We start from the raw sequence: 72089 nt of genomic DNA on the forward strand, positions 1-72089 counted from the left end.
CACCAAGTGCATAATTGTTATGATTTTGTATGTATTACACCCCAGTTTATAGGCCTTTTAACCTCTTAAACCCCAGGGGGGTAAAGGGGGTAAATCCGCAACATCGGAGTTGGAACCGGAGACCAATTGGGTCTCCATTGGGGCTCAAGAGGTTTGCTCGTGGCAGCCATCGTGGACGCCATCTTGAAAATGATGCCTTTCCAGAAGTGTTTTCCCCCCAATGTTTTAGTATGTTATTTAGCATACCCAATACTAATAGAATCCATTGGAAAATCTCTTTTATCAATTATTTTGTTTTTTAACCATATACTTTAAATTTAGAACAGACCACTAGGGGGCGAGCCCAACTCGTTTGTGATGGTTTTTGAAAACCTTATAACCATACCAAACACCTGCATGCCAAGAATCAAAAACTTGTCACCAAGTGTAAAATCTTGTTGATTTCGGACAAAAAAAAAAAAAATGTCTGGCTTTGTTTTAGTGGGTCCACATGTTGTGACAGTTTTACACCAGCAGAGGGCAGTCATAAACAATCAAATCAGTGTTCACTGATTTAAATCTGTCAAGTGACAGAGAAACACTCTGTATTTATTTGTTTTGCTTGGATTCAATTTCATAAAACTGAAGTTTAATTTAAATCATAATTTTAGCTGCATTTGAGGTGTTACTATTTATACTCCTACATCAACACTGCCAGTGTCATGCTCAGACTTAACGCACGCACGCGTGCGCCACACATCACTTCCCGTGTATTAGCACGGGAATCATCCGTAAGTCCACTCGATGGCTCCGCCTGGTGGCGGAAATATCATATATTGGAGTGATCCAATATAGTGCTACATAACACCTGGAGAGACAAGAAGACCCCTGTTACTGAACAAAAAAACTCTGAATGCAATGCTATGTAACATTAATTATCAAACAAAAATAGCACATTCACTCATTCACTTTAACATACTGGACCAAAACAAGCCTTGGTTTTAAAAAAAAGTTATTATTAAAGGACCAAGCAGTCCTTTATTGTTATTGTTAGTTTTTTTCTTCTCCTTCCGCCAAAAATAGCAGTTCTGTCTTTTTTTTTTGCAAAATTTGGAAATATGGTAGAGGGCCATGCCAAACGGTGAGGATGCGAAGACCACAACCATTGGCCAAAGGGTGGCAGTATAGCACTCAATTGAAAATGCAAACTTTGACCACGCATAGCTCATGAACCGTTTGACCGTCGGCAATGAACCATCGATACACATATGCGTCTCCTCATGCCGAACAAGTTTCGTGCTCTTACTTTTGACCTCTGACCTCTAGATCACCCACCATTTTGAATTATATGAAAACTTTGCCTTATGTGTTTTATTTTATTTTGTGGCATTAAACCTCTTTGCTTTTATGACATTTCTGAGGCAATTAATGTCAATGGAAGATGCTTCTAAACTTGTATCCTATTCCTAGTTTGATCACATCAAATACTCTTTCAACTTAAAATAGCTTTAAATAGCCGATCTACGAGCTCGACGTGTCGTGAGCTTGCAGATCTGCTATTTTCAGTGCACAGCATGCGTTCACAGAAGACGCTGCATGGCTTCTATGGAATCCAAATGACTGAAATCCGTCGTGGTGACTGAGAACGTTTTTTCCACGTTTACGCGCCTGTCTCTGTCACATTCCAGGAGGAAGCGGCCAACGTGCATCTGTCCAAGTGCAGGAAGATCCAGCATGAGCTGGAGCAGGCAGAGGAGCGCGCCAACATGGCTGAAGCCCAGGTCAACAAGATGAGAGCTAAAAGCCACCATGCCGCCAGGCAAGGTAAGTGCATCGAGCAATAGTCTACTAATGTCACAACATGTTGATTAGCATTGCTTAGATTTAACTAAAGATGAATGTTGAATGTGGTCTAAAAGTATATTACTCTTTTCACAGGGAAAATAAGCCTCTGGATAGGTTCTTTAAACTTTAAACTTAAGTAGGTTCTATTAAACTCACCATACAATGTCATAAAATATGATATATTGTTGTATTCAATAAAGGTAACAAAATAAAAAGGTACGTTGTTGTTTCTTATATTCATTACTTGGTATTGTTGTCAGACACTTTATTGTGAGGCTTGTCAGAGTATTCTAGGTCCAACTCGCATGTCCCATAGCAATTAGTGATGCACAATATTATCAGTAGCATATTGATATATCGGCCGATATTTAATTATAAAAGCATTATTGGTATTGAACCGATTTTCACTGATATTTTCCGAATAATGTAATATATCGGTATCGGCCGATTTGACCCTGCTGCATATTATTGGATATCGGATCTCTGTAATTAGAGATGAGTGTGTGTAGTGACAGAGGAACGGGGAGGCGGGGTTCCCAGGCTCGCAGTATAGCCAGTACAACGCAAACGCGCTATTCCTAAACTGCCGAAACAGAGCAGAGGGAAAATTACAGAATAAAGGAATGAAATAATAGAGACAGCGACATAAATAGAATAGGAAAGGAACAGAAAATGAACAGAATGGAATAGAGGCAGATATGCGGTAGAGAGAAAGCAGAGGGAAACAATGGACGAATTTGGAGGGTAGGAGATATGAGCATGGTGATGGACTATGAGCGGCGCCACCAAAACCACCGTTCTGGTGAAGAGGTGACCACCTCTTCACCTAAATATGGACTATGAATGAACCTATGTGGCGCAACCATATAGTTGCTGACAATTTAAAAGTTTGTTTTTGTCATACATGTGGGTGTGAAGGTTTTCTATATTTTATTTGTGATGGAAAAGGTATTTTTGTGTTGGGTTCTTTATTTCAGAGGTGTATAAAACAGTACCAGTATATCACCAGTAGGTGGCGAAGTATCACCAGGGGAACAGTGTGTGAGGTGTGTCAAGTCTCATGTGGACTGAACTCTCACGTGATTTTGGAGAGTTTGGTCAGTCATACCATGAAACACATGCTGCTGTGAGCACAATGCAGTGTGTGATACTGAGCATGTAATATCTATTTTGCAGAAAAAGATGGTTATACTGGGAATGCACATGCTGTGGGAATATGTTGTGGGATGATGTATGTCTGGGTTGTATTTTAACTGTGTGTAACCTTGTTGTGGGACAATTATGATATGAAGAAGAGCAGGGGCGTAAGGTTCTTAAAACGTCAGGGGGTGCGCCCCAGCCCCGCCTCCCAGCCCCGCCTCCCCCCCCCCCCCCCCCCCCCCGACGCGGGGATTTTTTTTTCTTTTTTTTTCGTTTGGTACTTTATTTACAGTTTGCTATTGAACACAGTGCGCTTTCAGTTCACAACAAACACATTAAATTGTTTCAAGGTTCAAGGTTCAAGGTTGTGCTTTATTGTTACATCTTGTGTACAGGTACACGTACATAAGAGTAAAACTTATTTTTGTTTGGCTTCCTTCAGACAATGCAGCAGCAATAATATAATACGACAATATAATACAATATAATACGACATCAAAACAGCAAAACACAGCAAACAAAAAAGAATATAGAGTGCAAAAAAGAGCGCCCAGCTCCACAGCTTTAGAGCAAAGGCTACAAAACACACAGTATTTCGTAGAGTTGTACGTGATCCAGGTAAATGTCTCTTTCCAGATGGGTTGATATTTGCGCCCCCGGACTGCTGGCTGCTGCGGACGACACCTTTCTTTTTTAGAATTATTAGCTCTTAAAAGAGCCGTTGTGTTGGCGCTGACAGTGCTGTCCGCCTCGGCAGCTACGTTGTCGGCGGCGGGCATCGTGATCTTGTCGGCGGGCGGGGCCGGAGTGGCCGCGGCGGCGGGCATCGTGATCTTGTCACCTTATTAGCATTTGAATGAATGAATACCTGTTCGCCCAGACAGTGGCCCAAGCACCTAAAGGTGTGTGGATGTGCCTACGTGTCTTGTTTTTGTTTTGACTTCAGTGTTGCCACATTGTGTGAGAGAAATAAGCCAACCCACCTCCAAAAACCAGGGAAGGGGATCTTCAGCCCTTGATTACGTGACAAAATGAGGGGATATCTCAGTGGGTGCTATTTGGCTTATTAATTTTTCAGGGGGTGCCCAAGCCCTCAAGCACTCCCATAGTTGACGCCGTTGAAGAAGAGTCAGAGTGTAGAGTGAGGTGGAGTTAGCTTAGCAACTAGCATGGGGCCTAGCTTGTAGTAGCTGCAGCAGTGGCAGTCTAAGGCAGCCATGACAGGGCATTAAGTGAAGTTGTGCTAACTAATGTGGGTTGGAGGAGTAAGATAAAGGATGTTATGTGTGATACTGTGATCTTATGGGAGAATGTGACATGTTATATGATTGTTGGGTTATCTAAACAGGGAAGTGGGTTATTTTGGAAGAGACAGATACCTAATGTGAATTGTGAATGTTTAATTACTGTGACCTGAATATTGAGTAATGGTAATGTTTTGGGATTTAATTATTTGATTTTGATGTGATTTGATTGTGATGTGATTTGATCGTGATTTCGGAGAGTTTGGTCAGTCATACCATGAAACACATGCTGCTGTGAGCACAATGCAGTGTGTGATACTGAGCATGTAATATCTATTTTGCAGAAAAAGCAACAAATAAAACAAATGTGCAACACCTGTTGGAACAGCCATCTATCCTTCTTGGTCCCGTTACACCTACAGTGCCCAGAACCCCCAGAACCTACTGTGAGATCCGTAACATATATATTACTGCAGGGCCGTGCAGAGAGCACTGAGGTGCTCAAAGCCCACAAAACGGCACATCTGTCGGTTTTTGGGGTGGTCTTTTTGTGGGGATCCCTCGTGCCATTTCACACCAGAAATGTAGTGCATTGGATGTCTTAATATTCTAATGGGGAAAGTTGTTCCACAATAACTTGGTCCATGTCTTTGGCCTACGTTCTCATTACCATGTACAAACGAAAAGGGCCACGTATGTTGTGTTGGGCAGGCCAACAATAAGAAATATATTATTTCATTTTTGGGGGGCAAAAGTGTAGGCAGACAAATCAAAACTAAAATATATAAATACGGTCTGCGGTTTCATACCTGAATTGTATTATGAACGGCCCACCAACATTAAGGGACTTAAAGGGTTTTTTTTGTTTTGTTTTTAATTTAAGATTTGTTTTTGGCTTTTTGCCTTTATTGATAGTTACAAGTGAAGATAGACAGGAAAGAGGGAGAGAGAGAAGGGGAGAGACATGCAGCAAAGGTAGTCATGAGCGGGTCTCGAACACACAACGCGTCAGGCCAGAGCCTATATGTGGCATGGGCCTGGACCACTAGGCCAGCGGGCGCCCAAAGTGTTTTTCATTACCCAGGGGGCAAAGGGGGTTGACCTGCATTTGTCATAACATACAAAGTTGTCCACCAGAAATAATATCTATGACCCAGTAGGATCACAACCTATATGGACAACTCGGTCAATTTTGTTGCGAAAGTCCAATACGGCCGCCCCCAATATTAGCCCCTATTAGTTATAATGGGGGGTAATAGGGCAATTTTCACTGCATTCCCGTCACTGAGAGACCATCCATACTCAGTGAAGGGATGTCCGGCTTGGCGATGCATGTCCCTGCCAGGGATGATTGTCAACATAAACAGAGGAAATGCCAACAGAAATAGTAGAACAAAACCAAAATACAGCCAGAGGGATGTATTTCTGCAAAGAAACACCCCAGAACAATAATACTTAATAGAGGGAAATTATGGCTAAAATATTTATATATCTCTCGTGGTTAGAAACCATGAGTTTGTATTTCTAGCTCATCTGGTTCAGAATTTAGAGCCAAACCTATTTTCTGGTTGCTAGTATTGTGGTGGCCATATTGGATATCATGGAAACTTCCAATACAAAAAAATATGGTATTCATATCATTGATCAACCTGAGAAGGTTCGTGGAAATATCTCTCAGTTTAAAATTTTGCCCTATTCACCCCCCATTATAACTAATAGGGGCTAATATTGGGGGCGGCCATTTTGGACTTTCGCAACAAAATTGACCGAGTTGTCCATATAGGTTGTGATCTATGGGGTCATAGATATTATTTCTGGTGGACAACTTTGTATGTTATGACAAATGCAGGTTTCCTAAAAAAAAAGGGTGGTTTGCCCCCTGGGTAAGAGTATAATTTCATTCTGAAAGGATCAATAAAAAAAGGCTATTTATTTATTTACTTTACCTCGAATGTCTGGTTTAGTAATGTGAAATAAGGCTGAAAAAAGGCTAAGTCATACTTTTTGTTAACAGCACACACCTGACAAAAGAGCATTGAAATTAAATAATGATGATAGTAAAATACAAATAGAATTGTTTAACTGCAATGCATACATGCATACACACTGATGCTCATATTGTACTACCAGTAACCTATGAGCTGGAGGGAATAATGCAAGCTAAAATAAAAATAGAATTCCATCATGTTGAATAGAAAATAAGATCCATACACAAGATACAAATTAAACTCCATCACAAGGAACTATTAATGTGTATTTTATTCAGTCATGTTGACATTGTCAGATTATAAATGTAATTCCTCTGCTTGTGTCATCCTGGATTAGACTGACTGATCATTATGACTTAAACTAAAGGCTTTTTGCCTGTATGAGTCTTCATGTGTATTTTTAGATTACTTTTGGAAACACAGCCTTTACCACATACTGTACAAGAAAATGGATTTTCACCTGTATGAGTACTCATGTGTGTTTTTAGATTACCCACCTGAGTAAAGCCTGTACCACATACTGTACAAGAGAATGGCTTTTCGCCTGTATGAATCCTCATGTGTGTTTTTAGATTACTTGTGTTAACGCAGCCTTTACGACATACTGTACAAGAAAATGGCTTTTCGAGGAGCTGGTTGTCACTAGTTGGTTGTGATGTTCCACAGTCCTCTACATCAGCTTGTGCTTTCATGTGTACAGTTGAGGTGCCGGCTACAGGCTCTGTGTCTCCGTTTTCATCATCATCTTCGCTTTTCACTGCTAGTAATGTTAACACTTGTCCACCAGCCTCTTCTGTTGTGTGAAATAGCTCCTCATGTTCATCTATAATCTCTGGAGCTTGTGGTTCCTCCTGGACCAGACTGGAGCTCCTCTCCTCTTCAGGTGGAACCTCCTCTTTACACACAGGGACGTGCATAAAGTCTATAAAAAAAAAATTCGGTGCAAAGGATACATTTGGCTTTACACTACTTTCAGTGAGCGTTTGCTCACTGAAAGTATCTGACCTACAAGCAAGCTCACAGTGCGTTGTGATGAGACACACTGTGGACTTTATCTTTCGGCAGAGCGAAACTGTCGTCAGAACTTCTTCAGTTCGGTCATGACTGTCGTTTGAGGTAATGCAACACAGTTGTAAGAACGAGACGGCATATTATCAAATGTAGCATATTTTTCATTTACACTTAAACGCCTCGTTTTGAATGATGTTGATATGGTGCTGCACTAGTATAGCCTTTGCGTTATTGATATGTTTGTGGTCTGGTGGCTGGAATTTTGTTGCATTTCCAAAACCACTGCTTGCAAATTATGACTCATGATTACACACCTAAGTAGCCTACCACACCCGGAGTGAGCATGTTTTTTGGGGGTTTGCGTTCTTGTATTCTTGTTATCGGACCCTACAAACCATCCCAGCGTGCTCAGATCAGTCAACGCAGGGAAGCTGGAAGTTCACTAAAAATCACACCTGTGTGAACTGAGTGGTGCAGTGACGTCACACACTAACCATAGCAACCATGCTCACATGTACGTGGGGCCACGTACAGGTACACAGGTACACAGGTACATACAGACAAAGCTGGTTATTGGAGTGGTTTGCACCACTCAAAAATGCCGGGACAGCGCTCCACACATCCCAAACTCTTCTCCCTTCTGGCTCCAAACTATGGAATGGGCCTGGGCAGGCTTAGCGGTCCAGGCACCTTGGCTGGTAATCCAGCATGACAGTGTGCCGCGGGTTTGAGTCCCGATCCCGACAAACTTTACTGTCTGTCTTCCCCCATCCCTCTCCCTGTTTCCTGTCTACCTACTGTAAATCTATCAATAAAGGCAGAAAAGACCCACAAATATATAAAGGAAAACAAATGACGTGACTTAGATAGCATTTTATGTTGACATTGCACTCTATAGTGTATACACATAGTTTCATTGTATAGATATAACACTGTTAGGTTCTTAGCTTACGTATGATTATTGATGACAATTGACCTATAGCTAAGCCCCTCCCCAAACTGCTATGGTCCAATCACAGCCAGTGTTGGGTATAACGGCGTTTAAACAAACGACGCTACCTAACGTCGTTATTTTTTTCAGTATCGGGTAATCTAGCTCCTGACAGACCTGATCGGCTGCCGCCTTTGTTTGTGATACACCAGCCTGCCCGGCATAAAAGGGACGTGACCCGAGATCTCAGCATTTTGTGAGTGTGGCTCTATATTTAATCTCGCTCACTGTCACTGACGAGTGCTATCCTCCTTCCCAGCTTCCCTGACCTAACCCCGTCCGGGATCCCAATTGGACAAAGGACAGTGACGTCACACAGGAGGACGGACAATCTGGGCTCTGGGGCTGTGAGTTGGGGATTCAGGGTTATATTAGTTTTAAGCGAATATTCATTGTGATTTGCAAACTACTATGTGTACTGTGCATTTGATAACATTATCCCACTGTCGTATATTCTCCAAGTCTAATTAGGTATAGCCTTTATTCAGAGTGGTTGTTTGCAGGGGTGGGATTATTGTCGGGGTGGTTCCTTAGCCTGTATCTTGCTGCCCCCTTCTGGTGAATGCATATGTGGAGACTTTCTCTGCTTTAAATTCAATAGAAGTGTTATCCTATTTGTGTGTGCATTCGATTTGCCGTGCCATCTTTTTATTGGTTGAAGTGTGTAGTGTAATTATTTGGGGTTGCTTGTAGCTTCGGGCGGGAACAGTACAGGGGTAATATCTAAATTCCTGCAAGCATCCTTTTGAAGTGGGGTTTTACAAGTATTGGCTTTTGGCTTACCTATTTGTATATTGCCACATCTAACTGCTATATGGTCACTCTGTTAGTAGGATTGTCACATCCCCAGAAGTGTTGCCTTTATATGGTTACTAGATGTACATGATTGCTACAGTTCTATAGTGGTCACGTTGACCAAGTGCTACAATTATCTGATTGTTATATTTATACTATTTATATAACTGCCACCTTTATAAGGTACAACACTTCAATTGCTACAGTTATATATTGTTATAAGTCTTTACATTACCTGTTTGACATTTTAGAATATAATAAAGTTTGTTACTTTTCTAACGACTCGCCTGCTGATTGTGGTGTCTCAGGGGTACGATATCATTGAGCCCTTGTTGGGTGACAATGTCTCTTACTTTTTGCTGTTACGCAACCAGGAAGAAACACGGACTCGACGCTGTTTAAGCAGTGACATGTGTCATGACCTCACGTACGAATCCCTGGTATTGGTATGGGTATTTTTTACACACAAACCCAGCGCGGCGCACACACACAAACTAACTTTAACAACAACCAGACAGTAGAGAAGAGATGGCGAGTCACGACGAACAATCCGACAAGATGGCTTTCACAAATTGGCGGTACAAGCACTACTTCACCTTTATTGAAAGGAAAGGAAAGAATGTTTACGTGAAGTGCACATTGTGTGCCGGGGGTAAGCGTTTGTCCACGTCTGTCCAAAGCAACTCCAATTTGCAAAAGCATCTCTCCTTGACACATGCTTCCACTAAACTAGTGGCCAACACTAACACCGGTGATGATGACGCCGCCACAGATGGACAGGGTGCCACGCCGTCCAAGCAGCAAAAGCTGGATTTGACTCATCCACAAAGACACACAGACTGAACTAAACGGTATGATAGGCAGTTATGTAATTGAGAACATGTTGCCGATATCAACAGTTGAGTCCGACTCCTTCAGAGCCATCATAGCTAAAATAACTACGAGAGGGGGGGCCAGTACGCCAGACAGAAAGACGTTCTCAAAATACTTAAGACGCAGAGTATGTCAAAATGAACGCAGAGCTCAAACAGAGTTTTGACGAGTTGGACTTTGTGTCTACTACTGCAGACATTTGGACTGCACATAATAAAAGTTATCTTGGCGTAACTGCGCACTGGATACATCCACACAGTCTGGAACGAAGGAAAGCAGCCCTAGCATGCAGACGGTTCAAGGGCCGTCATACCCATGACAGCATTGCAACCGATCTAGACAATATTCATTCCTCATTTGGTATTTCCCACAAAATAACAGCTACCGTCACGGACAATGGTTCTAATTTTGTTAAAGCCTTTAAAGTCTACCAGCCAGTTGTTGAGGAATAGGATGACTCTGGCGATGATGAAGATGAGGTGACTTTTATGAATGTTACTGATGTCTTAAACAGTGGTGATGCTGATGATGATGATGTCGGCGATGATGTTGTGATCACCTTGCCACCGCATCATAGATGTGCATCGCACACGTTAAACCTGATTTCATGTTCTGATGTTGAAAAGTGGAACAGCAAAATGCACAGGGTTGTGGAACAAGGCTAGCCGTTCCACAGTAGCTGCAGAGACTGTTGAGAATGTCATAGCAAAGAAGTTGCTTGTTCCTTGCACCACCAGATGGAACTCATTCTATGATGCCGTAGCTCGAATCTGCGAGATCCCTATGACTGAGCTGAACACCCTCTCCTCCAAGTTCGGGGTGAAAGCAATCACAGAACGGGAGCATCTGATCCTCAGGGAGTATTGTGCGGTCATGAAGCCACTGACAAAAGCCTTAGACATTCTCCAGGCGAAGATAACTGTTTCCATGGCACACTCCTACCCACACTGGAGAACAGTGTGTGAGAGAGTGAGTCAGTATAATAATGTCACTTGCATCATGGTTCATTTCAGGCAATCAAAACCAGATTTGCGGTGGTGCTGGAAAGCGAGAGTGCCATCTTGGCTGCTGTGACCCAACCCAGGTTTAAACTACGCTGGCTGCGGACACAGGACAGGAAGGACAAGGCCAAGGCAAGTCTGGTGGCAGAGTGCCGGAAAGTCCAACATGAAGTCCCACTACCAGGTACCAGCACACACAACCTCAGCACTGACTCAGCCAAAGAGGATGAGTTATTTGACTTTGAGGAGGAGGAGGATGACACCACTTCTACTGCTGAATGCCAAATCGCGGATTATTTCAAATCAGGGGCACAAGGGATGGACACTCTGAATAGCTTTCCACTGATAAAGCACATTTCACTCAAATACAATGCAGCCACTCCGTCCAGTGCTCCCGTAGAGCGACTGTTTAGCCTGGGAAAGCTGGTCTTCAGTCCAAAGAGGAACAGGCTTTCTGACCAGAAGTTTTAAAAGCTTCTGCTTCTTAGGTACAATCACTGGGTTAATGAGTAGGATGGTTAGATCACTGGGTTGGCTGGATAGGTGAAGGAATGCTTACCAAGGGTGTGTGTGGATGTATAGATGAATGTCTCGAAGCTAAAGTTGGATCTTAACTTTTCAGTACTGTACTATAAATGCACCTAATTTTGTTTAACTGTACTTTTGTTCATGAAGGGGTAAAAAACTAGGCTGCAGTATGTATATCTACCAGACTAGTTGTCTGAAGTTGTGAGATAGTTTGATTTATTTAATTTACGCTAGTTATACAAAAACAATATATTGTTAAACTGTTTACTTTTGCTTAAAGAAACTTTAAGCAAAAGTTAGACAAAGCTAACTTTGTTAGACAAAGCTCTCCACCAATAGTTTTCCCTATATGATGAAACATTGTTTTAAAAAATAAATGTTGCACACATATTTTCAGTGCATATGGCAGGCCTTGTTGACGGATTTGGAAGAGATTTTGAAGGTCTGGTTCCAAAAATGAACCAGTATTTAATGTGTAAAATCCATGATATTTACATTGGAATGAATGAGCCTGGCTGGAAAGTGTCGAAGTGGGAGTGTCTAAGTGGGAGATGGCTTTGCTAAAGGTAAATATTTAATGCATTACCATGTTTTGTTCTTGCTTACTGTAAATCACTCTGGATTAAGAGCATCTGCTAAATGCCTAAATTGTAAATTGTATTCAACTTTACTACAGGTTTAAACCACAGTAAATAAAACACTACATACCTATATTGTACAATTTTACTACAGGTTGCATCCTTGCATCAAACAGTCCATGTCTCTGGTCCATCTCTGGCTGCTCCTCTGACAACGTTGAATGTCTTTTGGAGGCCATCTCTCTAGACACTGTAGACCTCTCCCTGTGGTGCTCTGTGGAAATCACCAGTAGAAAGACCTTTTATTATACTACATATTCAAATCAAACTTTACCACGTCTATTGTCTTGTTCAGTATAAAGGAGCAGTCACTAGTTGTTCGAGTGCTAAAATAATTGTCCCCATCCTGATTTGAACATCAGGTGAACATACATTGTATATTGAATTTGAAAAAAGGGAAAGAAAAGTCAAAAAGTAACACAAATAGCCAATCTACAAGATGCTCAAAACATGTGGCATCGTGAGCTTGTAAAACATGGCATAATCTTGGACATAGTTTGAATGCTGATTAATCATGATTAATACATTTTTAAACTGAGATGCATCTGATTAAAATGTTTATTCGTTTGACAGCCCTACTCAAAATGAGTAGAGCTAGTAAGTATTTCTTAAAGCAGTATTTTTTAATACCTATTCGAAAAATGTCAACAGTCATTGACCCACCAGCCTCTTCTGGTCTTTGAAGTAGCTCCTCTTGTTCATCATTAATCTGTGGAGGATGTGGTTCCTCCTGGACCAGACTGGAGCTCCTCTCCTCTTCAGGTGGAACCTCCTCTTTACACACAGGAACATGCAGAAAGTCTATGAAAAAATACAAAGAGACTATCAAGGTTTGAATCTTGTACCTCAGAGTAATGCAGAGTAATGGCTGGAAAAAGTATCAACAGATTACTTTTTGGCCACATTTTCCAAAACTGAACTTTGATGGTGCGCTGACTGTGCTGTAAATCAGAGGTTCCCAAACACTGGTACTAGTACCACTGGTGGTACTTGAGCCCCCCTCTGGTGGTACACAGAGGAGTCGCCCCAAAAAAGGAGAAAAAAGACAAAAGTGGAATGAAATATTTACATTACTACAGGTAGTTATTCTGGTTGAAATGAGCATGACAGCACACCTAGCCGTTAATAGAAGATTTGAGAACGGACTAATCACATTACGAAATATCATCAGTTGTGCTGACTAGTGATTAAACATAGTTTTGTCAGAGCAGCAGCATTATTGGCTTAGGAATGGAACAAAAAGGGCAGGTCTACGCTCCTGTATTTTAACATCAGTTAAAATACTTGGAGTGCCAAAGATTTTCTGAGGTGGTACTTCAGTATAAAAACGTTGGGAACCAATGCTGTAAATAGTGTGGCCGTTTGTTTGCATTATAGCGTTCTCATAGAAGATGTGAGACGAGTTGAATGTTAGGTCTTCTCCAGCAGGTTAGTTGTTAACTATGGAATCGCACATTTCCCGTCAGTTGGTGTGTCGGCACCATATATGGTGGTCGGGGTGAGAGAACGTGTGACATCACGTGACATAATCAGGGATGGAGATCCCTGGTGTCATCAATATTAAGCCCATATATGGAGATCCCTGATGTCATCAATATTGGTCAGCAACTCTGACCTCAAACCTCAACCCCAAACCTCTCCATATATGGAGCTGACCTGTTCTGACATGCCATCCATCCTTCCTCTTCGATGTCTCCCTTTTGACTGATACCGGTCCATTTAAACTAGACGGGCCTGCCCCAAAGTTATTAGTGCAGCTGTGCCTGGCAGCCGGTGGAGACTAGAGTTCTTAACAGGCCCTGACAATTAAGATCTTACCCCCCATACCAAAGTGTCAGCGCTTGCCCAGCAGTCTGCTGTCACCCAGGCGGATGCGGACGAGAGGGGGGGCCAGTACGCCAGACAGAAAGACGTTCTCAAAATACTTAAGACGCAGAGTATGTCAAAATGAACGCAGAGCTCAAACAGAGTTTTGACGAGTTGGACTTTGTGTCTACTACTGCAGACATTTGGACTGCACATAATAAAAGTTATCTTGGCGTAACTGCGCACTGGATACATCCACACAGTCTGGAACGAAGGAAAGCAGCCCTAGCATGCAGACGGTTCAAGGGCCGTCATACCCATGACAGCATTGCAACCGATCTAGACAATATTCATTCCTCATTTGGTATTTCCCACAAAATAACAGCTACCGTCACGGACAATGGTTCTAATTTTGTTAAAGCCTTTAAAGTCTACCAGCCAGTTGTTGAGGAATAGGATGACTCTGGCGATGATGAAGATGAGGTGACTTTTATGAATGTTACTGATGTCTTAAACAGTGGTGATGCTGATGATGATGATGTCGGCGATGATGTTGTGATCACCTTGCCACCGCATCATAGATGTGCATCGCACACGTTAAACCTGATTTCATGTTCTGATGTTGAAAAGTGGCTACAGTCAAAACCAGAAGTGAAAGCTACCTACAGAAGTGCAACAGCAAAATGCACAGGGTTGTGGAACAAGGCTAGCCGTTCCACAGTAGCTGCAGAGACTGTTGAGAATGTCATAGCAAAGAAGCTGCTTGTTCCTTGCACCACCAGATGGAACTCATCCTATGATGCCGTAGCTCGAATCTGCGAGATCCCTATGACTGAGCTGAACACCCTCTCCTCCAAGTTCGGGGTGAAAGCAATCACAGAACGGGAGCATCTGATCCTCAGGGAGTATTGTGCGGTCATGAAGCCACTGACAAAAGCCTTAGACATTCTCCAGGCGAAGATAACTGTTTCCATGGCACACTCCTACCCACAATGAAACATTGTTTTAAAAAATAAATGTTGCACACATATTTTCAGTGCATATGGCAGGCCTTGTTGACGGATTTGGAAGAGATTTTGAAGGTCTGGTTCCAAAAATGAACCAGTATTTAATGTGTAAAATCCATGATATTTACATTGGAATGAATGAGCCTGGCTGGAAAGTGTCGAAGTGGGAGTGTCTAAGTGGGAGATGGCTTTGCTAAAGGTAAATATTTAATGCATTACCATGTTTTGTTCTTGCTTACTGTAAATCACTCTGGATTAAGAGCATCTGCTAAATGCCTAAATTGTAAATTGTATTCAACTTTACTACAGGTTTAAACCACAGTAAATAAAACACTACATACCTATATTGTACAATTTTACTACAGGTTGCATCCTTGCATCAAACAGTCCATGTCTCTGGTCCATCTCTGGCTGCTCCTCTGACAACGTTGAATGTCTTTTGGAGGCCATCTCTCTAGACACTGTAGACCTCTCCCTGTGGTGCTCTGTGGAAATCACCAGTAGAAAGACCTTTTATTATACTACATATTCAAATCAAACTTTACCACGTCTATTGTCTTGTTCAGTATAAAGGAGCAGTCACTAGTTGTTCGAGTGCTAAAATAATTGTCCCCATCCTGATTTGAACATCAGGTGAACATACATTGTATATTGAATTTGAAAAAAGGGAAAGAAAAGTCAAAAAGTAACACAAATAGCCAATCTACAAGATGCTCAAAACATGTGGCATCGTGAGCTTGTAAAACATGGCATAATCTTGGACATAGTTTGAATGCTGATTAATCATGATTAATACATTTTTAAACTGAGATGCATCTGATTAAAATGTTTATTCGTTTGACAGCCCTACTCAAAATGAGTAGAGCTAGTAAGTATTTCTTAAAGCAGTATTTTTTAATACCTATTCGAAAAATGTCAACAGTCATTGACCCACCAGCCTCTTCTGGTCTTTGAAGTAGCTCCTCTTGTTCATCATTAATCTGTGGAGGATGTGGTTCCTCCTGGACCAGACTGGAGCTCCTCTCCTCTTCAGGTGGAACCTCCTCTTTACACACAGGAACATGCAGAAAGTCTATGAAAAAATACAAAGAGACTATCAAGGTTTGAATCTTGTACCTCAGAGTAATGCAGAGTAATGGCTGGAAAAAGTATCAACAGATTACTTTTTGGCCACATTTTCCAAAACTGAACTTTGATGGTGCGCTGACTGTGCTGTAAATCAGAGGTTCCCAAACACTGGTACTAGTACCACTGGTGGTACTTGAGCCCCCCTCTGGTGGTACACAGAGGAGTCGCCCCAAAAAAGGAGAAAAAAGACAAAAGTGGAATGAAATATTTACATTACTACAGGTAGTTATTCTGGTTGAAATGAGCATGACAGCACACCTAGCCGTTAATAGAAGATTTGAGAACGGACTAATCACATTACGAAATATCATCAGTTGTGCTGACTAGTGATTAAACATAGTTTTGTCAGAGCAGCAGCATTATTGGCTTAGGAATGGAACAAAAAGGGCAGGTCTACGCTCCTGTATTTTAACATCAGTTAAAATACTTGGAGTGCCAAAGATTTTCTGAGGTGGTACTTCAGTATAAAAACGTTGGGAACCAATGCTGTAAATAGTGTGGCCGTTTGTTTGCATTATAGCGTTCTCATAGAAGATGTGAGACGAGTTGAATGTTAGGTCTTCTCCAGCAGGTTAGTTGTTAACTATGGAATCGCACATTTCCCGTCAGTTGGTGTGTCGGCACCATATATGGTGGTCGGGGTGAGAGAACGTGTGACATCACGTGACATAATCAGGGATGGAGATCCCTGGTGTCATCAATATTAAGCCCATATATGGAGATCCCTGATGTCATCAATATTGGTCAGCAACTCTGACCTCAAACCTCAACCCCAAACCTCTCCATATATGGAGCTGACCTGTTCTGACATGCCATCCATCCTTCCTCTTCGATGTCTCCCTTTTGACTGATACCGGTCCATTTAAACTAGACGGGCCTGCCCCAAAGTTATTAGTGCAGCTGTGCCTGGCAGCCGGTGGAGACTAGAGTTCTTAACAGGCCCTGACAATTAAGATCTTACCCCCCATACCAAAGTGTCAGCGCTTGCCCAGCAGTCTGCTGTCACCCAGGCGGATGCGTGCACGCGACCTGAGGTCGCTTCTCGCCCTCAGGCGTCTTACTGGTACTGAAGTAGAATGAACTGCAAAGCCTTATGTGAACCCATTAATACTTTTACTGCCGATTCATATCGGTTCATCTTTACACTCTCAGTACCGACCCACTTTAACAAATAAAACAAATAAAGACAGAGTGATTTAAACTTACCGAGATCCAGGTGGTCTTCAGGTTCCTGTTTAAGGTGGTCTTCAGGTTCCTGTTTAAGGTGGTCTTCCGGTTCCTGTTTAAGGTGGTCTTCAGGTTCCTGTTTAATAGAAACAGTCGTGGCTGCAGAACTGATCTTCACCTGCAGACTGGACTCCACACACTGGTCTGGAATGAAGGTGACATTAGTAACACCTTTAATAATAAGGTTGTTCATGTGTTATAAACAGCATAACACCGACTAAATTGATTTATATTATGAACCAGAATGATTTACCTATAATACAAAAAATGAAAATCAGACCACTCTGAACAGAGTGGCGCTGTACTGTACTCGTGCTGTAGTACTGTACTGTACAAGCCGCCCTCCCTGGTGTGTGTGTGTGTGTGTGTGTTAGGCTGCGCAACAGTGGCACTTGGTAGTCAACAAACGCTATAACGCTATTTCCGTGCTTGGACGAATAGACAGACCCAGCCAGGAAGTCAGGGACACACATTGCTGTGCATTGGAGTGGCTGCACCACTTAAAAATGAAAGAACAAAATGAAAGCACATCTAGAAACTAAAGCAGTATTTTTTCATTGCATAATGTGTGGTATCGTGAGCTTGTAAAACATGGCATAATCTTGGACATAGTTTGAATGCTGATTAATCGTGATTAATATATTTTTAAACTGAGATTAATCTGGTTAAAATGTTTAATTATTTGACAGCCCTACTCAAAATGTATTTCAAAATGTAAAAGTATTTCTTTAAGCAGTATTTCGTTAAGCAGTATTATTTATTGCGTATTTGAAAACAGTCATTGACCCACCAGCCTCTTCTGGTCTTTGAAGTAGCTCCTCTTGCTACTCTTTAATCTGTGGAGGTTGTGGTTCCTCCTGGACCAGACTGGAGCTCCTCTCCTCTTCAGGTGAGACCTCCTCTTTACACACAAGAATGTGCAGAAAGTCTAGGAAAAAATCACACCCGTGTGAACTGAGTGGTGTAAGGTCTTATATAGACTGATCAGCTGTGGTCTGACGTAATGAAATCACACCCGTGTGAACTGGGTGACCATAGCAACCATGCTCATTTTGGTAGGACAGACACGTAAATGGACAGACACGTAAACTAACAAAGCCAGTTGTAGGAAAAATACAAAGACTCTATAAAAGGTTTGAATCTTGTACCTCAGTGCTTTTCCTAAATTGAACTTTGATGGTGCGCTGACTGCGCACTGTGCTGTATGGCCTTTTGTTTACATTGTAGTGTTCTCATAGAAGATGTGAGACGAGCCGAATGTTAGGTCAGTGAGTCTTCTTCAGCAGGTTAGTTAATACTGAAGTAGAATTAACTGCAAAGCTTCAGTGAACCCATTCATACTTTTACTGCCGAACCGTCGTCCCATTTATAATACCATCAATGTAGTCACATTGTTAATGCTAAAATCGATAACCGGGTCATATCGGTTCATCTTTGCACTCTCAGTGCTACCCACTTTCACCAATAAAACAAATAAAGACTTACTGAGAGCCAGGTGGTCTTCAGGTTCCTTTTTGTCTTCAGGTTCCTGTTTAAGGTGGTATTCAGGTTCCTGTTTAAGGTGGTCTTCAGGTTCCTGTTTAATATAAACAGTCGTGGCTGGAGAACTGATCTTCACCTGCAGACTAGAGACTGACACGGGAGTGGATTTTCACTCCTGTCCCATCCCACTCCTGCAGAAAAAATCCTGTCCTGTCCAAATCCTGGGCCAGAGTAAAAAACAAAATCCCATCCTGTCCCACTCCTGTAGAATGACTCCTGATCCCATCCCGCTCCCACTCAAAATTACTCCCGCTCCCATCCCGCTCCTGTTTTTATTTCCATTAGGAAAAGTTATTCTATCTATCCATCTATCCATCTATCTCTTCCTGCTTCTCAAGACAGATAGCCTACCAATAAAAAAAAATTAAAATAAAGTGGGCAATGGTGGATTTAACTTTGACTACCAAATACAGTATATCCTATTCATATATATATATATATGAATATTAATATTATAATATTAAAACAAAACCAAGAACAGTTCTGACTGTTGACAAGTGCTTTGTCAATTGTTGAGATATATAATAGCCAATAAAAACATAATATAAATATTTTTTACACACAGTAATAAACTTAATACAGATCTTCTCTTATGGGGGTCCCTGGCATCTTTTCAAATGGGGGTCCGCGGGCTAATAAATGTTGATTTAGGGGTCCTTGACATGAAAATGTTTTGGAACCACTGATGTATGGGACTCGTTTGGGAGAAAGAAGGGAGACGATGTATTGTAGAACATTCGCTCAGTGCCAACAGTAACAGCGTTAGCATGTAGCTAACGTAGCATCACAATTGCAAGTTGCAACGTTGCCACTGCCAGGGGAAACAAATGCATCAGGATGATCTGGCTATAAATAATCGATTATAATCACCGGCGCGATGCAGAATCATGCACGGCCGCACTGCGATGTCTTCATATTAAACTTTATGAAACGTCCACTGGATTGCATGAAGGAAGTTTTCATCCTCTCCCATTTGGAGCGGAGCCTGGAAGCATTAGCAATTTAGCACTGCTGGGGTATGTAGTTGAGTGTTGGCTCACTGAAAGATGACTACAACAAAGATGGGCGCTTCTGTTCTTTTGGTTGGCAGCGCGACCAGCTGAAAATGTCATTCACGCTCCTGCACACTCCTGTTGACTTTCATTCCAGTCCCGTCCCGATCACGGGATTAATACAAATATTAATCCCATCACGCGGGAATCCTGCGGGAATCCCGTGACCCGCGGGAGTCCCGACAAAATCTCAGTCTCTACTGCAGACAGGACTCCACACACTGGTCTGGAATAAAGGAATACAATACATAATTGAATAAGGAATTTGATGTGATATTAATAACTTTCATAAAAAGGATGCCGCTGTTCATGTGTCATGAATAAGAACTATAATGTATTTTTGATATTAAACTTTATAAACAGCTCCTGTATAAAACTGAACATGACTAAATTAATTTAAATTATGAATCAGAATGTTTTGTTTTTTTTAAATGAAAGAACAAAATGAACATCTACATCTAGCAAGCAGTGTTTTTTCATTGCATATTTGAAACAGCCAATCAGTTTATTAACATATTAATGATCCTAAAATAGATAACACAAGTAGGTATAATATTGTTGCTGTGAGGTGGAAACCTCTTATGTCCAAAACTGTTACTTTTCAGAAAATTAAAATGAAATGAAAAATAAAAATGAAAAGCTTGTAGATCGGCTATTTTGGTTACTTTTGGGTGACACTGTAGAATGATGATTAGGACATTAATTTACAAAAAAACAGGTTAAAGGTTAAATTATGTGAGAGAGAGCAAGTGCATTTTCTGGCACCAGCGGCAGCAGTCTGACACACCCCAGACCCAAACCTCACAGGGAAGACATGGCTGTTTCGGGAGCCACGGGTGAGTTTTAACCAGCAACGCTGACAACCCAAACCCAAACCCTAACCTCACAGGGAAGACACGGGTGATTTTTAACTGGCAACACATATCGGGAGCCGCGACTGTTGTCGGCAGTTGCGGCGTCGGCCGCGAAATGAACCAACACTGCCGCGGAACTCCACTAATCCCCCCACCTTCCCTGGCAGGTGCGTCTGATCGCCGGTGCCGGAGAATGCACTCGCTCCTTCTGAATTATGGAGATACAAGGTTTCTCTGCCCGGCAGCAATGATAAAAAAGTAAACCCAGAGCTGCTATAATAGAACAGTGAGAATCATGTAGATCTCAGGATTCACATGGAAACGGTGAGTTGCCTCATGGAACGGAGACCAGATGTCTCCCTTTGCGTGGGACAGTCCCTCATTTACAAGACTTTAAGCGTCCCACGAAATGAGACCCTGTCCCACATTGTGACAATGTGACTGACAGGCATCAATGTTCAAATGCCCTAATATAGTTAGTCCCCTAATAGTTGGCTTTCTGTTGTAAAGCTCTCTCAATGTCTCTTTTCCTGACGGCCGATGTAATCTACCTAAAACCGGCCGAAATCCCGCGCGTGCACGGTCGATCACGCACGCGTGTGATCACGCATGCATCGCTGCGTAAAATGCGATAGTTTGGGCTTGATTAGAGCTTAATTTGACTTAGTTATTAAAATAAACAATGATCGCTTAGCATTCCGGACATCTGATAGTGCTGCACCAGTCCAAACTAGTCCTGGATGTTGTGATTCCTTAAACCGGAAGTGACATCGCCAGATTCATTTGGTCAAAATCGGCATGATGGTGACGTTACCGCCACCATCAGGACTGGGTATAATACTATAGGATTGCTGTGTGAGAATGAGATGCAGTGTGTATATCACAGATTTTTCTATTGGCATTAAAATGACAAATTAAACATATGAATAGTGCAGGCAGAAGGCACAATCCACTGTTAATTAGGCTTGGCCATAAGAGGGTTAAGCCGTTTTAAGCCTTTAAAATAACATTAGCAATATCTCCTAAGCTACAGTACCAAGTCGGCCATACCACTTATGACCACATTTATTTAAAAAAAAAAGAGGTTTAATAACAAAATGATATGCAATATTAGGCCCATCAAGCACAAGCACACACACACACACACACACACACACACACACACACACACACACACACACACACACACACACACACACACACACACACACACACACACACACACACACACACAGCATTAAGCAACTAGTCGACTAGTTTACTAGTCGACTAGTAAATCCACATTCGACATTGTTGGTACTAGTTGAAAAGAAAAATAAAAAAAATAAAAAAAGTGTATTTCTTTAATTTTTTCCCCCGATTTTGTAGGCCTCAAGATCAGGTAGATTATAGTTATAGTCACCAATGTACAGTTTTTAAATGTACAAATGTTTATTTCCAAAAAGAAAAAACACACACACAGGTTCTTGTGCTGTAACATATATTAGTGTGATAAAACACTGCTATGACATTGGTCTCCCCAAGACCCAGACATACAAGAACACCCATTATGAACAAACTGTATAATGTATACACTATTTAATAGTGAGAATAGCAGATCTACAATTGTTTACCTATATATAATAAATGGGTGCTGTTGTTGATGTTTGTTTTTTCCTTTTTTTCTTGTCTACCTTGAATGTCTGGTTTGGTAATGTGAAATAAGGCTGAGTTACACTTTTTGTTCACAGCACACACCTGACAAAAGAGCATTGATATTAAATAATGATGATAGTTAACACTAGCATGTCTGAGAGGTCATTGCTTAACTGCATATGTGGCTTTGTTATGGTCTGAAGGTACATTATGTGAGATGTAGCAACACCCTGATCTACACAAACCCAGCAGCTTGTGAGCACTTTACTGCAGCAGCTTGTGAGCACTTTACTGCACCATAATTTTACTGCATATCGATGAACATAATTATTGCATGAATGTTAATGCATAAGACTTGTTAAATACTGACAAATGTGGACACACACTGATGCTCATATTGTACTACCAGTAACCTATGAGCTGGAGGGAATAATGCAACCTAAAATAAAAATGAAATTCCATCATGTTGATTAGAAAATAAGATCCATACACAAGATACAAAATAAACTCCATCACAAGAAATTATTAATGTGTGTTTTATTCAGTCATGTTGATAGTCATATAATTTCTCTGCTTTTGCATCATTGTCATCCTGGATTAGACTGACTGATCATTATGTCTCAAACTAAAGGCGTTTTGCATGTATGAGTCTTCATGTGGCTTTTTAGATGACTTGTCTTAACAAAGCCTTTACCACATACTGTACAAGAAAATGGCATTTCGCCTGTATGTGTCATCATGTGTGTTTTTAGATGACCCGCCCGAGTAAAGCCTGTACCACATACTGTACAAGAGAATGGCCTTTCGCCTGTATGAGTCATCATGTGTCGTTTTTGATCACTTTTGGTAACACAGCCTTTACCACATACTATACAAGAAAATGGCTTTTCGCCTGTATGAATCCTCATGTGTGTTTTTAGATCACCATTTCGAGCAAAGCCTTTACCACAAACTGTACAGGAGAAGGGCTTTTCGCCTGTATGAATCCTCATGTGTTTTTTTAGATCACTTGTGGTAACACAGCCTGTACCACAAACTGTACAAGAGAAGGTCCTTTCGCCTGTATGAGTTGTCATGTGTGTTTTTAGATTTCTTGTGCTAACAAAGCCTTTACCACATACTGTACAAGAAAATGGCATTTCGCCTGTATGAGTCATCATGTGTGTTTTTAGATGACCCGCCCGAGTAAAGCCTGTACCACATACTGTACAAGAGAATGGCCTTTCGCCTGTATGAGTCATCATGTGTCGTTTTTGATCACTTGTGCTAACACAGCCTTTACCACATACTGTACAAGAAAATGGCCTTTTGCCTGTATGAGTCATCATGTGGGTTTTTAAATCAGCCTTGTAAGCAAAGCTTTTACCACATAGGCCTATTGAACAAGAAAATGGCTTTTCACCTGTATGAATCCTCATGTGTGGTTTTAGATGACCCGCCTGAGAAAAACCTCTACCACAAACTGTACAAGAGAAGGGCTTTTCGCCTGTATGAATCCTCATGTGTGTTTTTAGATTGCTAGAGTCGCGACAGTTTTTTCCACATTCTGTACAAGAAAATGGCTTTTCGCCTGTATGAATCTTCATGTGTGTTTTTAAATTCAGCTTTAGATTAAACATTTTGCCACACTCTGTACAATTAAAACTTTTCTTCCCTGTGTGACTCCTCATGGAGTCAGTTTGTTTCGATGAGTTCAGGTCCTGGGACAGCTTGGCTCCTCCCACATGTTGTGTGTTTTGTGAATTCAGTGTGTTTAAAGCTGACTGATCTCCTCTAGTCTCCTCCCACTCATCACTGTCTTCAGTGTCAGATTCAGAACAGTGTGAAGAGAGGAGCTGGTTGTCACTAGTTGGTTGTGATGTTCCACAGTCCTCTACATCAGCTTGTGCTTTCATGTGTACAGTTGAGGTGCCAGCTACAGGCTCTGTCTCTCTGTTTTCATCATCATCTTCACTTTTCACTGCTAGTAATGTCAACGCTGATCCACCTTGTCTTTGAAGTAGCTCCACTTGTTCATCTTTAATCTCTGGAGCTTGTGGTTTCTCCTGGACCAGACTGGAGCTCCTCTCCTCTTCCAGTGGCACCTCCTCTTTACACACAGGGGCGTGCAGAAAGTCTACAAAAAAATACAATGTGTTACGACCCTTATGGTCTAGGAGCAAAGGCCCTGCAAAGTATTCAAATAGGATAACCAGATTAGCTTGTAGAGCCGCTATTTTCGGTGCAAAGGATACATTTGGCTTTACACTTTACATTTATATTTCAGCGTTGCTCGCTGAAAGTATCTGACCTACAAGCAACAGTGCGTTGTGATGAGACACGCTGTGGACTTTATCTTTCGGCAGCGCGACACTGTCTTCAGAACTTCTTCAGTTCGGTCATGACTGTCGTTTGAGGTAATGCAACAAAGTTGTAAGAACGAGACGGCATATTATCGATTGTAACATATTTGTCATTTACACTTACACACCTCGTTTTGAATGATGTTGATATGGCGCTGCACTAGTATAGCCTTTACGTTATCTTGCATGACTTTGATGTTTCAAAAACCACTGCTTGCTAATTATGACTCATGATTTCACACCTGATTGTGTTCCTTTAAGTGGCCTACCACACCCAGAGTGAGCATGTTTGTTGGGGGGCTTGCGTTCTTGTATTCTTGTTATCGGACCATACAAACCCTCCCGCGTGCTCAGATCAGCCAACGCAGGTAAGCTGGAATAGAAGTACATTCACTAAAAACGGCGGGACAGCGCTCCACACGTCCCAGACTCTTCTCCCCTCTGGCTCCAAAACTATGGAATGGGCCTGGGCCGGCTTAGCGGTCCAGGCACCTTGGCTGGTAATCCAGCATGACAGTATGTCGCGGGTTTGAGTCCCGATCCTGACAAACTTTACTGTGTGTCTTCTCTGCCCATCTCTCTCCCCGTCTTCCTACTGTAAATCTATCAATAGAGGCAGAAAAGCCCCAAAAAATATTTAAAAATAAAAAACAAACAAACTATGGAATGCACTTCCCATTGCAATCAGAACTCCTGACTCACTCCCAATCTTCCGCCGTAGCCACCACTTCAGACTCCATCGTTGCCCTAGCCTCGACGACCTTACAGGCCTATGCAAAGGCTCAAGAGTAGTGTTATAGTGTGTACATGGAGTACCAACCTCCACCTCAGCCCTAGGGGGCGCTGTTGAGTCAGAAAAATTCTTAGCATTCCTATGATGTCATAGTGACATGACACAACATAATATGACCCCTAGGTGGCGCTATTGGTCCCCCTTAATTATAATTTATGTTTTTTATTATTTATAATATAATTAATATAATTCATATAATTAAAATAATTAAAAAAGTTAAATAGATGAAAATAACAGATCTACGTGTGTGTGTGTGTGTGTAACAGATCTACGTGTGTGTGTGTGTGTGTGTGTGTGTGTGTGTGTGTGTGTGTGTATGCATGCGTGTGTGTGTGTGTGTGTGTGTGTGTGTGTGCGTGTATACATGTGTCAGCAAAAGTCTCAACTCTAAAATAGACAGTTAAACAGTTAGGGTTGTATACCTTGCTCTATACTTCCTTATTGTTTAAACTGTAGGTGTTATCTGCGTTAAGCAGGCATACTGGGTATTCATGATCTATAGTGTTGTAGTCGAGACCACCTAAAGCGAGACCAAGACAAGACCAAGACCTAGCAGGTCGAGACCGATACCGAGACCAAGACCGCTGTGAGCCTAGGGGGCCGAGACCAAGACCAAGACCAAGACCTAGCAGGTCGAGACCGATACCGAGACCAAGACCGCTGCGAGCCTAGGGGGCCGAGACCAAGACCTAGCAGGTCGAGACCGAGACCAAGACCGCTGCGGGCCTAGGGGGCCGAGACCAAGACCTAGCAGGTCGAGACCGAGACCAAGACCATTTTTCCCTCTTATTTGATAGGTACAGATAATAATCTTGATCTGAAACACTGCAAATAGATTTTACTTACTTTGGAACAGCTCAAAATTAGGTATACTTGTCTACACAGCATGATTCATTCAAATATTTATTTTAAATATCAAGCATAATAATACGCATCAAAACAACTGTCCTCTCAACCAACATTTATTTGAAGTTAACCACAAAAAAACAACATTTAAAGTGTTTCAGAAAAATTAGGATTTAGAACATTGGTTTAGAACTGGCAAATAACAATTAGTGATCTCTCTCTCTCTGTGTGTGTGTGTGAGCAGCAGTAGGATCATCATTTCACACAACAAATGCCCTGAATTCAAACCTGAGTCTGAGAGTACATGGTGACTCTCTAGAGCTGCTGAGCCATATAGTACACATTCCTCCTTTCTGTCCTCATTCCCTCCAACCCTTTGTCTCCCTCTCTGTCTCAAAATATTTTCAGGGGGGGGTCTGCAGCCAAATTATGGACGACCTTGATTCCTTGGCAAAAAAACGTTTGATAACTATTGATTGAGAGGGCATTTTTAGAATTGGCCTCAGGTAGTCTTAACACAGCCGACGCGAATCGCGTATCAATACGTTATCAATTAATCAAACGTCGGGTGCGAATCACGTATCAATACGTTTCAATCACTTTTTTATAGCATACTTTCATTCATCTTTTTACCCACCCGGACAATGAAGAACCATCGCCCTATCATTGCTGCTTAGTCCCGCTCACGTGATCAGAAAAAAAAAAAAAAAAAAAAAAAAAACCCTCCCCTCCTGAATACAGGAGGGCGGGCCGCTTTACGTGTATAAACCAGTTTAAAATGGATGCGCCCATGCCGATCTAGTCTGTGTGTGAAAAGAATCAAATTTCACCTAACCTCGCCTCACCAGGCTTTCCTCCACCTATTGGCTTTTATACTCGATTCCCCCCTCCCCTCCTGTTTCTCCTGCAGGAGGAGGGCCTTGCGAGATGGGGGCTCATGTCTCGGAAAAAAACATGAACGGAACGCTGTTACGCTGCCTAACACATGATCTGCAGATTCTGCACCAGATCGGCATTGCTGCAACACACATGGACAGATGCATGTTTACTTCTTCATACTGTAGCGACCAAACGATCCCCGAGCCTACAATACTACGAACTAACAAACGAACTACAGTATCGAGAGGGGCCGCCATGACAACAGACAGTCTACCGTTGGTGGATCACGTATCGCCATGCAGAGCCGTCATAATCGGAGATCGCTCAGACGTGTGATTGTAACGCTTTTTTATTCAGTATAATTGTATTGATAAGACCGCAATGAACGCGTCGGGGACGTAATCGACCCGGGTGTAATGTATAACGAACTTTTCCGCGTCCTAAACCGTGCATGCTCAGGCATGTTCCCTATACTAGCTTGAAAAACAAAATCAGCTCATGATGACAACGCGTCTCACCGTTATACTATAGTTCTGAACCGAACGGTGGAATGGGACTTTTTATAGCCGTACGATCAAGACTTTTGCTGCCCAATGTGCCCATGACCCCCCCCCCCCCAATGTTACTGCGATCAAAACAATGAAAGCAGTGAATCATCATCATCATCTAAAGGATGCAGAGTTATGAAGGTTTATAGTCAGACATTGACAGGCAGATATAACAATAAACACAATAAATATGCTATACATCCTATACACCGAATGAAAGCCCTGAATGTGTACTTTTACGAGGAAAAGAGTAAACATTGATCCCATGTACAGTCTGTCATAAATTGGTTACTGGGTGGATGCACATTGCGCCCACCAGATATAACTGCAGAGAAGACATGGACCCGAACTCAATATTCACAAAATAAGGCCTATAGCGACATATAAATACTATATACCGTATGAAACAGAAGACTCTCTGCTTTCATAAGAAAAAATACTTCTACTGTAGTAATAATACAAATCACACCCATGTGAAGTGAGTGGTGCAACTCTCACCGCTCACTTCACAGGGGTGTGATTTTTATTATTACAGTAGAAGTTTACAGACCAAACTGTAAATAAAAGGTTTACATGTCTTTCTGCCTCAGTCCGTATATAGCGAGCTGTATTGAATAAGCAGAGAACAGAATATGGGACAGAGTTGCACCACTCACTTCACATGGGTGTGATTTTTATTATTACTACAGTAGAAGTTTTTTTCTTATGAAAGCAGAGAGTCTTCTGTTTCATACGGTATATAGTATTTATATGTCGCTATAGGCCTTATTTTGTGAATATTGAGGAGTTCACGTCCATGTCTTCTCTGAAGTTATCTGGTGGGCACAAGCTGCATTCAATAACCAATTACTGTCTAACTGTACATGGGATCAATGTTTACTCTTTTCCTCGTAAAAGTACACATTCAGGGCTTTCATTCGGTGTATAGGATGTATAGGATATTTATTGGGTTCAATTTTATATCTGCCTGTCAATGTCTCTGACTTTAAACCATCCATAACTCTGCTCGCTGTTCAAGATAACCACTTCCAGGCAAATGCAGGTGTTGCAAAAAGGTCAATATCTCCAGAATGGAACATGGTAAAATCAAAATGTATTTTTTAAATTGAAGTGGACAAGTTCAGCTTTCTTTTGATGTATGCGTGTGATTCTCGCTATAAGAGAACATTTTGCTGTGGGCCCCCGAACAAGGCCTTTGTGCAATGTTAAACGGTAGCAACATCCAAATAGGCCTGTCGAGATCTTGTAGCAATCAAAGTGTTAATCAATGTAACACGACTCTTGGTTTTCAACACAGAACCCATCATGACTGTTATGTGTAGCCATATTACAGTAAAGCGTGGTTGCATTTCAAAAACACAAGCGAACACAGCATGGTGTGACCCAAGCGAGCACGATGGGGTCTCATAATAATGCCTCCTGCACTAAAAACTCTCTCCACCGGTGCTGAGGAGGCAGGGACCGACAGAACCTTCAAGGCTAAAGTGCTCATTTGGGGGAATCCCTCTTGGTTTTCAACCCAGAACGCAATGGCATCATCAATATCATTTTTCTCAATTGTATCAAAGTACTGTGTTACTTGTGATGCGATACTTGGGTTGTCCTGGATTGTTGAACTCTGTTTTCTGTGCGCTTTCACCGCTTTGTAGCGGGACAAGAGACGTGGACAATTCGCTGCCGGTGGTGAGTCACCGTGCACTTCCTCAGCAGCTACTGTGTCAGCAGCGTCACTTTGGTCTCCACTCTGCTCGGCCACAATGTGCTCCACCTCCAGGATCAAAGTGTCTGAAAAACAGGAACAAAACAAACAAAATACTGTTTTAAAATATTTAACCAAAACACAAGAAATGGGAGGGAGGGAGGGAGATAATATTGTATAATAATGTATATACAGTAGTACTACACTACTAACCTGTGAGTGTATTTTTCAGCTCGTCCCTGCTCTTCTTCTGCGATGCTGCACTCCCATCAAGGATAACATCCAGATCCACCCAGTTGAGACCAAACTGTGGATCCAGCATTGTGGCAATAAAGTAGACACTGCGATTGAAAGGTTCTTCTCTTCCACTTTCCTCTGCCATTTTTATTTTAACAAAGATTCCTGAGAACCTTTTCATCAGAGAAGCTCGTAGGGCTTTGACTATTGGCCGACACTCCAACCGGGTCTCTTCCATCTTGAGAAGGTGTGTATTCAGGTCCAGAACAGTTGGCACCACCATACTGATGGTAACAGACTTTTCACCTTCTGTTTGGTCTGTTGCCTCAGAAAATGGTGCCAGAATCAGTCAACTCTTTTAGTTGGTTCCACTCACGGGTGCTAAAAACTATGTTTTTAAAATCTTCCTTACACATGTCTGTGAGGTCTTTGTGATCCAAAGCTGTCAGACCCTGAACTTGCTTGAAAGTGCTGTTCCAGCGAGTACTGTTTGCAGCTGGAATAGTCTTGTTGGCACCAAACACCTCCTCAAACATATCCTTAAACTGTGTGCTACGATGCAGTGTACTCGTTAACTGTGTTGATTTGGCGATGGCCAGAGAGATGGCTTTAACCTCTTTCAAGCCATCATTGACCACTAACTGTAAAGAGTGGGCAAAACAGGACAGACGTTCACCACTGGACCAAGGTACCTCTACATCTTCCTCTGAATGACTCGTGTCCTCCTCCTCACTGTCAGACTCATCAGTATGCTCATGCTGATGTGGAAACTGAACCTTGAAAGCACATTTCATATTGGCTGCATTATCCGTTATGATATAGCTGATCTTCTTACGGATACCATATTCTTCAATGATCTCTTCAAAAGCAGAAGCAATTCTATCTCCAGTGTGTTTGCCTGTGAAACGTTTGCAGTCCAGCAGGTAGGACTCGAGTTCATACTGACCACCTGACTTGCAGAAGACATGGGCAGTCACTCCGAGGAAGGAGCGTAGCTTGCGATCCGACCAGATATCAGCTGTAACTGACACAGGTGGCTGGCTCTCCAGATTAGTTACAATGGTTTCTTTGACCTTGCTGACCAGGGCAGGTATCCGCTTCTCACTGATGGTGCTTCTAGAGATGGGTGTGTACTTGCTGTCTATAACATTAAGGAAGTGTCTAAAAGGTTATTTTTCCACAATAGAAAGTGGCAGAGAGCATCCAATTATCAGGTCATTAATAATGGATTCACTGATGGCTCGTTGTCTTAAAGAAGTTGGATTGTAGATCTGCACAGTCTGGACAAAGGATGAAACACTTGGCTGTGTGTCATCTCTCTGTGGCCCTGACTTGTACTCCGAGTACCTGAAATAAAGGAGGATTGATCTATGAGATTTCCGATCATATGAAACTATTCACAATAAGCACAAGCAGTCCTTAAAGTGTGTTAACTTGTTGTCTGTGTGTATTCATTTATTTCCTGCACAGGTAACCATATAATAACATTGTTAATGATTTGTTAATCTTCCATTTTTCCATTCAGGCTGAATTTGATTGTTGTGTCTCCCATTACATTTTAATCACTTTAATTGAACAAAACGGCTAATAGTTTAATATTAAACCCAACAATGCATCAGTCATACATTTTCTTATTATCAAGCTATTAATCTGGTGTCTCATGGCCGCTATGAAAGTCTGTCTGAAATGCAAACATCTTAGCCTCCAGTGATCAAACTATCTGAGAATAACACCCATCTGACATATCATTTAATAATGTAATATGTAAATTCAGTTTGTTTGTTTGTTTGGGTTTGTTTTTATTTTGACATTTAAAAAAATCTTTGCATGTTTTAATGAATGGCAGAGCAATAGCTCTAACTCATAGAATTCTCAATTATGTACTATGAGTTATTTTTACTGAATGAATTACATTGCAATGGTAAACCTAGACCAAACAACAATGGATGAGTATAATTTTCCTTACAGACAAGAACAATGTCAATGAACACTAGTTAAACTACTCTCCTTTATAATGACAGGGAACAACTATTATACTGTAGCTAGCACATCAATGTGCTACTTTAATGACTGAAACAATTGCATGTGAATGGTATGGTAATTATTAATTCATCAATCAGTCAAAGTCTCACAGACATACCAGTACCACACACGTTTGCATCAGTGTTGCAGCAAACGTCATCATCATGACAATAAACCAACTATAGGCTTAGCTATCATACTTACTTTTCTTTGTGGGCTCTTGACAGATGACGGGCAAACGTGGATGTTGTTCCTGCCGTCTCCGAATATGATTTTCCACAAACTTGCACTTTGCACTGTGCTTTTTCCCCCCAGTAACCTTGCAAATGTAATCTTTGTGTTCCACAAAGCCAAACATTATAACAGCTGAATTAGCCGACATCTTCTTGACCAGTAAATTTGTACACACAATTAAACCATGCGCAATGCGCATGCACTGCATTGACCTGTGAACTGTGACCTCCTGTCTCACTCACTGTCTGTCAGTTTGACAGTTTCCGACCAATACCTTTCAGATGGCTATGGCTCACCTTCAAATTAAAACAATAGTTGGTTTTGGTTGCTGCTGTTTGAGCCTTTTCGTAAATAAATCGGTAGTAGTGTAATGTGAACCAACAATGAGGCATGCACGTATACAACAAAGGATTTACACATGATCGTTTTTATTATAGCCTACATGACATGATCACATAAGGTGGACGTAACGTCAGGTAGGTGGCGGTTCTTCTCATGACGAAATATAAACCGAGGCGAGGCTTCATGCATAGGTCGCGCTGCAGTGCGACGCGTTGTGAGTTGTAGATCGGCTATTTTCAGATCACTATTCAGTATTCAGATCACCGCTCAACCTCGTTTATTAAAACGACTACAGGCTACAAGTTACAACAACTTACAACACAACACACACACATTATAAAAAACACCCGGAAAGCTTGCAGCCTTGCACTGTTCGTAGAAATATTTTTAAGACAATATTGAAACGAAAAAGCCGCTTGCGTAACTTACGCTGTAACTTACGCTGCATGCGTAACTTACGCTGCAGCGCCCGGCATACAGCGTGTCGGCCGAGAGGCGGAGAATCTCCCGTAATGTTGGCTGAGGGCTCCTCTCACTCTGTCCTTGCGATCGGGTTGATAATAGAACGTTTTGCATCTCGTCTCGAGTGGTCTCGGTGGGGGAAGAGATCCGAGACAATTGGTCCGAGACCGAGACAAGACCGAGACAAATGAGGGCGAGACCAAGACGAGACCGCGAGACAAAAAAGGCGAGAAGAGCGAGACCAATACAAGACCAAGACAAATGAGGGGCGAGACCAAGACGAGACCGCGAGACAAAAAAGGCAAGAAGTGCGAGACCAAGACAAGACCGAGACAACGAAAATGTGGTCTCGAGACCATGTCTCGAGAACTACAACACTAATGATCTAATGATCTTTATGGTTGTGTTGACAGTTAAATAGATGAAAATAGCAGATCTACGTGTGTGTGTGATGTATTATCTTATAATAAAAATACAAATATTTGAAAAATGACAAATTAGCTGATCTGCTATTTGCACACTGAGCTGAGTGTATGATGTTGATTGAGTGTGTGTGTGTGTGTGTGTGTGTGTGTGTGTGTGTGATGCTGATTGAGGGGAGGTCTGTGGGTTACATGCATGTATTAGCAAAGTCTCAAGTTTCTGTCATTAGATCCAGCAGTTGGACAGTTGCTCTATACTTCCTTATTGTTCAGCTCAACTGTTGGCTGTTATCTCTATTGAGCAGGTAGACTGATCTAGTGATTTTTAGGAAGTAGTTCTACTGGCCAAGTAAGGCTGTGGTTATGATGTAAGGGGGTGATGCCCAGAGTTACCATGTTGGCTTGGGGGGTGTGAGTGACAGGCTGACAGCATCATGTTGGTGAATTTTCTGCAAGTCAACCTATGCGTCCATGTATGGTGTAACTCCATATAACACCACTACAGACTAGGGCATTAACGACTTGAGATTTTTCCAAGTCGACTTGTCACACAGTAAAGTCGAAGTTTAGTCGATTCATCGTTTTGTACGACGGGGGGGGTTGGGGGTGGAGGTGCGCGCGCTCAAATACGGAGCATGTCAAACGAAGCACTGCGCACACACACACAGTGGCCTCTCCAATATGGCACAGTGTATGTATCATCTATATGGCAAAGCGCTGATTATCAAAACATAAAACTATAATAGTAAATACTAAACAGTGTGTGCGTCGCGCGTCCCCGTGGGCCGCGGAGAGGCTCACGGCCCGGTCTCGAACCGTTTGTTGGGCCGCCGGCCACGGGGAAGAGAAAAGGAATAAAAAAGCCTCAAATTGGGCAGGCACTTTAGACCATGCGGCCGCTGACTCGGAGGGGGAAGTGAGGGCTGCCCCAGCCTGTGAGCTCGCAGATCTACGCTTCATGCAACGAATGTACCCGTACGTTTGTTCTATTAAAGGGTAGATCGCTACCGTTTGGGGGCTCTCAGCAGCCCCCCAAACGGTGGCGGATCTACCCTTTATAGAACGAACGTAGCGATATGCTGTGAGCTTAGCCTGTTGCTAACGCGACCGCCCTTCTCTCTCTCTCTCTCTCTCTCTGAGTCTCTCTCTCTCTCTCTCTCTCTCTCTCTCTAACGCGTCTCTCTCTTTCTCTCTCTCTCTCTCTAATGCGACTCTCTCTCTCTCTCCCCCGTTGAAGTTGCAATAGTTGGAGAGGGGGCATCATTGGCACACAGCGCCAGCAGCAGCGCGCAGCACAGCGCAGCGGCCCGATAACACAATACAAAATATGATATGGGGAAAACTTTTTTTTTCATTTTTTTTTTTCAACTTTCGACTTGTCAAAATGTGAATCGACTTGTGTTAATGAAATCGATAAATCGATTTTTTTAGTGAATGCCCTACTACAGACATGCTGTGTGGTGTCCAAACCTCCAGGGGTAGTGGATTTCATATCATTTCATACATATGGCTCTAATTTTAGCTAGGATCCTCATGGCCACTATACACACACAACGTACCCTGACTGTGTTAAACTTAGGCTGAATATTGACATGTGTAACTACAGCAGCTGTATACTATCATGGATAGAGGGTGTAAATAATGCGTACAAGTAAATGTGGGCTATAGGTGGTACTGCATGACTTGTGATTGTTATCTGTATTGAACAGGCAAACACACACACACACACACACACACACACACACACACACACACACACACACACACACACACACACACACACACACACACACACACACACACACACACACACACACACACACACACACACACACACACACACACACACACACGTTATTTTCATCTATTTAACTTTTTTAATTATTTTTAATTATATGAATTATATTAATTATATTATAAATAATAAAAAACATAAATTATAATTAAGGGGGACCAATAGCGCCACCTAGGGGTCATATAATGTTGTGTCATGTCACTATGACATCATAGGAATGCTAAGAATTGTTCTGACTCAACAGCGCCCCCTAGGGCTGAGGTGGAGGTTGGTACTCCATGTACACACTATAACACTACTCTCAAGTTATGTAACTTAGATGGCATTTTATGTAGACATTGCACATAGTGTATACACAGTTTCATTATATACATAATCCACTGTTAGGTTGTTATGATTATTGATTTTTTTTCATGTATTTGATGTATTACCATGTTTTGTTCTTGCTTACTGTAAATGACTCTGGATTAAGAGTGTCTGCTAAATGCCTAAATTGTATGCTACTTTACTAAAGGTTTAAACCACAGTAAAAAAAAAAACACTATATACCTATCTTGTAAAATTGTACTACAGGTTGCATCCTTGCATCAAACAGTCCATGTCTCTGGTCCATCTCTGGCTGTTCCTCTGACAACGTTGAATGTCTTTTGGAGGCCATCTCTCTAGATACTGTAGATCTCTCCCTGTGGTGCTCTGTGGAAATCACCAGTAGAAAGACCTTTCATTATACTACATATTCAAATCAAACTTTACCAAGTCTATTGTCTTGTTCAGTATAAAGGAGCAGTCACTAGTTGTTCAAGTGCTAAAATAATGATCCCATCCTGATGTGAACATCAGCTGAAAATAAATTGTATATTGAATTTGTAAAAGGGAAAGAAAAGTCAAAAAGTAACACAAATAGCCAATCTACAAGCTGCTCAAAACGTGTGGCATCGTGAGCTTGTAAAACACGGTCAAATATTGGACATAGTTTGAATGCTGATTAATCGTGATTAATACATTTTAAACTAAGATGCATCCGATTAAAATGTTTATTCATTTGACAGCCCTACTCAAAATCTATTTCAAAATGAAATAAGTATTTCTTTAAGCAGTATTCTTTTTTGCCTATTTGAAAAATGTCAACAGTCATTGACTCACCAGCCTCTTCTTGTCTTTGAAGTAGCTCCTCTTGTTCATCTTTAATCTGTGGAGGTTGTGGTTCCTCCTGGACCAGACTGCAGCTCCTCTCCTCTTCAGGTGGAACCTCCTCTTTACACACAGGAACGTGCAGAAAGACTAGGAAAAAATACAAAGAGACTCTATAAAAGGTTTGAATCTTATCCCTCAATGCGGAGTAGTGGCTGGAAAAAGTATCAACAGATTACTCTTTGGCCACATTTTCCAAAATTGAACATTGATGGTGCGCTGACTGCGCTCTGTGCTGTATGGCCGTTTGTTTACATTATAGCGTTCTCACAGAAGATGTGAGACGAGTTGAATGTTAGGTCTTCTCCAGCAGGTTAGTTGTTAACTATGGAATCGCACATTTCCCGTCAGTTGGTGTGTCGGCACCATATATGGTGGTAGGGGTGGGAGAGCGTGTGACATCACGTGACATCATCAGGCATGGAGATCCCTGATTTCATCAATATTAAGCCCATACTGTAAATGGAGATCCCTGATGTCATCAATATTGGCCAGCAACTCTACATCTGACCTCAAACCCTAAGATCTCCATATATGGAGCTGACCTGTTCTGACATGCCATATGTACATCCATCCTTCCTCTTCAATGTCTCCCTTTTGACCGATACCTGTCCATTTAAACTCTAGATGGGCCTGCCCCAAAGTTAAGGTATTAGTGCAGCCGCGCCCGGCTAGCCTGGTTAATAAACCAGACCGAATCAGCCGTTGGCAAAAAAAAGTTGCCTACCAGCGGATTTCGGTCTGGCGAGGCTCAGTAGCACGCCTCTTTCCTACAATCGAGAACAGGTCGGACCAATCGGGACACGGTATGCAATATAGGCGGGCTTTGGTACAGTGACGTTCAATGCTTGAGACCTTTGACTGACAGTAGCTCTGACCAATTGCGTCGAAGAGAAAATGTTCCCCGGGAAATGAAATCCAAGTGGAGCCAGCCCAGACTGATATACCGCGACAGTGTTGTGTGATATTAGTCTGGCTTATTAGCCAGGCTAGCGCCCGGCAGCCAGCGAAAACTAGAGTTCTTAACAGGCCCGAAAATTGCCAAAGCGCCAGCGCTCGCCCAGCAGTCTGCCGTCACCCAGGTGGATGCGTGCACGTGACCTGAGGTTAGGCTTGGGCAATATACCGATATTACCGTGATATTATAAATCAATACCAGTAATATCGAGTATATAAATAATACCGAATACCGGTAATATCGCGGAGTATATAAATAATACCGAATACCGTCATAATACCGTATTCTATTAAAAAATATATTTTTAATTGATCCTTTTTATATATAAAGGCCCAAATTACATTCTTGTTAAGCACCAATTGTCTGTGTATGGTAATTTTACGTCTATTAAGTCTATTTCTGTTTTATCAACTATAATATGCCTGTACAGTGTAGGCTTCAATGACGACACATAGCCCTGGTCCAGTGCTTACAGCGAGTCTCTCTCTGACACCCTGTGGAAGTCCCTTCCGCAGCCCTCTGGTCACATTCTCACTCCCGTGCGCGGGTTTTCAAATACCAGCAAATAAACAAAACAACGTAACTACTCACCGAAACAAAGCCTGCTAGACCTTGGTAAAAGTCTATTCTCGTAGCTGGGAAGCGTCTCAGGTCCCCAGCTTCTCTAAAATGCACTATTTTAATCATTAAATAAAATAAATCCAACCAGATCGGCGCAGGCAAAACCCGGAAATGCCGTAGTAGAAGAAATGACTCTGCCCGGTAAATTCAGGGTACATTGCTTTATTAAAATGGCACAAAGTGCATTTTAGAGAGAAGCTGGGGACCTGAGACGCTTCCCAGCTACGAGAATAGACTTTTACCAAGGTCTAGCAGGCTTTGTTTCGGTGAGTAGTTACGTCGTTTTGTTTATTTGCTGGTATTTGAAAACCTGCGCACGGGAGTGAGAATGTGACCAGAGGGCTGCGGAAGGGACTTCCACAGGGCGTCAGAGAGAGACTCGCTGTAAGCACTGGACCAGGGCTAGACGACGCACTGCTCGTTGTTTCTACTCCAGCTCCGTCTGCTCGCTCGTATTTTTTTTTCTTTCTACAAACGCCTAAATTACTTTGTTAAGCACTGCAACTGTATGTTTGTGTTATTTTAGAGTTTATTTCGGTTAGTTTTATTTTAAACAACTATGAAGGACCTGTAGGCTACATGACGACGGCGCGCTGTGCTTATTATTGTTGTCGCCCCTTTTGCTCCTCCTTGCTCGTTTTTTATTTTTTCTTTCTATAAACACCTAAATTACTGTACGCGCTGTAACTGTATGTTTGTGATATTTGTACAAGTCTATTTCGGTTACTTTTATTTTAAACAACATGACGTGAACAGTACACCGGTAGACATATCCGTCCAGTCTTCCTCCTCTGCCTCACCGAGGGAAAAACAAAACTGAGCCAAGCTGGCGTTGGCTGGCTCCGAAGCCTTATTTAATGGTTCCAAATAATTACGTTTGGGAGGATTTCTAACAAATTAACCTTTCTTCGTTTTATTTTATTTTGTATGTATTTTTACAGGGCGGGTGATGTAACGTTGAATTACGTTAACTTACTGTATCTGGATGTTGAGTTTGAAGAAGTCATATGTTCCTCTCATGATGATCGAAATACTTGACTGTATGTGGATATAATCCCAATGAATCGTCAAAACTGTCATTTCATAATGTTCAGTTGCTAAGTTAGCAATAGCAACACTGATAGACCAAACACAGCATAACCCTAAGATTTATTTCCGTTTTATCCATTTCCAGAGACTGTACTGCACTCCTTCGATTGAATATGCCAACCACTCCAGTATATAATGGACTAAACATAAAATATACGTTATAACTTGGTTAAAGTTGTTTCACTTTAGTTTCATCAGAATAATAGCTTAATGTGCAGTGACTCTGCAGTGCGTGTCCGTCGCCATCTAGTGGCCGTACCAAATACAGCATTTAAAAAAAAATCGAATCAAATAATAATACTGGTAATACCGATTATCGCGGTATTATTCACGTTATCAATACCGATATCAAAAAATCAATATCGCCCAAGCCTACCTGAGGTCACTTCTCGCCCTCAGGCGTATTACTGGTACTGAAGTAGAATTAACTGCAAAGCTTATGTGAACCCATTAATACTTTTACTGCCGAACCGGCGTCCCATTCATAATACATTTTGATCAAAGCAGGGGTTAATGCATCAACGCATTCACATTGTTAATGCTAAAATCGATAACCGATTCATATCGGTTCATCTTTACACTCTCAGTACCGACCCACTTTCACCAATAAAACAAATAAGGACAGAGTGATTTAAACTTACTGAGATCCAGGTGGTCTTAACACAAAAAAAAGCCATAAGATTAATAAATAAATCGGACTACCTAGAGCCAACCAATCCACTCTTTATTAAAAATAAAACCCTAAAATTAGAAGACCTAGTTGATCTAAACACTGCTATAATAATGTACAAGGCCCACCACAATATTCTTCCACCCTACATGCAGGAGCTGTTCAAAGCACGAGAGACCAAGTACAAACTCAGGGGAACTGGTGTATTTAAGAGAAACAACGCAAGAACCAACACCAAAGACAAATGCTTATCCGTGAGAGGGGTGCGTCTATGGAACAGCCTGGATAAGGATCTGAAAATATGCTCTGGATTTAAACATTTGTTTGAATTTGGTGAAATTCAAACAAATGTTTAAATCCAAAGTAATAAATAGATATAAAACATTATCCTAGTTAGAAATAAGTAATAGTAAATATTAAAACCAAATAATTAAATACATTTAAATATATACAAATGCAATTATAAAAAAGTAATGTATAAATATTACAAAGAAGCAGTCTATAGAGGGTCTGAGTCTTATCATTCCATACACTAACTCATTTCATTATTATTATTATTATTATTATTACTATTATTATGTTATACTGTCTGACAGTTTTGTCAGCTTTATTATCATTATTTCTTTTTTATTTGGTTCTGTAAACCAATAGGGTAGGCAATTATAAGCTTTTAGCTTCAGCCTACACCTTTTCGGGCCACTCAAGTGTATAATGTATTATGTATTGTTATACATGTGAAAGGTTTGAAATAAACTAAACTAAACTAAACAAATACCCGATCTACAAGCTGCTCACCATGTGTGGTATTGTGAGCTTGTAAAACATGGTATAATCTTAGACATAGTTTGAATGCTGATTAATCGTGATTAATATATTTTTAAACTGAGATTAATCTGGTTAAAATATTCAATCGTTTGACAGCCCTACTCAAAATGTATTTCAAAATGTAAAAGTATTTCTTTAAGCAGTATTTCTTTAAGCAGTATTTTTTTATTGCGTATTTGAAAACAGTCATTGACCCACCAGCCTCTTCTGGTCTTTGAAGTAGCTCCTCTTGTTCATCTTTAATCTGTGGAGGTTGTGGTTCCTCCTGGACCAGACTGGAGCTCCTCTCCTCTTCAGGTGAGACCTCCTCCTTACACACAAGAATGTGCAGCAAGTCTAGGAAAAAATACAAAGACTCTATAAAAGGTTTGGATCTTGTACCTCAGTGCGGAGTAGTGATTACTCTTTGGCCACATTTTCCTAAATTGAACTTTGATGGTGCGCTGACTGCGCTCTGTGCTGTATGGCCTTTTGTTTACATTGTAGTGTTCTCATAGAAGATGTGAGACGAGCCGAATATTAGGTCAGTGAGTCTTCTTCAGCAGGTTAGTTAATACTGAAGTAGAATTAACTGCAAAGCTTCAGTGAACCCATTCATACTTTTACTGCCGAACCGTCGTCCCATTTTTAATACCATCAATGTAGTCACATTGTTAATGCTAAAATCGATAACAGGGTCATATCGGTTCATCACACTCTCAGTACTACCCACTTTCACCAATAAAACAAATAAAGACAGAGTAATTTAAACTTACTGAGAGCCAGGTGGTCTTCAGGTTCCTGTTTGTCTTCAGGTTCCTGTTTAAGGTGGTATTCAGGTTCCTGTTTAAGGTGGTCTTCAGGTTCCTGTTTAATATAAACAGTCGTGGCTGGAGAACTGATCTTCACCTGTAGACTGGACTCCACACACTGGTCTGGAATAAAGGAATACAATAAATAATTGAATAAGGAATTTGATGTGATATTAATAACTTTCATAAAAAGGCTGCCGCTGATCATGTGTCATGAATAAGGACTAATATATTTATGATATTAAACTTTATAAACAGCTCCTGTATAAAACTGAACCAGACTCAATTATTTTAAATTATGAATCAGAATGTTTTTTGGTTTGTTTTTTTAAAATGAAAAATGAAAGAACAAAATGAAAGAACATCTAGCTAGCAGTATTTTTTCATTGCATATTTGAAACAGCCAATCAGTTTATTAACAGATTAATGATCCTGAAATAGATAACACAAGTAGGTATAATATTGTTGCTGTGAGGTGGAAACCTCTTATGTCCAAAACTGTTACTTTTCAGAAAATGAAAAGCTTGTAGTATGATGATTAGGACATTAATTTACAAAAAAACATCAAAGGTTAAATTATGTGAGAGAGAGTGAGTGCATTTTCTGGCACCGGCGGCAGCAGTCCGACACCCTACCCCAGACCCTAACCTCACAGGGAAGACACAGCTGTTTTGGGAGCCACGGGTGAGTTTCAACCAGCGACGCTGACAACCCAAACCCAAACCCTAACCTCACAGGGAAGACACGGGTGATTTTTAACGCATATCGGGAGCCGCGACTGTTGTCGGCAGTTGCGGCGTCGGCCGGGAAACGAACCAACACTGCCGCGGAACTCCACTAATCCCCCCACCTTCCAGGGCAGGTGCGTCTGATCGCCGGTGCCGGAGAATGCACTTGCTCCTTCTGAATTATGGAGATACAAGGTTTCTCTGCCCGGCAGCAATGATAAAAAAGTAAACCCAGCTGATATAATAGAACAGTGAGAATCATGTAGATCTCAGGATTCACATGGAAACGGTGAAGACAGAACGGAGACCAGATGTCTCCCTTTACTAGCCGCAATTTGCAACTCTAGATTTGTTTACAATGGGTTGAATCTAGAGTTGCAATACCCTCCATTGACTCCCCACTCATCCAATTTGGTTTGTGATCTGCTTGTCTTAAACAACGTTAAACTCACAAACATTGCAGCTGTAGTCCAAGCTTGAATTATCCTCTTTCAATCTGCCGAGCTTATTTTTCATAAAAATCCCCCGTAGACATGTTATGAGCTACATTCTGTCAAGACATCCTCTGTAGGTGATTCTTTTTCTAAGTGTTGCAGTTTGGAAGCACTCGTTTGTGTTAACGGATCGCGCTCCTGCATTATGTGCAAATTCGAAACAGGTGGTACGCTGGGCGGCTGGGCCGTTCAGTGACTTATGACGAGTGCTTCCAAACTCCAGCACTTAGAAAAAGAATCACCTGCACAGAATTTCTTGACAGAAAGTAGCTCATAACATGTCTACGGGGGATTTTTATGAAAAACAAGCTCGGCAGATTGAAAGAGGATAATTCAAGCTTGGACTACAGCTGCAATGTTGGTGAGTTTAACGTTGTTTAAGACAAGCAGATCACAAACCAAATTGGATGAGTGGGGAGTCAATGGAGGGTATTGCAACTCTAGATTCATCCCATTATAAAAAAATATAGAGTTGCAAATTGCGGCTATCCCTTTGCGTGGGACAGTCCCGCATTTACAAGACTTTAAGCGTCCCACGAAATGAGACCCTGTCCCACATTGTGACAATGTGACTGACAGGCATCAATGTTCAAATGCCCTAATATAGTTAGTCCCCTAATAGTTGGCTTTCTGTTGTAAAGCTCTCTCAATGTCTCTTTTCCTGGTAGATGCATTTTTAAGCCGTTTTAAGCCTTTAAAATAACATTAGCAATATCTCCTAAGCTACAGTACCAAGTCGGCCATACCACTTATGACCACATTTATTTAAAAAAAAGGAAAATAAAGTGAGATGCCAGAGGGGTTTAATAACAAAATGATATGCAATATTAGGCCCATCAGGCAGGCAGGCAGGCAGGCAGGCAGGCAGGCAGGCAGGCAGGCAGGCAGGCACACACACACACACACACACACACACACACACACACACACACACACACACACACACACACACACACACACACACACACACACACACACACACACACACACACACACACACACACACACACACACACACACACACACACACACACACACACACACACACACACACACACACACAGCTGTAATTGGTGAGGACAATAAGCTACTGGGAAATGTAGTTCAGTTCAGCTAGCTTAATGCTACCTGTAGCTAAGGTGGTGTTGTTCAGAGTTTACTAACCTGCAGTATGTAGTTTGGTGGTGGTGGTGTGTGTGCGTGCGTGCGTGGGTGTAACACACATACCTGCAGTGTGTAGATCGATGTCCATATCAACATCAATGTCCAGCACTTTGTTTTGTTTCTCCAGCAGAGTTTCTAGTGTCTCCATCTCTCTCTGGAAGAGGTTGACCATGACCTGAGCAGCCAAACTGAGGCGCTCCAACACAAACACTCTGACATCAAGCTTCACACAACAAACATCAGCACCACCACTCTGCTGCTGTTTGTCCAAAACACACAATATGTCCTCTCCCACCGACGTCATGTGTTCATTTATCTTCAGCCGTACAGACTCCATTTGACACGTTTTGACGTCCATTATGAGACGTTGTTTTTAGTAGCACTCCCTTTATTTCACACCACGATGAAAAACAACCACAGAGCTAAAGGCTAACAACCACCATGCTGCTACCATGCAGCGCTAACCACTGCTACGCACAACCCTGCTTCCGGGTCAAAGTGTTTCACGAGCAATAAACAATCCACATACTGTTGCCTTAATGTATCTCGCCCCCTGGTGGTGGAGGTGTGTAACTGTCACTAAATGATAATGATAGATTATGTAAGGTTTGCGTTTTGCAACTGTCTTCAAATCCAGTGGCGTAAATATCGAGTCGGTGAAAGCCTGGTTTCAGGGGCTATCGGTCGCAGGAAGAGTAACACCAAGGATTCGTCAGTGATGTCACTGACTGCTGGTTTATAAACAGCTTCAAGTCCATACTACTTCCGTGTTGCATAACAGTGACACTCTTTCTTGGTATTTTTACCACCTTGTTTCAACGTGTGTGTTTGTGTTGATGCGCTGCCTGTCAGCAGCACAACATAGCTCAGCTGTAGCCTATTCTGTCACGTTCCGTCACGCTAATGCAACACTAGATGGGATTATTATGTCATGTCAGCACTATCAGAAGATGTAACCCAGGTAAAGTAATCTGTCACTCTGCAAGTTTAACTACAGTTTTTTCCATCTGTCCAAAGTCATTTCTGATAGTCTGCAGGCTGCAGCCCTGCAGTCCTACAGATACACAAATACAGAGATACAGAATGATTGAAAGTGAAACATGCAAATTGATTGAATATTTTACTATCAGATCGCTTAGGTATATAGTTCAAAGACGCATTTGGTACAATGAAGCGCTACAACTATGGTCTTGTGTAAAGGTCCATCTACAAACTAAGATGGTGTTCATGTAACATTCAGAGACTACAATTAAAAAAATATCTGTTTTCCACAGCCTACTGCTTATGCTTTAACTGTTTCTCCATCTAGGTACGCGTGTGACATCCGTCTGATGCGGGAAAGGACATTGGGGAACAGCAAAATATTTGCACCGGGGCCCACTGCCAGGTAGTTTCGGTCCATTCCCCCGCAAGACCAGCAATGGATCTCTTCAATACTGTGGAAGAACGGGAAAATGCGTGATGACCTGAAGCAGATGTGGTATGAGCCACCTTCCCCAAGTCTGACATATAGCCAAGTCCCCAATCCAGAGCGCTTTTTCTGCCACCGGCTTATGGTGTGGATGCCCTACCACCATGGGTACAAGAAGGACTTTAAGTGTCCCAAGTGCAGGTTCTACCTCACAGGAGGCGGTATACACCCGAGGGCGCGCCAGGTGCTAGATGTTGACCGCTATTATCTCATGATAACTGAGATTCTCAGGTAATCCTTTAACTCATACAGGACGGGAACCTCTTTTGGTGTTTTAATCATTATGTTATACTTTAGCTATTGAAAAATAGCAGATCTACAAGCTCACAGCACAGAGTGCCGCGCTACGAGCTTGTAGATCTGCTATTTTTTGCATATTTTTGGGGTTCCTTGACATGAGAATGTTTGAGAACGACTGACATAGAAACATGGGTTAAAGATAACATCACAATGTAACTTAAATCCAGGATAACAGAGTTTCCAATGTGGTCCAGGTGCAGCAACCCTAAATGCAAGGCATCCGTCATCTCCTCCAGCAACGCCATTGTAAGCCAGCTGGATCTTCCTTGGCAGTCAGAGTTCCACATCATTCTGGGGGGAACAGCTCCACACGGCTTGCCAAGCAGCTGAAAGAGGGCCACAGTGAGCAGTGGCTCCACCGCCTGTCGAGGTACCTTGGAGAGTGTGCAGACTTTGTCAACCGTCCCAGTCTGTTTCCTGTAGTCTGTCAGGACCCCCCTGAGCCTATGGCAGTTCCAACCAATAAGCGGTTACTGACTGTGTGGGGAAAGGACATCTTGACCCGGCTGGAGTATGTGAAGTCCTGCATCACCTCTGTCTTTGGGTCCATTTTGAAAATGGATTCTACTAAGAAGGTGAATAATTATTGCATTTGCTTATAATTGGCAAAACTCTTTTCAGAATTGTACCACAATCTGTGTCAAATATCACATCTTTGTGTAATTGCAGATTACCAAGAAGCTGGCAGGTGTAGCTAAAGGGACGGCACTGTGGCAGACAACAGTCAGCAATGAGCTTGGACAGATCATCAATAGTGTACTTACAGATGGGGAAGGGGCTAAGGCTGTCCCCAAACATTCAAGGTTCGAATGTTCGCTCGTTAGGGTTGGCACTCGAATCTTAATTAATGGGCTTGAACCATTCGTTTATTTATTTTTTATTTTTTTTATTAAATAAAAAACATTATTTTTTCCCCCTTTTTTATTAACTCGAAAATATATCTCGGCGAGAATGCGATATGAGCATGTAAAAAAAAAAGTAAGTTTCTTGTGCATTCCTGTCAGAAGATTTTTTTAATCCCCTGTCCCTCTCCAAAATCTGGTGATTGGCCTGCAGCTGAGGTGATTGACCTTTCTCACCTTGTTCTGTGAGAACAAAAGAGTTCCATTGAATGGAATGTCTGACGCGTCTCTCTCTCTCTCACACACACACAAACCGTTCTTAACAGCCATGATATATTAGCAATGCTCTCTAGCATCACAGCCTATTGCCAAAAAGCAGTGAACTCTGATCATTGTTAAGCAAAACGCTCACGGAGACGGTTCTGCTTTTGCCCTGTGCCCACTTATTCACTGCGCTTCTGAGAATTTACTGCAGGTGGAACAAATTAACGAGTGACAGCTAACGAGCTACGCTGTCGTTTTAGCTGCCTGCCACATGAGCTTGCAGATCAGCTGTTTTCGCGCAGCCACTTGACGCTGTGTGTGTGTGTGTGTGTGTGTGTGTGTGTGTGTGTGTGTGTTGGGAGAGACGAGAGATTGATAAAGAGCGGGGGAGAACCCTGCGCTCTGATCGAGACGGATATCTCAATGGTTATTTTTTAAATTAATTAGAAACAAATGGTCCGGATGTTCGCTCGAAAATTCCTGCCGAAGTTCGAGTCCTAAAAAAAGGGCTAGGGTACAGCCTTAGAAGGGGCACAACTGGACATCATGGTCGCTGGCATCGTAGATCGGTACAGTCAGGCAAGCATGACCCCACCAAAGCTGCTGTACGTGGACTGTGGGTGCTGTTCAGAGAAGGGGGAGAAACGGACCCAGCTCCAGAAGCGGTTCGGTGGCTGGCCAAACCTCAAGATTCGTCTGGACATCTACCACTTCATGAGATGGCTGGCACTTGGCACGACCACCGACTCACATCCCCTGTTTCCCACATTCATGGCACGGCTCTCTGCGTGTGTTTTTGAGTGGGATATGGGAGATGTTGCCTTATTGCGTCGCTACAAAAGGGAGCAGCTAAAGCAAGAGGGTATGCCCAGCATTACAGATGCGATGGTGGATGCCAACATCTCCAAAGATGAGCTGGCACAGTACTGCAAAAGGAAGACCAGAGGGGTGGACGTCACCACTCGCCTTATTTCCAGACTGCTGGATGAGTTGATGGGGGATAAGGGGAAAGACCTCCTTGGCGTTCCCCTCCTAGATAGCGAGAAGATGCAGCACATTTGGAACACACACCAGAGGCACATAAAGTGCATTCAAGATCTAGACGATGTACCCCTCTACACAGAGACTGGCACCACCACCAAGCTGGGAGTGGTTCTCACCAGGTACAGGTGTGCCAGGGGCTCCTCCTCCCTAGAGTCATTCCATCTCCACCTCAACAGGTTTATTCCAGGTGAGAATGGCTGGGACATATATGCGCAATACGTTTTTATTTAGTACTTTTTCATATGTTATCAAATATTGTTAGTAGTGATAAACAGTCTTGATTCCTTATGCCCACTTTAGGTACACAGGTCAACAGCCTGAACTACCAGCTCTTTTTGTTAGAAGGGCTGAATCGGTGGAACCAGGACCGGGGTGCTGCAGCACTGTCTGTCAAGTCACCTGTCCTCCTCAGCTACTCTGGAGACTTGGTTAACAATGTGAACACCAACAGCTTGAAGGTTCTGGGGCGGAAATATGTCCCCTCTTTCCACCCCCCGCCTCAGTACACTGGTACGTTAATGCAGTAATTATGAAAAACTGAATTAGTTTATCCAAGTGTATGCTTATATGATTTCTCTAATTTCCCAGGAGAGATGATTGGTGTTGATTACCTGTCCAATCAGACAGGAGGGCAGACGACTAAAGATGTTGATGTGGACTCGGAAGAGACCCATCAGCTCTTGGAAGAACATGAGGAGGAACAGGACGAAGGCTTTGAAGACCAGGCCCCAGATCCTACCACTGTTACACTGTTATGGCCACTTATTCTGTTGGACCCACACCAGCCTCCTGCCACCTCCATTCAGCTGGTAAGAGCTAGAACTGCATACAATCAAATGTTTGAATGTCTTTCTTATACCACAAGTGTAAATACATTTATTTATAATGTGTGTGGGTGTTTCTTTCTGTGACCACCTCACTCATCCTGTCTTGCTCTGCCAGCCTCCTGCCAGCTCTGTCTCTGATGCTGCCTGCCAGCCTCCTGCCGGCTCCACCACTGTCCCAGATGCCAGCGCCATTCATACTGCCACACAGCTGGTAAGACCTAGAACTGCATAACATTGAATGTCTTGCTTATACCACAAGTGTAAATGTTGCATTTCTAATGTTTTGTTTTCCCCCTTGCTGTGATCACCTCACCCATCCTGCCTCCTACCAGCCCCCTGCCAGCTCTGTCCCTGATGCCTCCTACCAGCCTCCTGCCAGCTCCACTGCTACACTCCCGTTTGTATGCAAGAGCTGGAAAGGACTTCTGGGCACTCTGATTGCTGCTACACAGCTGGTAAGAGCGAGACTGGCATAAAATAAAATGTTTGAATGTCTGTCTTGCTTATACGATTAGTGTAAATGTTTAAATAAAATGTTTGTATTCCCAGCCTGTGGCCACCTCCACACATCCTGTGGGCCCTGATGCTGGCTGCCAGCCTCCTACCAGCTCTGTCCCTGCTGCCTCCTACCAGCCTCCTGCCAGCTCTGTCCCTGCTGCCTCCTACCAGCCTCCTGCCAGCTCTGTCCCTGCTGCCTCCTACCAGCCTCCTGCCAGCTCCATTCACACAGCTACACAACTGGTAAGGGCAAAAATGGCTAAATTATGTTTGAATGTCTGTCTTAATCCACTAGTGTAAGAATGTCTTGCTTAAACCACTAGTGTAAATGTTTCATTTCTGATGTTTGTATTCCCAGGCTGTGGCCTCATGCCACCCTTCTGCCACCTCTACCCATCCTGCTGTCTCCTGCCAGCCCATTCAGCCTGCTACCTCAGAGGTACCGGAGGAACAGTTGGTAAGTAACTACTTTAAATAAGTGTGTGTGTGTGTGTGTGTGTGTGTGTGTGTGTGTCACACAGTGTAATGTTTAATTTCTAATATGATGTTTGTATTTCCAGGCTGTGGATGAGCGTAACATTCCAGGAATGGACCGTGTGGGCAGCCTAGCACAGTATCTGGTGGAGTTGCACACTCGAACCGCTTTGACATTGAGTCAACAACAAGTCTCTGCCATTAAGGGTTTGTGGCAGAACCTTCAGCCTTATGATCGCCAGCGGGTGGTCTTCGCTGCCAGACACCAGGACAGACTTTCTGTTGGCAAGTTCAAATCTACAAAAAAAAAATAGAGTTCACACCTGGAGTAGACAGCCTTAAGCGTAGTGTGCTGGCATCACCTGGTTCCTTTGCACAGTTTCCAGACTGCTGCCGTCTAATGGAGGCCATATTCATTAGACTCTGTCGCATTCACAAGAGTCCAAAGAAACGTGGAGATGGCTCGGTGACTAGGTGGACTCTTATTATTGACAGCTTTAGAAACATTAAAGCATTGATCCATAATAATGGAGCAATTATGCAGGACACAGAGTTGCAGCTTATAGATGTCAATCTAGCCACCCTCAAAGCATGGTACAACCAGCGGGTGAAGCGGCAGGATGTCAGCCTGCTCCTGCAGGGAATCGATCTTCTTCCTCGTATGCCTCTGTCTTCTGAGCCGCTTAGCCCAGCCAATGTTCGGCCCGCTGCTGCTGTTCCCCTTCGCCCAGCTACTGACCCTATGCTTCCCTCAGCTGGTGTTCGCCCTGCTGCTGTGCCTCAACCACATGTCCCTCAGCCTGTGCAGGCACACAAAAGGCGAGATATAGCCCCCCTCCCCGTTTGGCCCACTGCTGCTGTTCCCCTTCGCCCAGCTACTGACCCCCTGCTTCCCTCAGCTGGTGTTCGCCCTGCTGCTGTGCCTCAACCACATGTCCCTCAGCCTGTGCAGGCACACAAAAGGCGAGATATAGCCCCCCTCCCCGTTTGGCCCACTGCTGCTGTTCCCCTTCGCCCAGCTACTGACCCTCTGCTTCCCTCAGCTGGTGTTCGCCCTGCTGTTGTGCCTCAGTCACATGTCCCTCAGCCTGTGCAGGCACACAAAAGGCGAGCTATAGCCCCCCCCCCCCCCCCCCCCCCCCTGCTATACCCCCAGTGCGCCCCCCCCTCCCTGCTATACCCCCCCGAGTACAGCCAAAAATGATTTTCCCCAAACCCAGTACTGTCATTCTTTTCCCCTTGTGGCAGCGGTGGCCGAACGGATAGCGGCGCGGTCTAGATACCGGAAGGTTCCCAGTTCGAACCAGCCGTCCGACACGTTAAAATTACCACCGCTGAAATGCCCTTGAACAAGGCATCAACCACTACGATGAAATGTGTTCTATGAGCAGGGCCTGGCTGGAAACAAGTTCTTGAGCTTAGCCCAGATACCCTGGGTAAATATAGATTTCATTTCATTTCATTTCATTTCCCCCAAACATATCCTCAACCCATTTTCACTCAATTTCCCACCACTGCACTCCCTGGCATCCCCATACACCCTCCAATCCTACTGTGTTTGGTGTTCCTCAGGTGCAGTCTGCATCTCTCCCGCCACCTGCTAGTAGTCGCCCCGCAAAGATACGCTCTAACAAGAGGACGGTTGTGGCGAACTCTTGTAGGAAATGTGGGCAGTATAGAACTGCAGCAACTGGGCACAGTCAGTACAGAGGCACAATGTATTGTCCCAATACTGAGACTCTGCCTTTAAAGGACTGGCTAGAGCAAATAAAGAAATCTAAAATGTAGAGATCCTGGGATGTCTTCCCAGTTTTGCATTGTGTTTTGCATTGATGCTGCTACTTGCTATAATAGCAAGGCAACTGTTGCTGGCAAATGTTGCTGCTTGAGTTTATATAAGGACTGTACATAATGGGTTTGCCTTATATGACTGTATATACTCTTCCCTGTGTTTAATGTGTTATTTTTGATGACTTTGCATGTTTGTTTTGTGAGCTTGCATATTGAAGATGCAAATCTAATCCCTCTTGGATATTGTCAGTATTTTGATGACCTTGCATGTTGTGTGACTTTGCATGTTGATGACCTTGCATGTTGTGTGACTTTGCATGTTGAAGATGCGAATATTTTTGCCATTTTATCTATTTTAAGTGTTATGTTGCTGCTGTAGTTTATAAGGCCTGCACATGGGAGTTTGCCTTATATGAACATGTTTGTTGGATATTTTATATTGCACAGTACTTTGCACACTTTGCATGTTTGTACAACAATGCACATTTACTTGTTAAACCTGAAAATAAAATTGTTTAAAAGAATGTTAATACATCGTTGTGTTTAATTTTGTTCCAGGGCTTAGTTATGTATTGGTTAGCCTGACACTTCTCATTCTGTTTCACTTCATTGCCAGGACTTTTTTTTCGTTCAGGGCTGGAGCCAGGCTATATTGGGGTTGCTTCCCCAATATCGGAATACTAGTTTAAAATTCCAACAAGTAATGCATGCTTTAAACTTGGGTTTTACAAAATGGGACTTAAAAAAACTGAAGAAATGATCAAACATTATGTGCTGGAAGGGCTTGTCAGTTCCTTAAAGCAGGAACCAAGGTGTTTATGCAAAGACAGCAGATATATAACTATATGTGAGCATGCTGATGAATGATGACGTTCAGTAAACGCATACTTGACTCCCTGCAGAGAAAAATAATTTGGTTGACTGTAGCAGTTACGTGAAATCACTCTGAATCCAATGCTAAACGTTTGCCATTCACTGCTGTCATAAGTCTACTCAATACAGTTTTGTTTAAAGCGGGGCTTGAACCGGGGACACTGAACGTTTGCTGTAAAGTCTACTCATACAGTTTGCTTAAAGCGGAGCTTGAACTGGTGACACTGGGATCCGTACTTCCCCTTCCTAGAAACGCTAGATTTAACATTTCAGTGCTTTTTGAAAATATTCGGATACATTATCGCTTGCAGCAGGATTGTACATGAAGCCGAGTTAGAATTGCATCCATTCCCTTCCATTTTCTCAAGTTTTCTCTCCTTTTCTCTTCTTTCTTCTCTTTTCTTTCTCCCCTTCTTCCCCTTCCATTTTTCTTCTTCCCCCCCTCTTACAGTCTAGTGTTCCCCAGCTTTAGCTCAGTGGTTAGAGCACTGGTCTTGTAAACCAGGGGTCGCGAGTTCAATTCTCGCTGGGGCCTATCTTTTTAACCAGAGTTGATAAAAGCTCAAGCCACACCGCATGCGCACGCAAGCGCCACTCGCTGAATGGTCTGCTCAACCTTGAGGCAGCGGTGGCCGAACGGTTTGCGGAGCGATCTTGATACCGGAAGGTCGCCAGTTCGTATCCCCGGACCGGCACGTTAAAATTACCACTGCTGAAGTGCCCTTGAGAAAGGCATTGAACCTCAACCATGAAATGTTCTATGAGCAGGGTCTGGCTGTAAACAAGTCGAGCTTAGTCCATTCACCCTGGGTAAACAAAGAACTTTGCTTTGCTTCATGTCACCTCCTACAGCGCAGAACCAGCCTGGGCGATCCTGAACAACCCACTGGCCTATAGAAAATCGCCGGTAGAGCTCAGGATGTGTGAACTCTAGAACCTTGATTTGTTCAAGATACAGCAGGTAGTTTATGCAGTCACATTCTGCAAAGATTGCCATGGAGTCCTCAACAGTAGCCGCATGTAAATTCCAGTGTCCATCTCTTTCAGCGACTACAGCATTCTTGATGACGGGCACCAACTCCAGCCGAACTCCAAAGAATTGGCAGAGCTCTGACTTGACCTCACACTCCTTCACAAACTCCAGAAAGTCCAGATTAAATTTCTCCACTTGCCCAATTAGGGCCTCAAACTTCTCTGGGCAACTTTGTTTTGCAGCTAACGTAGTGTGCAGTTCCTCTACCTGTGCTAGTACTGGATATGCAGCTTTGTCCTTGTTTATTTCTACCCAGTCTTGTTTTCTAATGAAAGCACCGGCGTGTTGATAGATGGGCATTGTTGTTGTGGTGAGTTGATAGGTGGGCTCCGTCATGGTGATAGGTGGGTGGTGTCGTCTCGGCGTGGCGATAGGTGGGTGGTGTCGCCGCTGTGAGTTGGCGTGTCTCTCTGAGTTTCAGTGAGCTCAGTGTGGTTACTTGTGTGTTTATTTATGTACTCACTCACTTTCTGCACTGGGGTTGCTTATATGGGTAGGAACTCCAAATCTTCACATGGTTCTGTAATGTCAAACTGAGCAGCAAAAGACTCCATTACCTCCGCTTTGGCCACCGCAGCATCTGCTTCTTTATGGAGTTGTAGTGCTTCAATTGTTGCATCCAAGCAGGCGTGTTGATAGTTTGCCTCAGCTGCTATGAGGGCCTTATCCTTTTTAATGTTCATTTCTTTGTCAGCATAGGCTGCTCTGGCTTTGGCAGCCTGTGCTTCAGCCAGTGCCTCTGCTGCTGCCATACTGGCTGTAGTTGATGCAGATGATCTTGCTGATGATCTAACAGAGAGCTTCTCTGAAGATCCCTCCATTGTGTTGACCGGTTAGAAAGATGTCCAAACACAGTTTGTAGAAGTCCCTCGTAGAGTGCAATAATTTTACTCTGCTGCTACACCCAACGTCGCTCTAATTGGGCTTCACAGCCAGCTAAACTCTTCCTTGTAACTCCTCCAAGGAACAGGCAATTGTTGCAAAGGACTGGTTTGTTACAAAAAAGTGTAAAACTGAAACACAAAATAGAAGGCAGAAAGCACAATCAATAAAAGTAATACAAATAATTTGTTATAATGTCACGCAACTGTAACAGGCATACCAAACAAAGAATAAGTATTGTCATGTAAGCTTAACAGGTAAGGCAAACATGGCATAAATACTTAACCACTAAGGCATTGTATATTGTATTGAATGAACATGAATCAAGAGCATCCACATGAGTAAGCCCAAAGCCTGAACTACCACTACTGCAGAGCCATACATAGAGTAGAAAATATCTCACAATATGTCCCAATATACATTGTCACAATGTTGGATAATATGCCTACTTACTTATTTTGCCACTCAAAAGGGTAGAAACAAACTGATGGCTTTGGATCATATCAGCCCTTTGTCTGTCAGAATCTATCTTGCTGGTTGTTTACATAGAGTATATAAAAGGATAGACTGAACTGGCGCGAAGCTCCGCCCCCACAGCTATTCATGTCAGTGGAAGTTGCTCAGTGGCGTTTTGAAGCACCCGGAAGACTGCCGGAAGTACCGTCTCAGAACGTCTACTTCCGCATTTGACCACCAAATTTTGGTGGTCAAATGCGGAAGTGCAACTGAGCGCACAATGTTAAAGCCCAGCTGCACGGGGTTTCCCGGTCATGAATCCACGGGTCCGCCTGTAGTCCCTCCTCCTACCACTAGGGCATAGAGCTTAAACGTTGAATAGCCTCACTGGCCCCTTGGTTGTTTACAGTGAAAAAGGAAGACCAGGTCACTTCCTATAACATTAGTAGCAAGCCACAGGAGACAACCAAAAACAACCAAAACACAGCGCCCCCTGGAGACAGGGAGGTACTAACCAAGGAATAATGGACCAACTATGCCCCCAAGTGGCAGAAAGTAAAATAAGGAACATGTTTCCATAACAGTGACCGTTGGGGGGTAATTGGGTGATTTAACAGGGAATTGATGAGAAACCGTGGAACACCCAATAAACCTATAACAAAATCCGAGATCCCTTCAACTTGATAAGAAAACGGATTAATGGGATTGATATGCCTTTGAATGTGTTGGTTGATAGGTCGTTGGGTCTGCACCCAATTACCCGAAACGGCCACTAGGGGGTGCTGTTTCTCACCCCCGTACCACCCCGTACCAGTAGGGGGCACTATAATTCACCCAATATCTGCCCAATAACCAATATACTATCAATAACAGTCAACTTTCCCTAACCCCCTAACCTATGACCCCCACCCCAAAAACCATCAAGAGCCTAACCAATGATATATCAATTCCACATCAATTATCCCTAACCCCCTAACCTATGACCCCCACCCCAAAACCCATCAAGAGCCTAACCAATTACATATCAATTCCACATCAATTATCCCTAACCCCCTAACCTATGACCCCCGTGGCTGTACCATGTCGGGAAAGTGGTTAATTAGTGTGCACAATTTTATAGACGGGTTAGTGTTGCAGGGGTCTTTTGGGTGTGATTATCATGGAGATTGATTACTAATTGGAACAAATATATATCATAAATGAGGGGTCCTTTTCGCACAGACATGATGTTTTCTGAATCGTGAAGCCGAGCCCAATCCGTCGTTACAGGCCTCGAGCCGGTGCTGTGCACGGCTGTCGCGTGGTTTCGAAAGAGCAAGCTCCACCCCTAACCAAGGCTTTGATTACGGCCTTCTGCTGTCTAAAAGCTCAGAACTCAGTGGGCAAGGGTCCAAGTGGCCCGTCCTTCGAAGGGCACATCCCCTGGGGTTCAGCAAACAAGTGTATAAAGGTTGTTGAGCAGAGATTGATTCTATCTTTATCTCTGGTTATAAAAAAGAGATTGACCCAATCACCCATCAACATATAACGCTAACCCAGCTCCTATGTTTGGAGGGCTGAGGTCTGTTTCGCAGGGCTCAGGGTCTAGTGCTCAGAATACAGCAGAGATCACAGCCCTGGTTACGTTTGGTCCGAAAAACAGACCCCAGACACCATCCAGGTGGTCTTTAGAGGCCCCCAAGTATCATGAAGACGCCACCCATTTTAGTGTCGAAACTGTAGTGGGAGTTTCAAGATGAGAATACTACACTCCCTTAAAAAGCATAGGAAGCAAGGCTTCCACCTGTTGATTGCCTGTCAAGATGACCTATTCTTACCCAAGACCCATGTTTGACCATGTCCACTGACCACTGACCACACCTCAAATGTATTTCTGTTTCTTCATTGTGTATAAGAGAGACTCATTTCTACAGCTAGGGAGGCTTGCATACGTGCAGCCTCCCTGGGTGGGTACAGACCAAACCCTTGTAATAAAGTAACATTGTTTCAGTCCACTCTCTACCTCGATTATTTCTTAAAGTCTCTGTTATGAGTATTAATAATCCACCACAATTATGGCGCATGTGAGCAGCGTGTTTCTACTGTCCGTCAGCATTCTCTTTTTCAGATTATAGCGCTGTGCATATGGATTGGAGATGCTGGTCGGCAGGGACAACACCCAAACGAACTTTGGGGTAAGAGTGGTTTGACTTAATGTACAACATAGGATTCCGAGTGGTAACAGTCCCTCATCGGTATTTAAAAGTTTATGGTAATATTCCGAGTGGTAACAGTCCCTCATCCGAGTGGTAACAGTCCCTCATCAGTATTTAGAAGTTTATGGTAATATTCCGAGTGGTAACAGTCCCTCATCATAGCATAGGAAATCATACAGACAGCGTCCACCGTTATTTTCTTTTTTTTCTCTCCTGGTGGGACCAAACAGCCCACAGGGAAGATTAAAAGAGAATGGTGAAACAGCAAATTGTATATGAGATTAATTCATAGGTTCTGGTAACGCGTAAGACTCGAGCAGCAGGTATGAATGTGGAATGTGGAATGTGGAATATGGAATATGGAATATGGAAGTGTGTGGACACGTACGTGTGGATGAACGGAAAATACTATTTTTGTAAAAAGTCAAATGGTGATTTCCTAGTATAAATGTGGCATTGTGAACAAGTAAGTATGAAGAATGTAGTCCTGGTATTTCAGTTAAGTGACACCACCCATGGTTAAGTGGAGGGACAGCAGTTAGCAGTTGTCAGAGGCAGACTCAGGCAGACAGACAGTCTCAGAAAATAGCAGGTCTACCGGTACGCACATCCCAGTAAGTACTGTCTTGTTGGCAGTATAGCAGGCTAGATAGTAGTAATGGTTAATAGTAGGGTTATTTTAAGGTCCGAGTATTCAAAGTAATTAACAAACAGTAACGTGGTTAGCTGATCATCATGGTCATATATATTATCTTATTACGTCTTATTATAAATGTAATGACAATATAACAATTTCCCAGAGTCACGGCAAGTTGAGTGTAATTGTGCTTTGTCACTTTCTATATTTGGACTAAATAGATAGGCAAAATTATACTCAAAGCATGAAATGTATAGGTAATAAGTAACTCCTTACAATAGGTAATGTTTGTAACTGTCATCGTAGTTTCACCCAGTCAAGACAGGAACCCCTGTTTGTGTTTTTCCTAGGAACCTTTCGGTTTTGTCGCTATACAGAATATATCACTATGGCATTTTTTGTGGAAAGATTAGAGAGGTCCTCAGGGAACTTAAGATCAGATTCAATTAAGGGACATTTTTCAGGATAGGCAGTTTTAGAAAGTAGCCCCGTTCTTCTCCCCCACCATTGACAGCAGCTGTCCTGGGTGGCCACACATGGAAATCTGGTGAGTGTAAATAAGTCTATTATTACAGTATTATGAGTGGTGGAGAAATGTGTTACTTTATGGCGAGATAGGAATACTCTGTAGCAAGTAAATGTCCAGAATTCAAATGTAGGGCTTAATAGTAAATTAGTGTTAGCTGTGGCTGTATTTAAGAAACTCTGTCAATTTAGCAGAAGGTCTCATTTTTAATTATAAAATAACTGTAAAATAAGCAGATCTACGAGCTCACAATGTGTTGTTCTTGTAAATTAGTTATTTGCAACATGGAGAAAATGTATATAGGGCTGGAGTGGTTAATGTATGATTTGTAATAACCATAATCTACACAGTAACCAGTAATTACAGTATTCAACTACATGCGTATGAGTATTACGGTCCCATATACGGACAGGTCATCCATTAGGGAAGACATGGTTTGGAGTTGTGTTGAGTTGATCATATGGACAAGCGAAATTCCTTCATGAGAAAACTTGAATTACCGCATAGGAGCATTTGAGTAATAGTATTGTGTGAACCTAAAAAGTGAGACACAGAACTCATACGTTAGTGTGAGTGACGTGCAATTAGATATGTAAAGGGTATTATTGGCCAAGTTGATTCACCAGACATAGAAATGAGTAGTACTGTGTTTTGCGTAACCTGGGTACTGCTGGACCATTGAGTGCACCAATTATCACATCGCACGATTGCTAAAAGAGGTCAATAAGTCACATGTACAGTCAGTAGACTGCTTCCGCACTCTGATGTTTGAACGATATATGCATGTGTTGGATTGGGGCCCAACACAGGCGGGGAAGGACTATTTTTCCGAATGACATTTTGAGGACATGGACATGTGAGTGACAGCAGGCACTCGGACAGATGAACAATGGAGGACTATGTGAAAAAGGAAACATTCCAGGCTTGATGAACTAATGATTGTTCTTTTTCCTTCCATGTGATTGAACACTGGGCATCTCTTGGGCGATGTGCAATTGTGGTGGTGGTTGCGTTGGTGGTCTCACAGTGACTGGGTGAGTAAAGTGGCATATGAGCCTAAGTGCTATTTATTGTCAGCATTATGGATAGCTGATCACTTCAATTCAACTTTATTGTGTTGAGCAGCGACCCACTCCTAAAATAAGCAGTTTTGCGACGCGGGTAACAGGACCCTCCTTTTGAGTAAGATGACATGCAGTATAGTATTTACTTGCACTTTCACATTTTTCAGAGAAGATACTTTTGATTCAATTTGGAACAACGAATGGCTTGTGAAGCCGAGTTTTAGGACTCACTAATTTCGTAGTAAATTGGTCTTGATTCAAATGTAATGATAATGAACAAATGGTTTTAAAATACATGTCTCGAGAGGAACCAAGAATGTATAGTCCGAATCAGACAACCCCCACAACCCAGTAGGGGAAGATTCTTTATGTAATATTGTTAGCTAAGAGTGGGTAAATTGCCACTCAGATACATCATGCAAATAGGGATAAAAATTGGCATGAGCACACAAGGTTCGACTTTATACATTGACTAATTATGTAGATTTAAAATGTGTAAATACTACTGTAGCACCCTTAAATAAAATAGGTAATTTACGACATAGATATGGAACAGTCAAGTAAGGAATAAGTTGTTGTTACGGAAACGGTGGATGGCATGACGTCAGGCCATGGGAGGTCATGTCTCCCTCCCATGCGTGCCCAGAAACACTGAAGAATATATATAACACAGGCAGATAGATACCTTATACTACTAAGTATCTTATATTTTGTAAGTAAGAGTCATATATCAAGGAGGTACCTCTCCTAAATCATAAGGCCACACACATCCTACTGACAACTTACAAACATAGGCATTCTCAGTTACATAAGTAACGTGTGGGACACGCAAAATGTAAACTTGTCCACAGACTAGAGTATTCGTATTTTACTTTGTGCTGTGTCCGGTGGAGAAATAGCCTGATCACAGCTGTTGAAATAACAGTGGGGGCTCATATTGTTCAGTTTCAGTTCAGTTTTAGTTTTTCTAACTTAAGAGTGTGGTTTTAGGATATATGAGAGTTTCACAGCATGACATGTCACTTACGCCAACCAGGTGTCCATTTGCACCCCTCATTTCAGAGTAGCAGTGGGAGTAGAGGATCAATTTAGGCACTGTTCCACAGTGTGATGGACAGGCAGCAGTGTTTGGGGGGGGCAAGAGAAGGTCCCCTAATAGCTGTCTCTGTCATAAAACATTGTCTCGGGTCAGCAAGATGTGTTGTGAGGTAGCCACGATTTCAGTGAAAATTTGAATTTAGAACAATGTGAACCTTTATTGTCCTCCACGAGGACTGGTGATGATTATTATTCTGGATAATTCACACTCATGGCAAATGCTCTGTTGACTCATTTTTTGTTGTCAACATTAAACTAATAGGCCTGTACTCCTATCTGCTTTATTCAGCTAGAGAACGGGGTCAGGCATTTCACTTAACTATATTTTTGATTCCAAGCAGTGATGTAAATAGATTCTCAATGTAATCCTGGGATGCAGGAATGATTTTGTAAATAAGTCAGGGGGATATATGTGTCCCACTTCAACAACGTTAGGAGTTATATTTTGCCATTTTTACAAAGTGCAGCATTTAACTCCACATTTCAGTAACATAGCATAATACACACATGCACTGTCACTGATGATGCATGGTTCTAATAGTCACCTCAGCTGTTAGATTTAACAGCTGCTGTTGCATTGTAGTCAGTCTTGTTCCTATTTGTATAAACAATGGTCAGACACCTCATTACTGTTAGCAACACTACCAGTAACATCAGTTTTGGAAGTGCGAGCTTCATCTTTGTACATAGAATATGGCTTGTAAAATATCCCAAAAATGGGCGTAAACAGTTGTCGCTTCCAGCCTGCATCCTTGTTTTAGACAGGGACTCCATGCGATTATGTGCCGGAGGAGGACTTTAGAAGGAAGGATTTTTATTGTCTAGACTTTCCATCAAGCAAGCATACTGGTCAATTAATTAAGACGCATACACATTTGTATGATAAGCTGTGAGGTTCAATTTGAATGTCTAGTTGATCATGGTGTTTATTTATATATCAATAAATATATCAATAATAGTGTAAACCATCTACAGCAGAGTCATGTACATACTATTTTAACAATGAGAACCTACAGCAGAGTCATGTACATACTATTTTAACAATGAGAACATTCTGTAAATACTATTTTCTTATCTTTTCAAAATGTATTTCTAGATGTGTTTCTGTCCAAATTTAAGTATTTCTAGGGTAGATGTAGTGTGTGTTAGTCTTACTCTTATCTTTTCAAAATGTATTTCTAGATGTGTTTCTTTCCAAATTTAAGTATTTCTAAGGTTATCCTTAGTTTATTTCTTTATAGATGTGAGATAATTTTATTTGAAGGGGAAAAAAATGTACCGAAAGATAGAAAATGTTTTTTAAAAATAGCAGATCTGCGTGCACAACACATACCTAGTTATTACATGCATGGCACCTAACTCTATAAAGATAAGATATTACTTTACGCAAGACCGTTGGATTTGCAGCGACAAGGTGTGCCGGAAATCATACTTGATTTTTCTGTCAGGACACTGGGGGGGGCACTTGGGGGGGGGACTGTCTGGGGAGGCACTGGGGGGACACTAGGGGGCACTATCTGGGGAGGCACTGGGGGGGCATTGGGGGACACTGGGGGGGCACTGTCTGGGGAGGCACTGGGGGGAAACTGGGGGGGCACTGTCTGGGGAGGCACTGGGGGGAACACTGGGGGGCACTGTTTGGGGAGGCACTGGGGGGAGGGGGACACTAGGGGGGCACTTGGGGGGAGCACTGTCTGGGGAGGCACTGGGGGACACTGGGGGGGCACTGTCTGGGGAGGCACTGGGGGGCACTTGGTGGGGCACTGTCTGGGGGGGACACTGGGAGGCACTGTCTGGGGAGGCACTGGGGGGAAACTGGGGGGCACTGTCTGGGGAGGCACTGGGGGACACTGGGGGGGCACTGTCTGGGGAGGCACTGGGGGACACTGTCTGGGGAGGCACTGGGGGGACACTGTCTGGGGAGGCACTGGGGGGCACTGGGGGACACTGGGGGGCACTGTCTGGAGAGGCACTGGGGGGACACTGGGGGGCAATTGGGGGGAGCACTGTCTGGGGAGGCACTGGGGGGCATTGTCTGGGGAGGCACTGGGGGGCCACTTGGGGGGGGGGGGACTGTCTGGGGAGGCACTGGGGGGCACTTGGGGGAAGCACTGTCTACGGAGGCACTGGCACAATATCTGAAACCGGAAGTGATACCTATTGGGTGAAAAAATGAATGCATTTGATATAAGATATCGGGGTGCCCAATTCCGTATCAAAATCCATTCATTTTTCACCCAATTACAAGTTACCACCCTACGCCTAAGGTATTCCATGCATTGACATGCATATAATTTATCCAGCTGGAGTTAATCAAGCTGGACCAGGTGTCGATTATTGAAGCTAATGGCACACTCATATGTTTGGACTCAGAGTGACTGTCAGACAGTATCAGACTTGCAAAGAAGAAGGACTGACTAACCAGCGATACCAAGAGGTTGGTATTTTTGTTAAATATTGTTGAAATTCTACATAAATTATCTTCTTTCGAAAAGACTATCAACATTGTATGTTTTGCAATCTGAAATCTTTATAATAATATACAGAATGGAACAACCAAGCAAGGAGGGAGACCCCCCGACACCCCCTGAGGGGGAAATGGAAAATGTGCTCCCACAACCCAACCCTTCTCCTCAATTCAATTCACCAGGTGAAGATGTAAGTACATCCTAAAAAGATGTGTGGCTGCAAACCTTTTTTGAGCGACCTAAATCATTCAAATTCATGATTTACCTTTCAACACAGGCATATACATTAATCCAATTACGTTTGTCTATAGACACATGATGACCAGGAGGAAGAGGCTGAGGAGGAGCAATCTAACCCCCCACCTGAGGTTGCACCAAATCCCCCAGAGGCGGAGGAGGATGAGGAGGACGATGAGGACAATGAGGAATTTGAACTCCAGGTCAGAGGCAGGAGGAGGTATGAGGTACTCCTCAGATACCTCCCACTTCTGGAGGCCAGACGGCGAGCCCTGAGGAGACGCCGTCGACATGCAGCCTCCGGAGGATCTGGGGCAACCTAATAATTAATTCAATTTCTGTTTTCTTTCTTTGTTTTGTTATTCTTTTTGTTTTTTTTGCTTTTGAGTTTTGTTAAATAAATGTTGTTCCTTTTACACCTAAATCTGAGTCATCCATTTATGATTAGTCTGTTTTTTTTCTCTCCAAGAAATGGTAATATCATGTAGTGATATCAGGTAGTTGACACTTGGTGATTAGTGATAATTAGTGACGGGTTGGAAATAATTAAAATTTAATTGATATTCTAGTGGGCAGGGTTTGAGTGGTTTTGGGGTGGGGGGCTAGCAAAGGGTTTAGGGGCAATTAATATGTAGAGGGAGGGTTCTTCATGGGTCTGGGGTATGTGGTCTTTATTGTGTAAATGTTGGGGCACCGAGGATAACTCTGTCTTGAATGGTTTTTCTATTCCATTAATTTAGATTTTATGGTTAGGCTAGGGTTGCCCAATTTCACATCATATCCATTATCAATGGATTTGATTGGTTAGATAATTTCATCACAACTTGTTTGAAAAGAATATTCGATTTGATAGGAGTTTGGGTACCCAATTCCATATAAAATCCATGCATTCTTTCCATGTCGACCACACCCATCCAAACACTTGCCTTTGCCCAACATCCTATCAATTCCATTCTTTATATAGCCCAATTACTGACAACAACCCTACCCATGTCACTAATTAATGACAATTTGTTTCACTTGCTGGAAGGGAGGGGAAGTGCCATGTGCTTCATTCATTGTCTGTAGCCTACTGAGAGAGAGCTGCAAGAGCTAGATAACTCAACTCAACACATTACAAACAACTGAATCCTGAATCCAACAACGTATCAACATGCCTGTGAGTTAATATTCTATTTTTTTGGGGCTTATGGTTTGGTGGTTAGATTTTGCTGAGCAACTTCTGGTGTTATAATTGATTTTCAGTTTCAACATGTGTGTACATTTTGGGGAGCAGAGAATAATTCTATCATAAATGGTTTTAAAAAGGGATGGATTTCTGGAAGAAGAAATCAACAATGGAAAACCTTTCCATTAACTGTACTAATCCCAATTTTTAACTTTTGTTTTAGGCTTCCATGGACAAAGTGCAATGTCCAATTTGTGCAAAGGTGGTATATCTGACCTCGCACCTGAAGAAAGGCCACAAAATAACAAATGATGCGGAGAGGCTTCTCCTCCAGGATTACGCATACGGAAGGTAAAGTTGACTCCTGCAGTGTTATTGTTTAATGAGAAAATTATTATTGTGTAATGGTGTAATACGCTTTCTACACTTGGTTTGGCTTACCTTGTATACATTTAGGACTATCCAACGTGCGATATCTGTGGAAAGAAAAATAATGCACGTGTCGTTTCCGATCTGGATCAGCTATGCATTCAAGAGAACAAAGGATGGACGCTCGATGGATCTGTAGTTTCAAAAGGTCAACTTCCGTCTTTATTTTCGCCAAGTACAAAGTCGAAACAGCCGTTATAAACTGCACAAGAAAAGTCTTATGCCTGAGTCTTGAGAATTTCAACACACAGCGTTTCCGTGGTTCCAATATCAACGCCGGTTCTGAGACTCCTGATTGTGAGAAGCGTCCAGGCTTAAGACTCACAACCAACGCATGGTCCCGCCTACTCTGTCAGCGGCCTCGTCCAATAGGAAAGCCGCTAAACAGAGTACCCGGTTCCTGCGAAGGCGGGACTTATGCCAAACTACAACCTATTTTTACAACTTGAGATGACAACTGGCTAGTAATGAATTTAAGAATATGAAATTATAAACATAACAGAACTATATAAAACTACACAGAAATATATGAAACTTAACTGAAACATGACAGAACAGTATGAAACTAAACAAAATTACATTATACTGAACTGACTCTATTTAAGAAATTAATGAGCTTGTTCTAACATGGTACCTGAAATTATAATCTTCAAAATAATATGTTTAAGAGTACATTCTAGATTAGTCACTGAATGCTAATAATTTAGTAACCTAGTCTGTCTTAGTTTCCTAGCGTTTATCTATAGTAACAGAAGAGTGTTTTTTAAGAATATATAAAGTTTAGAGTCTATACATTTAACTCAAGCCATTTCAGATCCAGCCAGCTGCTTCACAGTTCACACCTTCTGTATTTAGAACAAAAGGGTTCTCTTCCTGCAGTCCTTATAAGGTGCTGCTTGCTCAGACGTTTTAACAATAGCTCCCTTCAGTGAGAACATTCTAAAACTTCAAACCCAACTGCTTATAACCGTACCGACTATAGTTGAAAATAGACTTTAATTTTGGTTCATTCATTAGAAAATACACGACATATCCTCCCTTTTATGGGGCATATGCTCCATAAACATCAAGATAAATGAACCAAAATAAAATCCTCCCTTTGATACATTAAAAACAAAAAAAGTTTATCAGAAAAAAAAACAACTAACTAAGAAAAGTCCGAAATAGCCAGGACACCCAAATTACATAACCCCCCCCCCCTTTTGACAGACCAAACAGTCTGTCAAAAAACAAAACAAAACCAAAAACACCAAACCAAATAACCACCCTTAACCCACACACAAAAAAAACAGGTATAAAAGTCCAAACCTCCTCCCTGGACACCCGTAATCACCCTAAAAATCAGCAAACCAAACAAACAAAAACACAAAACAGCCTAACCATCATCGTACCACCCTACCATGCCTGATGAATATCCAAGCACGGGAGGCTGAAAATACAACCAAGGTTAAACTCAGACACAGGATATCAAAACACATTTTTTTTTTTTTTTTTCCCATCAAAATCCCAAAAACGAAAAAAACGAATGTCTGTTCTTTTTTCTTTAGCCAAAGAAATGCACAAAAGTTCGAGGTAAGCGTCACCGTCTGACCTCAGAGCATAGATAGAGAGACAGATATTTAGAAAAGAGTTGAGCGATACAAGATAGGGCATGCCATAGTGACACAGACGGGGAATGGGCATTTGGGCAAATCCTTCCAAGCACGAGAAAGTGTGCGGGGGAGTGAAAAAAAGGGCATGTGACAGGGCAAAATCCTTCTCAAACCTCCTCAGCATAGGTACACAGCTCTAGATCTGTGTACAGCGATACATCCTTTCCATCGTTCATTCCAGCCTCCATATCCCTTGTATCCATGTGAGTGAGGACGGGCGACTGAATGGCCTGCAGTGCCATTGTCCCGCCCGCACCCCCTGTGAGCCCTCTGATTACCAAGGCACGGATGAGCGGAAGACAGCAGCAAAAGATAAACGCTACAATGAAAATTATTCCTAGGATCCACATCCCTGCGGTCGCCAGGTATGCACCCCAGGAACCCAAATGGCTTTCCAGCCATGCAGCCAGTCCAAAGGTGACTCCGGTGTGCGCATGGAGCTCAGCCCTCAGGCTGTGTAGATGTCCCATGGCCTGAGTGAAAGTACCGTTTGCCGCGGTGGAGTTAGGGATGTATGTACAGCAGAAATCGCCAAACATCGCACAAACCCCACCCTGCGACGCCACCACCACATTCAATACCTGTCTGTTCTGCCACGTCATCTCACTGGTAGCTGCCAGCTGTCTCCCAATTGCACCCAGGGCAGCGATCGTAAAGTTGAGAAATCTTTGTTGATTGTAATACATGTAATTTATCCATTCAGCATCCACTACTATCCCTATGAGAGGAGAGAACATACTTCCAAATGCGATAGCAGCCTCATCGATAGCTTTGAACTCCTTCGGCACACCATGAGGGGTCCCGAGTGAGTCGAAGTAGACTCCATCCCCTGACTCGCTGTCTCGACGAACTCTCCCAGGCCCACCAGCAACCCGGGCCTTTAAGTCCGCAGCAGGAATAATCACTATGGGTTGTACCACTTGAACACGGGCACACCGACCTGTCCAGTTGAGGGGCAGTGTGCTATACAATTGATTTCCCCCACATAGCCAAAACTGATCTGCCACAGCTTGGGTGGCATAAAACAGTGGGCATACTTGGGGGGCTGGTACTGTCACTTCCCCTTTGATCACCACCTGAAGTTCTAGCTTCAGCAATTTCCCTGGCCGGGGCCGGCAGAGAAACTCATAGACTTGCGTTTGCCTATGGAGATATGACAAGTCCCATATCGTGTCGCAACACACATCATCAATACTCCCCAAGTCCACAGTAGGCCCAGTCTGCTCTCCCCGTCTATCCTTAACAAAACATTCAAAGGTTCCCACCAACTTCAGAATCCCACTTGGAATTGTGGAACGATCCGTCTGTATTCGTACATCTAGTTTATTGCATCTCTCCCCCAGCGTCAGCCCTATTTTAGTGACATGATATACAGAATCCTGAATTTCCTTGTGTTCCAATAAAGACTCATTATAATATTCTGCAGAACCTAAATATTGTAAACACTCTGCTTGACAAAAGGGGGCTGAATTTGGGTCATAGTCTTCTGGTACTATATTATTAGAATCAGTTAAAGCACGCTTTTTCTCTGTTGCACAATTTTTCCAACTAAAACGTGTGTTCAAGACGGTAATATGTGACTGCTGAGCCTGCGCGCAGAAATAGCAGTCAGATTTACCCAATGCTACAGTGGAAAAAACACTCCACTGATACCATGAATTTGCCCTAGCCATGCGATACAATGGTTCTAATAGATCACCAGGTCTTACTTTAAACAAACTCCCCAAGTGGAATGCACCAGTTGACTTTGCAATATCCACGGGCCTGACTTTCCTCGCAGTCCTATTCCTAGCTAACTCAAAACCAGAAGTAACTGTGGAAGTAGCTGAAGTAATAGGAGTTGTTATAAGGGTTGGAAAAACAGTAGTACCCGAACTAGTCATTAATACAACTGGAGTAGGGGTATGAGCAATACCAGGGGTACTGAGACTAGATGCAATAATGGGAGGACTAGTATTGATAGGTGTAATGGGCAGTTGGGGGGAACTTGGTTTCTCCTTTAAGCTTAAAGCTTTAAAAAATAAAAACCAATTCAAAAAAGGGACCTCCTGATACCGGGGTTTGAGCGTCACCCGCAGGTCCAACCCTGGAGTCCCAGGAGTGGCATTGGGAGCCGAGTGCACAGGGAAATCTGCTGATGCAGTAGGAGTAAACACAGGGGCGGGCCTAGAGACGGGAGCAGACTGAGCATGGACAGTGAGGTCATTAGTTGGAGTCGTCATACCGCTTAGGCCGACGCTTGGTACGGACTGGGCGGCCGTGGTTGCGGAGAGACTGAGATTCTCCCCCCTCGGAGGATTCAAGCCCGTCTGACTCAGCTCCCCTGTCGCCTTGTGTGTTTGCGGCGATAGGTAGCTTAGCGGAGTCAGGGACAGATTGGAGATCAATTGAGTGGAACCTGCCGTTGGACTCAACATCTGTAGTTGCATCCTCTGCACCTGCAGTAGCAGGCAGAGGACCCAAATCAGCATCACTGTCGCTGTCATCCTGTTGAGCTGGTGTGGCAAGAGCGTCGTTCTCACTGATGGCCGGATCCTCGCCGTCCTCAGCCGGGGCCTTAACACAGTGGTTCAGGTGGTACCACGTGGGTGAACCCTCGACTTGTAGTGCCGTTCCCGTGCACCGAGTGACCAGGAAAGGACCGGATCGGCGTCCGTGGAACCACTTCCTGCGGAAAACTTTTACGTACACGCTATCCCCTGGCAGGATAGTGTTACAAGGTGTACGTGCAGCTTCTTCCTTCTCCTCCTGTTCCTGTTTGGTACAAACATAAGAATATATGCTTCCATGCAATTTGGACATGTAATTTACATAGGCTTTCATATCATCCTCTAATATTGAGAGGCTAGGGCCTTTTCCCCCAACATGGACGCCAGGGGTGAGCATTCGTCTCCCCATTGCAAGTTCATGTGGAGTCATATGTAGGTGTCGAATTTCACTTGACCTACACGCCATCAATGCTAGGGGGAGGCCTTGTACCCAATTAAGACCTGTTTCTTCACAGATCTTAGTGAGCCGATTCTTTAGGACTCCGTTCATCGATTCCACCATCCCTTGGCTCTGCGGATGGTAGATGGCTCCTAGACGTTGCTTAATACATAACTTCTGCAAAATCAGTTTTACCGTCTTGTCAACAAATTCTTTCCCATTGTCACTTGAGATTCTCAGGCAAATTCCAAAACGGGAAAAAACCTCGCGGCATAAGAAGTTAGCAACTGCCTGTGCGTCTTTTCTTTTAGTGGGCGTGGCTTCAATCCATCTCGAAAATCTATCAACTACGACAAGAATGTATCGTTTACCTGCAATAGTCTTAATCATGTCCACATAATCTATGACTAGTTCCTGCATTGGCCCTTTTGGAGTTGGGATATAACCAGGTGAAGTTAACACTCCTCTTCTCACATTATTTGTTAAGCATATTGTGCATCGACCTATAATATGGTCAATCTGTACCAAGAGATAGGGAGCCCAAAACCCATACTCCTTTGTAATCCTCCTCTTAACCTCCCCCCTTGAGACATGCGCCAGGCCATGAGCGTCATGTATCAGTAAACCCAATAAATCAGGTGGAGCGATCACCAGTCCTTCGTGGTTACGCCACAGACCGCGGTCGTCTTTGACGGCGCCTCTATCACGCCATAGCTCTTTGTCTAGTTCACTAGACTCCTCTTGCATCAAAATCAAATCCCTTAGAGAAATATTCTCTTCGAGCTCCACGTCGTGCGTTACCAGAAGAATACTTCCCGTCTTGTTAGCACCTGCAATAGCCTTCGCAGCTGAGTCAACTGCAACATTACCTTTCGTGACGTGTGACATGTCCTTCTTATGAGCTGCACATTTCACAATAGCGACAGCTTTGGGCAACATTACCGCTGATAACAATTTCAAGATCTGTTCATGATGCTTTATGGCAGAGCCGTCGGCTCTTTTGAACCCACGACCCTTCCACAACGCCCCGAAAGAATGACAAACACCCATAGCATACGCGCTATCAGTATAAATGGTCACACGTTTGTCGACCGCCATTAAACACGCTTCAGTCAAACCTATGAGCTCTGCCAACTGGGCGGAGCAGGGCTGGGGCACCACTTCTGCCTTCACAGTCACGAAGTCGCCACCCCTGGCCTGCACCACCGCAAAACCAGCACTCAAAGTTTCACCAATGCGATAACACGAACCGTCTGTCCAAAACACTAAATCTGCGTTAAGGAGCGGTTCAGACTGTAAATCATCTCGTAATTTAGAGTACGTTTCCGCCTCAAGCACGCAATCGTGAGGCGTTCCATCACCGGGAGCGGGCATGGATTCTGCCGGGTTAACCACATCACACCTAACGAAAGTGACGTCGCCCAATTCCAACAACCTGTGATAGTCCCTGATTCTTGACATAGTTAAAGTATACTTGTCAAAATTCAAGAGATTTCTCACACTATGGTGTGTAAGAATTGTGACAGGATAACCCATAGTTATAGCCGAAGCTTTCTCATACATCAAGTAAACACCTGCCAAGACTCGGTAACACGGAGCTAACCCCATCTCCACCGGGCTATATGCCATAGAATAATAAGCTACAGGTTGGGCTGTTACACCAACGCCCGTGGGCTGCGTAAGAACAGCACACGCATGTTTCCCATCCACCGTCGAGGAAACGTACAACAGAAATCGTCTTGTATAATTGGCTAAGGCCAAAGCTGGTGCACCTAACAGTCGTAATTTTAGAGTCTCAAATGCTAAAAGTGTGTCATCTGTCCATGTAACGTTGGCCCGTATTTCCGACCCCCCTGCTTCCTTGATCAGGGCCCTGAGTGGACCTGTCAACTCAGTGTAATTCTCCACCCACGCTGCTGAATACTGGGTCAAACCTAAAAATTGCATCATGTGCTGAACGGTAATAGGTTTAGGTACACGGCGAATAGCCTCAATGTGGGCGTCAGAAATGCTATGGACACCATGAGATATCTTGTGACCAAGGTACACCACGGTCTCCCTGCAATACTGAAGCTTTTTCTCCGAGACCTTATGACCCCTAGCTGCTAACTCTTGTAACAAAAGTACAGAATGTTCGTGACATGAAATTTCAGATTTACTACAGATCATTAAATCATCCACATAGTGGAGGACTGTACTGTCCATGAGTCGACCAATATCAGCCAAATCATCCTTCAATATTTTGTTAAAAATATGCGGACTGTGTCTATAGCCCATCGGTAAACGTGTGTACACATAATTCTCGTCTTCATAGGTAAATCCAAATAAACCCTGGCTATCCTCCTCTAAGGGACAGCTAAAGAAAGCCCCGGTGAGATCTAACACCGTGAAATAGGTAGCCCATGGTGGAATCTCTGATAATAAAGTGTGGGGATCTGGTACATCAGCTGAATAATCGACCACTACCTCATTAATAGCCCGGAGGTCATGAACAAGTCGGTAAGAGTCGTCTGGTTTCTTTATAGGAAGCAATGGCATATTACTGATAGGGTGCTTCGTCTTTCGCAGCACCCCAGCCTGCAACAGACCCTCAATCTGAGGCTTGATCCCTTTCACAGCCGCTGGCAAAAGCTTATACTGGGGCTTCCATGGGGGCCTGGCACCAGGCCTCAGTCGGACCGACACAGGTTGAGCGGACTTGACTAGCCCAATGTCAGTGCTACTTGTGGACCACAGAGTCTTGGGTACTCGGCGGAACATGTCATCTGCAAGGGTCATGTCTGGGCCTATGACACACATGGAATCAGCTCTCATAGACACAGTTTGGGGACAACACATACCTTGTGCGGAAATCATGATCTTAAGAAAGTGATTGTCTGTGCTCCGCCAGATAGCTGGGTTTTCTTTTGTCATTACAAAGGTGGCTGCTTGTGATTCAGCCATCATTGTCCCAATATGCTTCTGCTGAAAATGTTCAGCCACTCTCAATGTCACATGTGGCACGCTGTCTGCCACTTTAAAGTTCTTCGATAGGTATTCTTGTGTGTCAATTTTCATAGCCGCACCCTGAGGACCCAATATAATGCAACTGGAGCTGAGTTGTACCTCTTTGGGTTGTGTGGCCATCCATCCGACAGAATCTGCGTCATTGGCACATTTGAAGTATTGCATTGTGCAGTGTGGGGGGGCCGTAGGCGTCCTTGCACCGGGCATATTTGCATCAATGAACTTGCTCCATCGCTGGGCTGGCCTCATAAAATCGTCTTGTAAATCTCCAAGCCAGTAAATCACGGGCTGTTTTTGTCCCACAAACAGAGGGAGCTGGAAGCCTCCAGTCTCCGGTACCTGAATTAAACACCCATCTGGTGTACACTTAATGGTGCAGTTGAGCTTGCACAAAGCATCACGTCCCAGCAGGCCTATTGGTGTGTTAGCCGATACGAGCACAGGAAGCTCAGCTCGTCGGGCCTTGTATTGAATTGTCACTGGTTTGGTA

At 43.0% G+C, this 72089-nt stretch overlaps 1 protein-coding gene across 1 annotated transcript; it reads right to left on the minus strand.

The window, feature by feature from the left end:
• Window positions 1–22083: 22083 nt before the first annotated feature.
• On the minus strand, window positions 22084–43016 carry LOC306919227 (uncharacterized protein; the record flags this gene model as incomplete). Its single annotated transcript, XM_079532047.1, has 6 exons — window positions 22084–24400; window positions 35455–35598; window positions 36049–36186; window positions 40458–40595; window positions 41015–41105; window positions 43005–43016. The coding sequence occupies 6 exons, from the start codon at window positions 43014–43016 to the stop codon at window positions 22905–22907; spliced, it is 2019 nt and encodes a 672-aa protein (XP_079388173.1). The 3' UTR covers window positions 22084–22904.
• Between the last annotated feature and the right edge of the window lie 29073 nt (window positions 43017–72089).

The sequence above is a fragment of the Electrona antarctica genome (assembly GCF_951216825.1).
Source record: "Electrona antarctica genome assembly, contig: scaffold_25, whole genome shotgun sequence".
NCBI classification, from domain to species: Eukaryota; Metazoa; Chordata; class Actinopteri; order Myctophiformes; family Myctophidae; genus Electrona; species Electrona antarctica.